This window comes from Oryctolagus cuniculus, chromosome 8 (genome assembly GCF_051225735.1).
Source record: "Oryctolagus cuniculus isolate XC-2025 breed Fujian yellow rabbit chromosome 8, ASM5122573v1, whole genome shotgun sequence".
NCBI classification, from domain to species: domain Eukaryota; kingdom Metazoa; phylum Chordata; class Mammalia; order Lagomorpha; family Leporidae; genus Oryctolagus; species Oryctolagus cuniculus.
In genome coordinates this window covers 126125586-126197674 of record NC_142874.1, presented here as the reverse complement: position 1 = coordinate 126197674, position 72089 = coordinate 126125586, and the positions used below count along the sequence as shown (strand labels likewise).

The 72089-nt window shown below is 40.3% G+C and overlaps 1 protein-coding gene across 1 annotated transcript; it reads right to left on the bottom strand.

Moving 5' to 3' along the window:
• Positions 1-35132: 35132 nt before the first annotated feature.
• LOC108178122 (UDP-glucuronosyltransferase 2B13) lies at positions 35133-51265 on the bottom strand. Its single transcript, XM_089301782.1, has 6 exons — positions 50549-51265; positions 49434-49959; positions 42543-42694; positions 40565-40652; positions 39464-39683; positions 35133-36325 (listed from the first exon to the last, which is right to left on the bottom strand). Exons 1-6 carry the CDS (start codon positions 51239-51241, stop codon positions 36046-36048), a joined length of 1959 nt encoding a protein of 652 aa, XP_089157908.1. The 5' UTR covers positions 51242-51265; the 3' UTR covers positions 35133-36045.
• Between the last annotated feature and the right edge of the window lie 20824 nt (positions 51266-72089).

The following is a 72089-nucleotide window of genomic DNA, read 5'->3' as shown; positions in this document are numbered from 1 at the left end:
ATCTCTGATAATACACATGCATCCATTTTGCTAAAGTAAAGTTTACAAATCAGTGTTTCATGGTATTCTCATATAAATGTGTAACCACAATCACTAATCAATTTTTGGGCTTTTCATAACTCCAAAAGAGAAACCCAATACCCTTTATCCTTTGTGCTTCCCCTTCCAATTTCTGATTCCTACAGTCATAGCAAGTACTCATCTACTTTCTGTTTCTAGAGATTTGCTGTTTCTGGAATTTCATGTTAGTGAAATACTACAGCATTTGAGGTGGAATCACTGACACATGATTCTGTGAATGATTTCCCTGCCTGATGAGTAAGTCTCAACCTCTTTTCTTTCTTTCTTTTTTTTAAAAAGATTTTTGTTTATTTATTTGAGAGCTAGAGTTACAGACAGTGAAAAGGAGAGACAGAGAGGTCTTCCTTCCATTGGTTCACTCTCCAAAGGACTGCAATGGCCAGAACTGAGCAGATCCAAAGCCAGGGGCCAAGTATTTCTCCCCAGTCTCCCATGAGGGTGCAGGGGCCCAAGCCCTTGGGCCATACTCTTCTACTGCTTTCCCAGATCACAGCACAGAGGTGGATTGCAGGAACTGCAGCTGGTACTAGAACCTGTGCCCATATAGGATGGTGGTGCTGCAGGTGGAAGATTAGCCTACTGTGCCACGACATGGGCCCCCTGAAACCTCTTTTCTTAGGTTGCTTCTCTTATCAGAGAAGCTCCAATGTTTGAGTGAGCTGTACAACGATTATTTGGGAGTTGGATTCTCAGAATGCAGTGCTTGAATAGAACATCTATGTTAACAGTACAACTCGTCAAAGTGATCAGTTTCAGTTCATAAATGATCATAATGATAGGATTAAGAGTCAAAGGGATCCCATAAACAAGAGTAGTGCCTGCTAATACTAACTGATAGAATTAAAAAGGAGAGAACAATACAACATGGGAAGCAGATACACAGCAGACTTATAGAATGGCAGATGTCGTAAAGAGCACTCTTACCTCAGAATCAGCCCTTAAGGCATTCGGATCTGGCTAAAAAGCCCATGAGAGTATTTCAGGCATGGAAAGCCAAGACACTGTGGCTAAATAATAAAAAAGGACCTAAATGAAATATCTCTGTGAGTGAGATCCCAGTGGAAAGAACAGGCCATCAAAGAAGGAGGTACCTTTCTCTGAAGGGAGGAGAGAACTTCCACTTTGACTACGACCTTGTCTAAATTAGATCCGAGTTGGCGAACTCAAGAGGCTCCCATAGCCTTGGGAACTCATGACAAGAGCCTAGGGTGATTACTGATGCCATAAACAAGAGTGTAAATTTGTTAAGTCAACAACAGGAGACACTGTGCAGTTACTCCCCATGCAGGATATCTGTCCTTAATGTGTTGCACAATGAGAATTAATGCTATCACTAGTACTCAAATAGTACTTTACACTTTGTTTTTCTGTGTGGGTGCAAACTTTTGAAATCTTTACTTAGTATATACTAAATTGATCTTCTGTATGTAAAGATAATTGAAAATGAAAAAAAAAAAAAAGGGATACAACATGAGACCCTTCTTAGTTACTGGAATTAACCTGACACATAGGAGACCTCTGTTTATAAGAAAGCCACAAGTACTGTTGTCCTTAATCTGGCTAATGGGAAGTACAACTTATGTCATAATTATAAACTGAAAGCTGTTGAGCAGAGGACACTGGTGATCTAGTCAGCATCTACCTGCAGTGAAATTACTGTACACTTGGCTGGAAAGTGGGGAGAAGGGACAGGTCAAGGATTAAAAGCCACAGGCTCTCACTGTTTTTACCAAGTCTTTGATTCTCTCTCTCTCTCTCTCTCTCTCTCTCTCTCTCTGTTTCTCTCTCTCAATGTTATATGCTCTATGTCCAAATTTGAGAGCTATTAGTTGATTGTGCTTTTAAATACTTTTCGCTTGGTACTCCTGCCTCCCCTGAAAGCTCATCTATGGAGATTTTCACACTGCTATATAAAATTTTTCTTTTTCTTCTTACTATTTGTTGAATTCTTTACAGTTAAGCTTTGATTATAAATATTAAAAGCATGTCGGGCTGGCTCTGTGGCGTAGTGAGTTAAGCTGCTGCCTGCATTGCTGGTACTCCAAATGGGTGCCAGTTAAATACCCGGCTGCTCCATTTCTGATCCAGCTCTGCTATGGCCTTGGAATTCTGTACAAGATGGCCCAAGTGTTTGGGCCCTGCACCGGTGTGGGAGACCAGGAAAAAGCTCCTGGCTCCTGGCTTCAGATCAGTGTAGCTCTGGTCATTACAGCCAACTGGCAAGTGAACCCTTGGATGGAAGACCTCCTCCCTCTCTCTCTGCATCTCATTTGCTCTCTGTGTAATTCTGACTTTCAAACAAAATAAATAATTTTTTTTGACAGGCAGAGTTAGATAGATAGATAGATGGGTAGAGAGACAGAGAGAAAGGTCTTCCTTCCATTGGTTCACTCCCAAAATGGCTGCTATGGCTGGAATGCTATGCAGATCTGATGCCAGGAACCAGGTGCTTCCTCCTGGTCTCCCCTGCATGTGCAGGGCCCAAGCACTTGGGCCATCCTCCACTGCCTTCCCGGGCCACAGCAGAGAGCTGGACTGGAAGAGGAGCAACTGGGACAGAATCCGGTGCCCCAACTGGGACTAGAACCCGGGGTGCTGGCACCGCAGGCGGAGGATTAGCCTAGTGAGCCATGGCACCGGCCAAAATGAATAAATTTTTTTAAAAAATAAAAAGCATGTCATTATAAAAATTAAAAGAAATAAAGGAAGAGGGAAGGTGGGAGCATGGATGGGAAGGAGGGTAAGGTGGAAAATATCACTATGCTTTTTAAATCTGTATAAATGAAATACATCAAATTTTTTCACTTATAGAAGTAAAAATTGTTTAAAACGTGGCTATTTCAAGGTTTTCTGGCCAACTTTTTGGGTTTATAAACTTTGCATGTATTTACATTTTACAAGTATTGGAATCTTTAATGTTTTTTGAAATAAGTTCATTCACATATATGTAAGAAATTATATAGATTGTTTAAAAATGGGTACCAAGTATATCTATGTTGGATTTCTGATCAGTTGAGGCATTCTGAAGGATATTCAATGATTAGGAGTAAAATATAGTATCCTAACCCTGCTCTGTTAGATTAGTATGGGTATTTTACTAATTGTTATTCTGAGTCACTAAATAGATTTTTAAATTATCCTCATTGATTAATTTTATACACTATAGGATACTGTTTTTACCAAGTGGCGAATAATATTCTCACTCTCTCTCTCTTTTATCTTTCTCAGCTATATGCAGAAAAATAAGAAAGATAAACATATTTTATCTATTTCTTTGAGTGGTATTGTTACAGAGACAGGCAGTGACAGAGAGAAAGGTCTTCCATCCAATGGTTCACTCCCCAGATGGCTGGCTGGAGCTGAGTTCATTAGAAGCCAGGAGCCTTGACCTTCTTCTGGGTCTCCCATGTGGGGGTAGGGGCCCAAGAAGTTGGATCACCCAATGCTGCTTTCACAGGCCATAGCAGAGAGTTGGATCAGAGGAGGAGCAGCTGGAGCCCATTTGGGATTCCGGTGTTCCAGGCAGAGTTTTAGCCCACTATGCTGCAGTGCCGGTCCTACCTTTTGATTCTTTTCTCCATGAAAATACTGCCATCAGTGAATCACTCAACATCTAGATTTTCCAGAGGTTCATCTTGTGGATCAGCCTTGCTAGAATAGACCTTCTATGTGGTCTCTGCATTAGAATGAGCTTTGTTTTCATTGCCTTCAGATAGCAGGGGAGCAACTGGATTGAGGACATGCTGTACTTTGAGAGTTAATCCAGATGATTTTTATTATGACATCCTCCTGGTGATCACTAATGTCATTCAGTCTTGAACTCCTTATAAGAGAACTCAAAAAATTTCTGGAAGTGAATGAAGGTGACAATAAAACATATCACAAATTGTGGGAGAGGGCAAAAGCAGTGTTAAGAGAGAAGTTTATGGCAATTAGTGCCTACATTAAATAATTGGAAAGGTACCAAATGGATTTGTCACCCATGCATCTTAAGGGTCTAGAAAAACAACAAACCCAAACCCAAAATAGTAGGAAAAAAGAAATAATTAAAATTAGGGAACAAATAAACAAAATTTAAACAAACAAAAAGCAATTTGAAAGACCAGTGGAATGAAGAGCTTTTTGTTTTTTTAAAAAAGGACAATTGATACACCATTGACCAAGGTAATCAAAGGAAAGAGGGAGAAGACTCAAATCAAGAAAATCAGAGTGAAAAAGGAAATGTAAGAACAGATACCACAAAAATAGAAAGAATTGTCAGAAAATACTACAACTACAAATAATTGTATGCCAACCAATTGGAAAATCAAGAAGGAATGAATAGATTCCTGCACACACACAAGCTACCAAATGGAGTAATGAAGACCTAGAACACCTAAACAAACCAATAATCAAGACAGAGATTGAATCAGCAATAAAGACTCCCTTAACAAATGAAAGCCCAGGACCGAATGGCTTCACTGCTGAATTCTGCCAGACTTTTAAAGAAGAGCAAATTCCAATTCTTCTCAAGCTGTTCAAAACAACTGAAAAGGAGAGAATCTTCCCAAACTCCATCTATGAAGCTGGCATCACCCTAATTCCTAATCCAGAAAAAGGTACAACAGAGAAAAAGAACTACAGACCAATACCTCTGATGAACACAGATGTAAAAATCCTCTACAAAATACAACTACACATTAAAAAGATCATTTACCTGGACCAAGTGGGATTTATCCCCGTTATGTAGGGATGGGTTAATATTCACAAATCAGTAAATTTGGTACATCATCTTAACAAACTAAGGAAAAAAAAACACAATCATTTCAATACATGCAGAGAATGTAATGATAAAATACAACATTTTTCATGATAAAACTGTTAAGCAAATTGGGTATAGAAGAAACACTAATGAAGGCAATCAAGGCAATTTATGATAAACTCAAAGCTAGCATCTTATTAATGGGGAAAAGTTGGAAGCATTCCCACTAATATGAGGAACCAAACAAGGATGACTGCTCTCAGTATATATTCAGCATAGTTCTGGAAGATTTAGCCAGAGCCAACTGGCAAGAAAAAATCAAAGGGATACAGATTGGAAAGAAGGAATGCAAACTATTCCAATTTGCAGAAAACATAATTCTATAAATAGAGAACCAAGAGAACACTAAGAGATTATTGGAACTCATAAAAGAGTTTGGTAGAGTGGCAAGGCATAAAATTAGCACCAAAAATCAATAAGCTTTATATACACCATGCTGTGTCTGAGAGAGAACTTTAAGATCAATCCCATTCACAACAGCTACAAAAAATTTAAATAGTTTGCAATCAATTTAACCAAAGCTGCCAAAGATCTCTATGATGAAGATTACAAAGCATTAAAGAATAATATAGAAGACATTGGAGCCAGTGCTGTGATGCAGCGAGTTAACACCCTGGCCTGAAGTGCTGGTGTCCCATATGGGCACTGGTTTGAGACCCAGCTGCTCCACTTCCAATCTAGCTAGCTGGTATGGCCTGGAAAAGCAGCAGAGGATGGCCTAAGTCCTTAGGCCCCTGCACCCGCGTGAGAGACCCAGGCGAAACTCCCGGCTCCTGGCTTCAGATCAGTGCATCTCCGGCTGTTGTGGCCCATTGGGAAGTGAACCATTGGATGAAAGATATCTCTCTCTCTCTCTCTCTCTCTCTCTCTGCCTCTCCTTTCTCTGTGTAACTCTGACTTTCAAATAAATTAATACATCTTTAACAAATAAAATAAAATAGAAGACACAAAATTTTAAAAATCTTCCAGTTTCACGTATTGGAAGCCAAAATTGACAAATGGGATTACATCAAATTGAGAAGCTTCTGCACTGTAAAAGAAACCAGCAGTAGGGCAGTTCCAAGATGATGGAGTACAGAGGGAGCTTACTGCTCCAGTACAGGAGAAGATAGTTTTTTAAAAAAAGGAGAGAGTGTGTTGTCATGGAAGAGTTAGAGAGAAAATGGCAGAGGAAATTCTACCAAAAATAGAGGGATACAGTGGATCCACATGGAGGGTGTGGGTGCCCATGGCTTGGGACTCCAGAAGCTGAGAGCCTACACACCAGCACTGGAAAGTGAGCTGAGACCAGACCACAGCAGCCCAAGCCACTAGCTGCAAAGCTGTAGGAAGAGCCTAGAAGAAACCCGGTTGGAGCTCCATGGGGGGAAAGTATACCAACCAAATAGAGGAGAAAAAAAAAAAAAAAAGGATGGGACAGACACATTTCTCTTTCCCTGATCACTTTACATTGGTTCCTGTAACAAGCTGATAGAGTGGGCACCCTTTCGGACATATGTTAACAGCTGAATCAGCTCATGTCTGTGCCTGCCTGGCAACCAGCTGGGTAGAGACTCCTGACTCTAGTGGAGAGATCTAACAAGGGACTAGGAGCCTGTGACTATGTGAAGCTTCTGTACTGGGACTGTGAAAAAACAGGGTGTATGTGAGAACTCTCAGTGTGGCTGGGACTTTCAGCAGTCTCAGTGGGAGACTCCACAAGCTCAGGGGTTCCTGGTTACCTGGTGAGAGACATTGCTGTGAATCTGAACTTACACTGAGGACTGCACAGATCCTTTGTGTGGTTCTTGGGACACAGTCATGAATATTACATCCACTGGGGCTAGCTCTCAGCCACTGGTCACCACTGAGGAGAGGAGCTCAGTTGAGCAGAATAAACCTCTCTTCTGATTAAAAAAAGAGAGAGAGCAAGAGAGAAGATATGGCATGCCAATCCTGGGTGTGTCACCTTAGGCATGCCTTTAACCCTGGAGAACTGCCAAGAAACTGGTCTCTGGAAACACCTACTACAAGCCTCTAGAGATTCACTGAAAGCAGACATTCTACTTATCTACAGAGACATGGTAAAATAATAAAAGCCACCACTGCAGAATAAAAAAGAATAATAAATATTTCCAGCAATGCTGAACAACAATAAATGCAGCAATCCAAGAAACAAGAATAAGGAAGACAACATACACCCCAAAAATAACATGACACTTTAATACTAGATTATAAGGACTATGAGACAGAAGAAATGCAAGAAATGGAACTCAAAAAATTGATGAGATTACATGGAAGTAATCAAACACAAGTGCATGAGCTACTGAAATCAATACAGGATATGAAAGAAAATTTCTTCCATGAAATTGAGATCATAAAGAGAAATCAAAATGAAATGAAGAATTCAACAGAACATGAAATTGAGATCTTAAGAGAAATCAAAATGAAATGTAGAATTCAATAGAACAAATAAAAATACAGTGGAGAGTCTTAAAAACATTATCAGTGAAGCAGAAGAAAGAATATTGGACTTAGAAGACAAAGTACAGGAAAGTAAACAGTCAAAGCAAGACAAGAATAGGAAATGAGAAAACTAAAAAACATTGTTGGGAATCTATAGCATACTATAAAAAAACAACATATGGGTCCTAAGTGTTCCTGAAGGCATGGAGAGAGACAGAAAGGATTAGAAGGCATTTTTCAGTGAAATAATAGCAGAAAACTTCCCAGGTTTGGAGAAAGAAAGGGACATCCAAGAATAGGAAGCACACAGAACTTTTAATAGACATGACCAGAAAAGATCCTCATCACAACACATTGTAATGAAACTCACCACAGTAAAATATAAGGAGAAGAGTCTAAAATGTGCAAGAGAGACACACCAGCTTATTTTCAGAGGATCTCCAATTAGACTCACAAAGGACTTCTCATCAGAAACCCTACAAGCTAGGAGATAGTGGTGAAATATAGTCCAAGTCATAAGAGAAAAAACAAAACTGTCTTCCCAGAATATTATACCCTGCAAAGCTCTCATTTTTGAATGAAGGTGAAATAAAGACCTTCCATATCAAACAGAAATTGAAAGAATTTGTCACTACTCATCCAGCCCTACAAAAGTTGCTTAAGTTTGTGTGGCACAGAGAAACAAAGAAACATGGCCATCACTACAAAAGAAAGTAAAGGAAGAAAATCTCTCAGAAAAAGATAAAAGAAAATTCAAAGCAAAAATTAGGAATATTATTGGAAAAATGGCAGGGTAAAGTCATTACTTCTCAATAATCACCTAGAATGTAAATAGCCTCAGCTCTCCAGTTAAAAGACACAAACTGGCTGAATGGATTAAAAAAGAAAACCAATCTATTTGCTGCCTACGAGAAACACATCTCATCAACAAAGAGCCTTGCAGACTGTAAGTGAAAGGATGGAAAAATATATTCCATGCCAACAGAAACCAAAAAAGAGCTAGTGTCGCTCCCCAATTCGCGGAGGAACGACACAGGACCCTGCGCTGTTCTTTTGTCTGCTCGGCCCTTCCCGGGTTTGCTGCTGGTTCTTCCCGGGTTGGCTGCCGACCCTTCCACCTCCGTGGAAGGGCGGTTCCCCCTGCCACTTTCCCCACTTCCGTGGGGGAATGGCACACCGCTGGCCGGCTCTCTCGGGGCTGCTCAGATGTTATCCGGATGTTCCCCTTAGATGTTCCTGGTGCATGCTGTCTCTCTCCTCCTTTATAGTCCTCTTCCACCAATCCCAACTCTGCTACCCACACGCCGAGTATGCTGCTCTCCTCCAATTAGGAGCAGGTCCTACAGTTTATTGGTTGAACTGGAGGCAGCTGTGTAGAAGCTGTTTTCTCCTCTCCCAGCACCATATTGTGGGAGAGCAGATGCATAGAATAAGTCTTAATTCGAGTAACTTAGTCTAGTCCGAGTTGCTCCCCACAAGCTAGTGTAGCCTTATTAAAGTCAGACAAAAGACTTTAACACAAAAACTGTTAAAAAAGAGAAAGAGCTGGTGCCGCAGCTCAATAGGCTAAACCTCCACCTGCAGCGCTGGCACACTGGGTTCTAGTCCTAGTCGGGGCACCAGATTCTGTCCCGGTTGCCCCTCTTCCAGTCCAGCTCTCTGCTGTGGCCAGGGAGTGCAGTGGAGGACGACCCAAGTCCTTGGGCCCTGCACCCTCATGGGAGACCAGGAAAAGCACCTGCTCCTGGCATCGGATCAGCGTGGACAAACCAACCAAATGGAAAATCAACAAGGAAACAGATTTGACACTATAGACCAAATGGACATAAATGATATCTACAGAACGTTTAATCCTACTGTTGCAGAATACACATTCTTCTCAGCAGTACATGGAATTTACTATAGGATTGACCACATACTAGGCCATAAAGCAAGTCTCAGCAAATTCAGAAAATATCCAAATAATCCTATGCATCATCTCAGACTACAATGCTGGAGCTGGAATCAGCAACTCAGGAATCTCTAGTGAATATGCAAACACATGGAGATTGAACAACATGCTCCTAAATGAACAGTGGGTCATAGAGGAAATCAAAAGTGAAATCAAAAACTTTCTGGAAATAAATGAAGCTATCAACACAACATATCAAAACTTATTAGATACAGCAAAAGCAGTGTTAAGAGGAAAGTTTATAGCAATAGGTGCCTACATCAAGAAATTGGAAAAGCACCAAATAATGAGCTATCAATGTATCTCAAGGATTCAGAAAAATAACAGCAAACCAAACCCAAAACTAGTAGGAGAAAAGAAATAACTAAAATTAGAGAATAAATCAACAAAATTGAATCCAAAAAACAATACAAAAGATTAGCAAAATGAAGAGATGGTTTTTTTGAAAAAATAAAAAAATTTGACACACCATTGGTCCACCTAAAAAAAAAAAGGAAAGAGAATAAAATTAGAGGTGAAAAGGAAATATAACAAAAGACACCACACCACAGAAATAAAAATAATCATCAGAAATTTCTACAAAGAGCTATTTGCCAAAAACTCGGAAACCTGGAATAAATGGATAGATTCCTGGACAGATACAACCTACCTAAATTGAAATTGAAAACCTAAACAGGCCCATAACCAAGACATAGATTGAATCAATAATAAAGGCCCTACTAACATAAAAGCCCAGATGGATTCACTGCTGAATTCTACAAGACATTTAAAAAAGAACTAACTCCAATTCTTCTCAAGTTATTCAAAACAATTGAAAGAGAGGGAATCCTCCCAAATTCTTTCTACAAAGCCAGCATCACTTTAATTCCTAAACCTGAAAAAGATGCAACAGAGAAGGAATTACAGACCAGTTTCCCTGAAGAACTTACATGCAAAAATCCTCAAGAAAATTCTAACCAATCATGTTTCCTCTGATCTGAGGTAACTAATAGAGTACCTAAAATGTAATGTATTGGAGAGAAATGGACATTTTGAGATTCTATGAATGTTTACAACCCTTGTCTTCTGTTGAGGAATGGGAATGGTTTTTTGTTGTTGTTGTTCATTCTATTGCTGAATTCTTTTACTTAGTCTAGGGTTAACTGTATGATCATTAAATAAACTGAAAGTAGATCTTAGTAAATATTAGGTGTTGGAATCAGAGAGTGAGGAGGAAGAAGGGTTGGAGCATGGGCTGAAGGAGTGTAGAGTGGGAAGTATCATGCTTTTCCTAAATCTGTATATATGGAATATATGAAACTTGTATAACAAATAAATTTTAAAAAAGAAAAAAGAAAAATGATACCTAAATTCATATGGAAATACAACAGACCTCAAATAGCTAAGCAAAATTTTTACAACAAAAACAAAGCCAGAGGCATCACACTATCAGGTTTCAAAATCTACTCCAGGGCAAGTATAATCAAACAGCCTCGTACTGGCAAAAAAACAGAATGTAGACCAACGGAACAGAATAGAAACTCCAGAAATCAGTCCATGCATCAACAATCAACTAATCTTTGCCAAGGGAGCTAAAATCAATCCCTGAGAAAGGACAGCCTCTTTAAGAAGTGGTTCTGGGAAAACTGGATCTCTGCATGTATAAGTATGAAACAAGAGCACTACCTTACACCTTATAGAAAAATCCACTCAAAGTGGATTGAGAACTAAAATCTATGGCCTGATACCATGAGATTACTACAGACATTGGGAAAAATCTGTAAGACACTGGCATAGGCTAAGACTTCTTGGAAAAGACACCAGAAGCACAGGCAATAAAAACCAAAACTGACAAATGGGATTACATTAAGCTGAGATGCTTCTGCACAAAACAAAGTGAAGAGGCAAGTCCTGACAGAATGGGAGAAAATATTTGCAAGTTGAAACTGAAAAGGATTAATATCCAGAATATAAAAAGAGGTCAAAAAACTCAGCAACAACAAAATAAACAAAGTAGTTAAGAAATGGGACAATGATTGAATGGGCATTTTTCAAAAGAGGAAATTCAAATGAGCAACAGACACATGAATACATGATCAGGATTACTAGCTATCAGAGAAATGCAAATAAAAGCCACAATAGGTTTCACCTCTTCCCAGTTAGAATGTCTTACATACAGAAATCAAGAAACAAGAAGGGCTGGCAAGGATGTGGGGAAAAACTACCCAGATCCACTGTTGGTGGAAAAGTAACCTGGTGCAGCTATTGTGGAAGACAGTATAGCGAAACATTAAAGATCTGAATATAAACCTAATATATGACCCAGCTACCCCACTCATGGGAATTTACCCAAATGAAATGGAATCAGCATATATTTAAAATAATTTTATTTATTTATTTGAGAGGTAAAGTTACAGACAGTGAGACGGAGAGACAGAGAGAAAAGTATTCCTTTTGTTGGTTCACTCCCCAGATGGCCACAACGGCTGGGGCTGTGCCGATCCGAAGCCAGGAGCCAGGAGCTTCTTCCCAGTCTCCCATGTGGGTGCAGGGGCCCAAGGACTTGGGCCATCTTCCACTGTATTCCCAGTCCACAGCAGAGAGCTGTATTGGAAGAGGAACAGCCGGGAGTAGAACCAGTGCCCCTATGGGATGCTGCTGCTGCATCAAGCGGAGGATTAACCTCCTGCACCACAGCTCTGGCCCCGAAATCTGCATATTAAAGAGTTATCTGTACACCCATGTTTAATGCAGTTGTCCATCAACTTCAGCAACCCAATTGTTCATCAACTGATGACTGGATAAAGAAATTATGATATATATATACACTGTAAAATACTACTCAGTGGTAAAAAAAAAAATGAAATTCTTTTTGCAACAAAATAAGTGCAACTGGAAACCATCTGGTTTCACTCAGGTGGATGAACAAGAATGAGTTTTTGACTGCTGCCTTCAGCCTGGCCCAGGCTATTGCAGGCATTATGGGAGTAACACAGTGAATGGAAGATTTCTCTCCTCTCCTCTCCCCTCTTTTTATTACTATCCTCTCCTCTCCTCTACTCCTCTCTCTTTTCTCTTCTCTTCTCTTTCTGTGTCCCTCTCCTTCCCCTCTCAATTTCTAATTCTTTTTGTTTGATTCACAAATAAGTAAACAATTAATTTTTAAAAGAATCATATTAAGTCAGTTTGGCTAGAGTCATCCCTAGTCCTTGTTCTTCCTTACACCTTAGCTGCATAACCACTTTTTTCCTTCTTGTGTTCAGATGTTAACCCCAACTCTTTCCTCTCCTACAAAGCCCAATTGCAGTGTCTCATTCACCAATTGAGAGAGTCCTCAATAAATTCTCTGATTATCTTTAACAAGGCTCATGAATATTCTTGTTTTTTTTTACTGTAGAGAGATATACTTAGAAAGTCTGTACCTAGAATCTTCATTTATTATGCTGTTAATTACTACTATAAATCCTTGGTAGGAGGCATACCACAGCATATTGTGACACCTTTATTCATCTTTCTAGTTTTTCAAAATATTTTGTATTAATTCCAGGAAGTTTATCAAGAAAATTATTTAACTATTTGTTTGATAAGGAGTACTAAGAAAAAGATAAGTAACAATAAGGATGACTTTATAATTACTTTTCTCTCTAATATGCAGTCTGTATTTTTCCATAATTTCTAGAACTGTCTCCCTAAATAACTCTTTAGCGGCAGGATATTGAAAAATCACTAATATTCAGAGTCTTATTCTGGTTTAGAATTTCCATGAAATGACTTTGAGAGTACTATTCTACCTCTAGAAAATACATGTGTAGTTACATATGTGAGTGACCACCTTTCTCAGCTAGTTTATATATGATACCTCTTGCCATGAAATAATCTCATAAAACTGATATCCCAGTGGAATGATTTGTGTATAATTGGCTTTGTAGGCCCCGCCTATTCACCTCACTGTGTCTCACAGTGAGCACTTCAGTTTCAGCATTTTTCCTAAGAAGATCTGGACAACCTCTTGAGTATCTCAGAGTACAGAAAGCTCTTGGTGGAGATATGTTTACCTGCAATTGTTTAAGAATTTTTCAATGTGGTACTTGAACCTCGCCTTATATATTTAATGTAAGAAAAAGTCCGGAGGTAGTTGTTTTGCCTAGATATTAAAGCAGAAATTAAGATGTCCATACCCCATTTTATGTTCTTTTAAAATATTTATTTATGGGGCCAATGCTGTCGCGCAGTGGGTTAAAGCCCTGGCCTGAAGCGCCGGCATCCCTTATTGGTGCTGGTTCTAGTCCTGGCTGCTCCTCTTCCAATCCAGCTCTCTGTATGGCCTGGGATAGCAGTAGAAGATGGCCCGAGTCCTAGGGCCCTAGCACCCATGTAGGAGACCTAGTAGAAGCTTCTGGCTCCTGGCTTCGGATGGGCTCAGCTCCAGTCATTGTGGCCATCTGGGGAGTGAACCAGCGGATGGAGGACCCCTCTCTCTGTCTCTACCTCTCTCCATAATTCTGTCTTTCAAATAAATAAAATAAATCTTTAAAAAATATTTATTTATTTAGCCTATTTATTTATTTGCAAAGTGGAGTTAAGTAGAAAGAGACAGAGAGAGAAAGAGAGAGAAAGAGAGAGGAAGAGAGAAAGAGAGAGAGAGATATCTGTCTCCTAGTTCACTCCGCTAATGGCTGTGATGGTCAGCTGTGTGTGAGGCTGAAGCCAGGAGCCAGGAATTCCATCCACGTCTCACATGTGGGTGACAGGGGCCCAAACACCCGAGTCATCATCTACTGCTTTCCCAGGCACTGGAAACAGGATTGGAAGTAGAGCAGCCAAGACTTGAACCAGAGCTCCAGTATTGGATGCTGGCAATGCAGGAAGTGGCTTGATCCATTGCGCTATGGTACCAGCTACATCCCATGTTGGAAAGCTGACAATTAATGCCAAAATCTGATTCCTAATTCCAAGTTCCTTTCATTGCAGACATGGAAGTCTGCAAGCAGTGGGTATTTACTACCAATGTGAGAGATATGGATTGAGCTCCCAGCTACTGGCTTGCCCTGACCAAATCTCAACCATTGCAAATATTTTGTGAGTGAACCAGGGTATGGAAGCTCGCTTTCTCTCTCTCTCTCTCCCTCCCTCTGTTTCCCTAAGTCTATCCAATTTCCACTTTCTGAATAATTAAAAAGTTACATTTCTTTATTTATTCTTCTACTCAAAAATGAAATGGAGATACAAAAGTTTACTGGAGATATTGTGAAAACAACGTTTTCATTTATTCACCTTTTTCATTTCATTGTTTGCTTTTTTCTTTCTGTAGAATAATGAGAGAACCTTTCTAACCTAAGAAGTGTACTTTCTCTTTCTAATTATTGCCTAAATCATATTTGTAAAGTGTTTTATAGAAAAATACATTTCCTAATTCCACTATGAATACTATATTTTCTACAGCATTTTTTGAATGTATAATTTTACTTGATGACATCAGTTTCAATATGAACACAATATTTCCAGGACTTAGATGGTTTATATTCTGTAAGATATTCTATATCTATATGGTATTGTGTACCATATTCTATATGACTCAATTGATCAGTAGCAATATTTTAAGTGATAATTACTCAATATTTATCTTATTGACTCACTGCCCAAAGCCTCCTTTACCCATGCTGTGGAAAATACTTCCCTAAGTTATTAACTAATGCATGCTCTGTTAAAATATCACTCACTGAGGTGAATTGTTCATGCTTTCTGTAACAGCTTTATGAAAACAAAAACAAACATCAGTGTAAGAAAATTTGGATAAATGTATAGGAAGAAGTAAGTTTTATTCATACTTGTAAAGCAAGACACCTCTTTTAACATTTGTATGTGGGACAAGCGCTGTGGCCTAGAGGGTAAAGCCATTGCCTGCAGTGCCAACATCCTGTATGGGCCCTGGTTCAAGTCCCAGCTACTCCACTTCTGATCCAGCTTTCTGATATGGCCTGGGAAAGCAGTAGAAGATGGCCCAAGTCCATCTTCTGGGTGGAAGACCAGGTGGAAGACCTGAAATAAGCTTCTCTCTCCTGGCTTCCTATTGGCAAAGCTCTAGCCATTGCCGTCATCTGGGGAGTGATCCAGCAGATGGAAGAACTCTCTCTCTCTGCCTTTGCCTCTCTTTTAACATGACTTCCAAATAAATGAATCTTTTAAACAAATTTGTATGTGTTTTCTGGTTGTTATTCTATTAATGTAAATACATGCAAATATATATTTTAAAGATATTTATTTGAGTCAGAGTTACACAATGAGAGAAGGAGAGGCAGAGAGAAAGAGAGAGAGAGAGAGAGAGAGCGAGAGGCTTTCCATCCTCTGGTTCACTTCCCAATTGGTCACAATGGCCAGAGTTGTGCCAATCCGAAGTCAGGAGCCAGGAGTTTCTTCTGGGTCTCCCACATGAGTGCAGGGGCCTAAGGACCTGAGCCATCTTCTACTGCTTTCCTAGGCCACAGCAGAGAGCTGGATTGAAAGTAGAGCAACTTAGACACTAACCAAGGCCATATGGGATGCTGGCACTGCAGGTGGCAGCTTCACCTGCTACGCCAGCCACATCACCAGTCTCTACATGCATGTATATTTATAAAATCATGATATTATTGGATGTTATTTTATCTGATTAGAAATTGGTGCTTATTTGTTTATCATTTAGACCCTGAGTTTCTAATTTTGCAATGTAAAAGTGCACACAAAGATACAAAGTATGAGAGATCTAATGGCTGAATAGGGTGTATCAGCTGCTCTGGGATATGAAAAGAACAAAGGGAGGGCCACATTTTCAGGGATCTGAAAATTTTCAGCAAAGAATTTTAAAAAATAGCGAAGACTCTGTGGGACAGGAGGAGAGGGGTCAGGGCTACTGCTGCAGCCAGCCACGTGATGCAGCCCGCTGGCAGCTGATGTGCCACCATCATAGGATGACAAGTGGGAAGAACTTGCTGCGTGCTCCAATGCTCACATTGTTAGGGAAGAGGGGAGTCCAGAGTCACCCACTGACTGTTAGTTCAGCCTGGGGAGCTGACTGGAGTCTAAGCTAATGCCAGGCTAGGAACAGGGCAGCCGACTTTCTGCTTCCCCTCCCCCACACCCCATGGCGTGTCATTCCACTCCTACCAGTACCAGAATCCTCAGCAGAAGGAGATGGCATTTTCGTAAAGCGAAGTAAGAGACTGCAGCAGCCAGTGTTACTGATGATATTGCCTTAGGGAGAATTTGCCTCCCCCTAAGAAACACAAAACACTTCAATATTAGAATCTGAAGACAAAGAGATTGATGAGATGCTTGTAAAAGGATTCAAAAGAATGATCACAGAATACTGAAAAGCAATGAGAAGCAAATTAATGAGTTATTAATGAGTTAAAGAAATTCATACATCACATGGAGGAAAAATTTTCCATTGAAATTGAGATTTTTGAGCAACAATCAGCCAGAAACATTAGAAATAAGAATTCAATATGTCAAACAAAAAATACAGTAGAATGCCTTAACAACAGGCTTGGTGAGACCGAACAAAGAATGTCTGAGCTAGAAGACAAATCTTTGAAATATCCCAGTCAGACCCCCCCCCAACAAAAAAAAAAAAAAACAAGATAAAAAGAAATTAGAAAAATTAAATGCAGTGTTTGCAATTTATGGGGTACGATTAAATGACTCATCATACAGGTCTTAGGAGTTCCTAAAGGTGTTGAAAGAGAGAATGGATTAGAAGACATATTCAGTGAAATTGAGACAATTTGTCTTGCACAGTCCAGCCTTAGAAATGTTCTTTAAAGATGTACTGCACCGAGAAATACAGAAAGATAGTCATCATTATGGAAGAATGTGAAGGCAGAAAATCTCCCAGGAAAAGTACAAAGGAGGGGCCAGTGCTGTGGCGCAGCAGGTTACAGCCCTGGCCTGGAGTGCTGACCCCATATGGGCTCCAGTTCTAGTCCCAGCTGCTCCTCTTCTGATCCAGCTCCCTGCTATGGCCTGGTATAGCAGTGGATAGTCCCTGAGCCCCTGCACCCATGTGGGAGACCCAGAAGAATCTCGTAGCTCCTGGCTTCAGATCAGCACAGCTCTGGCAGTTGTGGTCATCTGGAGAGTGAACCAGCGGAGGGAAGACCTCTCTTTCTGTCTGTACCTCTTTCTGTAACTCTGTCTTTCAAATAAATAAAATAAATCTTTATAAAAAAAGTACAAAGGAAATCCAAAAGAGACAATAGGAATATTTATAGAAAAATTACAGAGCCAAGTAGCTATTTATCAATAATAATCTTGAATGTAAATGGCATAATTTCTCTGATTAAAAGATACACACTGGCTAAATGGATTAAAAAACTTGACCCATCTATTTGTTGTCTGCAAGAAACAACTCACCAACAAAGATACAGACAATGTGAAAATGATAGGAGGGAAAAAGTTATTCCATGCAAACAAAAAAAGAATTGAGAAGGTGTAGCCATTCTGATATCATACAAAATAGACTTTAAGACAAAAACTATTAAAACAGACAAAGAAAGGCATTATGCAATGATTAAGAGATCAATTCAATAGGAAGATGTGACTATAATAAATGTATGTGCACACAATACTAGGGCACTTGGATGCTTAAAAGCAACATTAAAGGGAGACACAGACTCCAACACAATAATGATAGGGGACTTCAACATCCCACTTTCATCAACAGACAGATCAACTAGCAAAAAAAATCAAGAAAGAAAGAGCAGAATTAATCTAAATTACAGATCAAATGGACCTCATGTATATTTACAGAACATTTCATCTCACAGCTGCAGAATACACATTCTTTTCATCAATGCGAGGAACTTTCCCTAAGATAGACTGTCTGCTCTGTCTTACAACAAATCTCAACAAATTCAAAACAATTGAAATTATTCCATGTACCTTTTCTAACCACAGTGGCATGAAGCTGGAAGTTAACAACTTATAAAATGCCAGAAAATATGCAAACACGTCGAGAATGAACAATATGCTCCTGAATGTACAGTGGTCATAGAAGAAATCAAAAGACAACCAAAAAATTCCTAGAAATGAATGATTATGACCACATCAAAACCTATGGGATACACAAAGCTGTTTATAGCAATCAGTCCCTTTATCAGCAAATTGGAGAGGCGTTAAATAAATGATTTAATAATGCATCTGAAGAACCTAGAAAAACAAGAACAAAAACCAACATTAATAAGAGGAAATAATGAATTAAATGTTGAATCTATTTAATATATAGAAATATAGAATATATTTAATATACCATTAAAATGAAAAATACAAAATATCAGTGAAATTAAGAACTGGTTTCCTGAAACCAAAATGAATAATATTGGTACATCATCGGGCCAACTAACCAAAAAAAGGAGAGAAGACTCAAATTAATAAAATAACAGATAAAAATGGAGATGTTAAAGTGGATATCACAGAAATATAAAGATTCATCACAAATTACCAATAACAGCTATTTGCCAACAATTTGGAAAACCAGAAAAAATGCATAGATTTCTGGAGACATACAGTGTACACAACAGTCATGAAAAATAGAAAACCAAATAGAACAATAACTAATATTAAGATTAAACCAGTAATCAGGACCCTCCCAGCAAAGAAAAGCCTAGGTAGGACCAGATGACTTTACTGCTGAATTCTAAAAAATCTTTTAATGAGGAAATAACTCCAGATCTTTTCAAGGTAGTCAAAATGTTTGACAGAGAGGGAATCTTCCCAAACTTTTTTTATGAATCCAGTATCACCAAATTCCCAAATAGGAAAAATGCAACAAATAAAAATAATTATAAACCAATGACCTTGATGAACATACACACAAAAATCCTCAACATTATCCTAGCTAAATCCCGTACCAAGGGGGATTTATGTCTGCTATGCAGGGATGATTCAACACACACCAACTAATAAATGGATACATCACATTAACAAACTGAAGAATTCAACTGTGTGATTAAATCAATAATTCAGAGAAAGCATCTGAAAAAATACAACATCTTTTCATGATAAAAGCCTTAAGCAAATTGTATATAGAAGGAACAATCCTTAACACAATCAAGGCAATACATGACAGACTCACAGCCAGCATCATATTGAATTATGAAAAGCTAGAAGCATTTCCATTAAGATCTAGAAATAGACAAAGATGCCAACTTTCGAATTGGAAAGAAGGAAGTCAAAATATCCCCATTTGCAGAGGACATGATCCTAAATATAGGGGATCTAAAGACTCTGCTACATCTGTTGGAACTCAAATGAGAATTTGGTAGAGTTGCAGGCAATAAAATCAACATACAAAACCAATAGCTTTTGTTTACATGGATAATGCCTTAGCTGAGAAGAACTTGTAAGATCAGTTCCATTCACAATAGTTATAAAAAACGTTTTAAACAATTTGGAATAAATTTGGCAAAGGAAATAAAAGATCTCTGCAGTGACAATTTCAAAGTATTAAAGAAAGAAATAAAAGGCACAAAAAATGGAAAAATCTTCTTGGTTCATGAATTGGAAGAATTAATATAATCAAAATGTCCATACTACTGAAAACAATTTACAAATTCAATGTGATCTAAAAGCGCTGCCATTCTTCTTAGATCCAGAAAAAAATGATGCTAAAATTAACATGGAAACAAAGGAGACCCTGAATTTCTAAAGCATTTTAAATAATGAAAACAAGGCCAAGTCAATCATAATACCAGTTTTAGACACACTACAAAATAATAAAATCTTGTCTTTTGCAACAAGATGGAAGCATTTGGAAACCACTACATGTAGTAAAATAAGGCAGTCCAAAAAATAGATATCTAATATTTTCCCTGATCTGAGTTAATTGATAAAGTAACTGAAATGTAATGTATTGGACTGAAATAGATATTTTCACATTCAATGATTTTTTATGACCCTTGTCTTTTACATTAAGGAAGGGTGGGTTTTTTTTCCCTCACTTCATACTACTTGTTGAACTATCTTACTTACGGTAGAGTTAACTAGATGATCATGAAGTATACTGAAAGTAGATCTTTATAAAAATTAAGAGTTGGAATGTGAGAGGGAGGGGAGGAAGGGTTGGAGAACTGGGAAGGGAAGGTGGGTGGGAAGTGCCAGTATGTTCCCAAATTTCATATATGAAATATATGAACTCATAAAATTAATTTTAATTTAATAAGCCAGTCCCAAAGGGACAAATACCATATGTTCTCCCTGATTGGTGACAACTGACTGAACGCCAAAAAGGAAACCTGTTGAAGTGAAAAATTAAATAAAATTTTTGCAAAAGACATACTATAGAGTAACTATAATGAAAACATCCCAGTAATGAAACAAAAATAGATATGTAGACCAATGGAACCAATAGAAACCCCAGATCAATCCATCTGTTTACAACCAAATAATCTCTGAAAAATCAGCCGAAATCTCCCTCGAGAAAGCATAGGCTCTTCCACATATGATGCTTGCAAAATTAGATCTTAGCATGCAGAAGTACGAAGCAAAACCCATATCTTATACCTTACACAAAAATCCACTCAAAAATGGATCAAAGACCTAAATCTATAACCCGATTCCATCTCTGTATTTCTAACACTGCCATTCAAAGAAATAAATCAATCTTTAACTATGATCCACCCAAAGCCAGCCCCAGAACCAGGGAGATCCCAGTGTACATCTCCTGCCCCTCCTGGAAATGCTGACTTCCAAGGGCTGTTGGATGAGGACCTGCTTCCCAGAGCCCCACTCACCTCACCATTTGCTCCTATTCTCTGGTGCTTCCGCCTGGTGGTTTCCATCTTTGCCTGGCTCTTGTGTCCATTTAAAGTTCTTGATGCTTGTTGGTGTAGTCAGCTTCAACACATGGAAGGAATAGGCTTTATTTAGTCTTTAGAACATGAACAGGCTATTCTGTTCTCTGAGCTTGTGTTTACTGCAGCTAGTTCAATGTGAGATGGTGCTGTAAATCCAGGTTGGCTTCCAGAGTGGGTGGATGTGCTCTCACTGTTCCACTGTAGAGGTCAAGTTTGGAACAAAGGAGGATGAATGGGAGGTTGGGATGAAGGTAGGGACGCTGCTTAAAGAAAGTAGTCCATCCCTGCTTGGTCTGAGCCAGGCAGTTCTGAATGCCCCACCCAATCATTGGCCTGCAGGCAGGAACCATGGGATACTCCTTGCACTAGGACTCACTGTGGAGGACTCAGCTCTTGGATCCTAAGCAGTGACTTGTACCCAACTTCCTTATTTTCCTCTAAGTTGACAGTGACTATTTCTTGTGCTGTCTGATGTTGAAGAAAGGATACAATGATTAATCTCATGATCACTGTGGTTGGCACAAAACGGAATCAGATCCAAACCCTACAGTGCCCAGAGACCAGGGCAGCACAGAGGTAAGACAATGAGTGGCCCATGTGATATAATCTCCCTGTTGCTTTAGTCTATCTACAGCTTAAGGCACCTGCAGCCAGCCACAGGTGATATGGCCATATCGGGAATATAAATCCATCCCACTAGGGGTCAGGGTTACTGCCAGTGCTAATTTGGGTCTAAAAGTTTCTTTTAGAGTCACTGAGCTGGAGACAATGGTTGCTCTTTTTTTTCTCAGTGTTTTATTTTACGCTGGCAGGGCTATACTAAGTTCCAGTACCAAGTCAAGTATTTACTTTCCTGTTCTACTCTCACTGCCACCTGAGTAGATGGGACTTTCCCTAGTTCCATGCTGCCCAAGGATTGGGGAGGGAAGGTAGAGTCAGACCCCTTGACCAATAGGACTGAAGCTAAACAGGACCACCACTGAAGCTAACAGGATCAAGCCCCAGTTAAATGACAAATGCTTTACCTGCTTCTTATATTTCTCCTAATAAATGCTACTCTATTTGCTGTGTGTTTATAGAACAATCATTATAGAATTTTAATGGTTGTCCTTAAAAACAGTTTTCTCTAGTTAATCCTTATTTTACTTTGGAGCTTTTTCATGGAATATTTCAGTTTTCATCGTGGAAGTGGCCAAGGTTTTCTTCTAAAATTCCTCTCTCTCTTCTGTATATATATTATAGAAAAGGGAAAATCTAAGGGTTAAACAACAGAATAGAATTCTGTTTACAACAGAATAGACATTCTCTAACCAAGATTGAGATACTTACTACTGACTCCAAAAGTGCATCATGTCATTATGCCAATTCTGGTTACATACGTAAACATCAGGGAAGTGACTAGCATTGTGACTTCACACTCAAAGAACTAATTCTATGTTCATGCTTTTCAGAACCTCTGTATGCTGTCCCTTTGAAGAATTTATTACCACGGGAAAACTATGTCTCTTACTCATATGTATCCCAGCACGATATAGTGCCCAAAGGTGTCTACCACATCTTAGCTGCTAGTAAATGAGAAATTTGAGATTTTGTTGTTTGCTGCACCAACTTTTTCACTTGTTTTGCCTTTGCCTCAAATACAACTTTGTGGTATTGAATCTAGACCCTGTAAATATTTTGTGTCTGTCAGCTGGATGAATATTGAACTTCATCAACCAAGAACCCTAGATTTTCACTAAAAGTGTGAGATGCAGGAAGACGCATCTCTTCCAAGACTCCACTGTTTAAATCTGTCATTATTGTTGGCTTCTAAGAACTTATGTTAAAGAATATACTCAATAATATTAAGTAAAATACTTAATAATATACAAAGAAGACTTCTAGTTAATGTACTTGTATTACATATACTTTAATAAGCATTGTATTCTATATGAAATTAAATGACAAGTCTCATAATTATACAATTATTCTCTGACAGAGATAGTCTAAGAACATATCATTTGCAAGATGAAGTTCATTATTTATTGAAATTCCTCCAGGTTCTGTGGAGTTTGCCTGTTCATACCTTTAAGTAGTGTATTTGATATAAGCAAGAAATACACAGATAGTAATAAAAATGAAGAATTTTGTACAAGTTCTGTTTTTCCGATTCTATCAATCTGACTTGACTATATTTAAAATGTTTGAATACTAAAACATTTGAATTTTATAGTAATCAATAAATATTGAAACAGGAAACACAGAAACCACTTTATGATTTTGAAGATTTAATGTTTAATTGGATTTTTATGATCCATTGCCAAGTGTATCATGTCTGCATATATCCTAATTATGTCTATGAAATTTGCTTCATGTGCTAAGATTTCTCAAAAAAAAAATAAAACAAATGACAAAACTGTTTGGATCTCCACTATATATTTATGTATATATTTGCAGGGTCTTAGTCCACCCGTACAAGGATGGACTGGGCCCGAGGAAAGGTAAGCAGACCGCTTGCCTGTATCCCAGAATCGCGATCCCGGAAACAGCAGATGCAGTGGGGCGTCAAGTCCAGCAGGAATTCGTTTATTGCACGCATAACAAAGCCTTTCAAAGCACAAAACTGCAGAGTCATTGGGGCTGGGCATAAAGACCAACCAATTACTTAAAAGATCATTTTACGGGGCGATTCTTATAGGACTAGCCATATGTCTATACACTCGTCATCAGTTGTCATCACTTCCTCTGATGCTGTGTGGCCAATTAGCTTTGGTGGTAAGCAACTTTGTGTTCTGCCCACCTTACTTCCTTTGGGCGCCATCTTTGAATTGCCTCGTGTGCCTAATTTCCCTGCATATATTCAAATATATTTTGTTTATCTGACTTGATTTTAAAACAAAGCTCGATTTTACAATATCATTATTGAATCTGTGTTGGTTACTTCATGAGTATATAGAAAGAGACTTGAATTTTGCTTTGGCAATGTATGTAGAACTTCATTATTCATAATAATGGACATGTATAAGTTTCCCTTCTTGTAACAATATATTAATAAAAAATTTAATAAAAGAAAGCACTTGTCCATTTATTATTCTGGACATAATTATCACAAGTAGTTACATTAACAATTATTGTTAAAAACTATTTTGTAGTGTAGAGAGTGCTTGCAAATCTTATGCAGGCTTCTGTTCCACATGAATGTTAAAAATATCTCTTGTCAGGCTAAAAAGTGTCATCCACTTGTTTTCTTTGTTCTCTCTGTTTACTTTGCCATCTGCTTTCTGTGTCCAAATGCTTTGGTTAACAATGTTTAAAGGCAAGACATGCAGATATTTTTACATTTAAAGAACTTTCTCCAAAATAGGTTTTAAAAATTGGTGTGCATGGACAGTGCTGCGGCTCACTAGGGTAATCCTCCGCCGGCAGTGCCGGCACACCAGGTTCTAGTCCTGGTGCGGGCGCCGTCTTCTGTCCTGGTCACTCCTCTTCCTGTCCAGTGCTCTGCTGAGGCCCGGGAGTGGAGGGGAGGATGGCCCAAGTCCTTGGGCCCTGCACCCGCATGGGAGACCAGGAGAAGCACCTGGCTCCTGGCTTCAGATCAGTGCGGTGCGCCACCTGCAGCAGCCATTGGAGGGTGAACCAACAGAAGAAGAAGACCTTTCTCTCTGTCTCTCTCTCTCTGTCCACTCGGCCTGTCAAAAAAAAAAAAAAATTGGTGTACATGATATTTAGCTTTTCATGCCATCCACAATGTTATCTTCTATGTATTGCAAGGGGAGACTACATTAAAAAAAAAAAAAAAAAAAAAACTTCTAGTTTCCATATCCTCAGTGTCCTGGTTATTAAATTAGTTGGATGTATCTGATTTGAAAAGGCAGGGCTAAATAATGGAAGATCTTCCTATAGGAGGAGGGAACTCTAGCATTGTATATATTGAATAAAGCAAACATTGTAACTCAAGCATTTTCAAGGCATAGGTTAGAAAATATATCTCACCTTTCTAACCAAATAATTTACAAGATTACACAGATTTAATTAGTAAGTGTTAGGACTCTCCAAGTCAAAAAGAATTTTTCTTGATGACATGTTTTGTATTTCATGAGAAATGTGGACTGTGAACCCCATGTAGTAAAAAGAGCATCCTAAGCACCGTGCTAAAAGACTTCAGCAAGGTTGCTCAGTCTTGCATTCTGCCCTGGGTCATGTGCTATATCCCTAAAGGCGAACCTGTCATCATGGCTTAGTTTTTGCTGAAGAAAACACAAGAGGCACCTAAGTGCACTGGGGAGGTAAAGGAAGGTCACGTGGAAGAGGTGGTGTGTGATGTGAGGCTTGTACTATATGCAAGATTGCCAAATGGGTATGAAAGAGTACATTCTGAAAAAAAGGAGCTGTATATGTGTCAAATTGAAAGGTCAAGTGCCTTAATATGTTATTCCTCTTAGTATTTTTGTTTGTTTGTTCTACTTAATACTTTTGGTTGAATACTGTAATCAATACACAATTCTTCTTAAGCGCTAAAACTTAACTGAAAAGTGATTGCTGTTAAATATAAGAGTGGGAATAAGAGAGGGAAGAGATGTGCAATTCGGGACATGCTCAAGCTGACTTACCTCAAACAGTAGAGTTAGAAAGATACCAGGGGATTACAATTCAATCCCATCGAGGTGGCATGTACCAATGCCATCTCACTAGTAACGGTGATCAATTTCTGTTCACAATTGATCATAATGATAGGACTAAGAACCAAAGGGATCACATAAACAAGACTAGTGTCTGCAAATACTAGCTGATAGAATAAAAAAGGGAGAGAATGATCCAACATGGGAAGTGAGATACACAGCAGACCCATAGAATGGCAGATGTCCTAAACAGCACTCTGGCCTCAGAATCAGCCCTTAAGGCATGCGGATCCGGCTGAAATGCCCGTGAGAGTATTTCAGGCATGGAAAGCCAAGACACTCTGGGGAAAAAAAAAAAAAAAAAACCTAAATGAAAGATCTCCGCGAGTGAGATCCCAGTGGAAAGAATGGGCCATCAAAGAAGGAGGTACCTTTCTCTGAAGGGAGGAGAGAACTTCCACTTTGACCATGGCCTTGTCTAAATATGATCAGAGTCGGTGAACTCAGGGGGCTTCCATAGCCTTGGCAGCTCATGACAAGAGCCTAGGGTGATTACTGATGCCATAAACAAGAGTGTCAATTTGTTAAGTCAACAACAGGAGTCACTGTGCACTTACTCCTCATGTAGGATCTTTGGCTTTAGTGTGCTGTACATTGAGATTTAATGCTATAACTAGTACTCAAACAATATTTTTCACTTTATGTTTCTGTGTGGGAGCAAACTGTTGAAATCTTTAGTTAATGTATGCTAAACTGATCTTTTGTATATAAAAAGAATCGAAAATGAATCTTGATGTGAATGGAACGGGATAGGGAGTGGGAAAGGGGAGGGTTGCGGGTGGGAGGAACCTTAATGGGGGGAGGGAAGCCATTGTAATCTATAAGCTGTACTTTGGAAATTTTTATTCATTAAATAAAAGTTAAAAAAAAAGGTCAAGTGCCTGTTAGAACATGCTCTCTCCAAGAAACCGTGCCATCACTAAATGTGATTTATAGGTTGTAGAAGGTTGCCCACACGCTATCTTGAAATTCCTTACTACTTTATTTTAAAGGTTGTTGATGTTTCCCACAGAAAACACAGAATTCTGCATAATAACAGAAGGGTATTATTTTTGGTGGTATTTGTAAATTTCTATATTAGGGGAAAAGGCAGATGACAAATGTAATGTTTGAATTAGGATTCAATCCCACAAGCCAAGAGATTATTATTATTTAATTAATATGTTTGTAAGAAACAGATCAAGCACTAGACACACACATACACACATACACTTACACACACAGTGCAAGGGAAGTCCTTAGAGCAACAAAGGGAGAAGGAGATCTTCTTACTATGGTTCATTCATCAAATGCACCAAACAGCTGGGAATGGGCCAGGCCGAAGCCAGGAGCTGGGACTCAATCCAGGACTCCTGTGTGGCTGCCAGTGACTCAAATATTTTAGCCATCAGCTGCTGCCTTCTTCATCTAGGGTGAGTCAGCAGGAAGTGGGCATCAGAATTGGAGTTGGAACTTGAATCCAGGAACTCCAGTATAGGAGGCATGTGTCCCAAAAGCATCTGAACCCTTCAGTGAAACGCCTTCCCCCCTGGAAATGACTGAGAAATTCTCTCTGAGATGTACATACACTGAAAATAAGGATACTTTGATTCTGGGCCTACAAATTTTGTAATCATAAAGTGCCAACTGTTATAATTCATTGCATTTACCCTAGGACTGGGCAAGGATTGCAAAGGCATGTGGTTGATTCTTTAGGTTTCCAATAATAAAGTTTTACTACTCTCATCTTGATCGACTGTTACTAGTGTTTTCAGTGTCTGTTCTCCAGAGTCTCGCCAAGAAGGTCATTCTGGGGGATCCACTTATAGAGCCGGGTGTTAGATCCTAACATGTCTGGTTTCTTGCCTTCAAATCGCCAAAGAACCTGTTTGGTAAAGTAATAGCAATTTCATGAATTGGATTTCTAATTATGGCATGTTAAAATTCTAAGGAGGTTGAGAGATCACTCTTAAATATCTTGGATTGGAATGACAAAGAAAAGAGGACAAGATAAATTAAATAATGATCATTAAAAGATGAAGCCTTCTTGTCTCCTGTACTCTTGCTGCATTCAATCAGGTTTGGAATGTATTCATGGTGTGTGACATATAGGATATAACCCAGGTAAGATGAAGTGTGATAAATTCAAGCATTTGAGAAATTATTAGGTGGTCTTAATTCAAATGAAAGAAGAGGAACTCATTACCAGTTTACTTGTGATCTACATTATCTATATGTCTGTAAGTCTATATAGATACAGAGATATATAGATATGTGTGTGTATGTTTGTTTGTACATGTGTTTGTGTTTACCATGTGAGATGCATCTTCCAAACCTATTAACATTTTTAAATTTAAAAAATGGAAACAAGGTTTTATTTGCATCTACTGTTCCATATTTTTTATGAGAATCTGTGATTTTTTTTAAGATTTATTCATGTATTTTTAAAGCAAAATTACAGAGTGGAAGAGGCAGAGAGAGAGAGAGAGAGAGAGAGAGAGGTCTTCAAGCCACTGGTACACTCCCCAGATAAATGCAATGGCCAGAGCTGAGTGGATCCTAAGCCAGGGGCCAGGAACCTCCTCCATGTCTCCCCAACGGGTGGAGGAGTCCAAGGATATGGGCCATCCTTCACCGCCCTCCCAGGCCACAGCAGAGAGCCAGAGCAGAAGTGGAGCAGCTGAGACCCAAAGCAAAGCCAACACGGGATGCTGGCACTGCAGGCGGTGACCCCATCAGCTGTGCAATAGTGCTGGCCCGGAGAATTTGTCATCGTTTTTTTCTATCTGCTGTAGCCACTGCTAGGGTCCAGTAGTGAGGGGCAGATTAATTTTTCTGTTTCTCTAAATCTACTTAGATGAGTACATAGCTGGGTTCATGTTTGGTGAGCTCTGGACTTCTGTTCTCCTAATAGGCTCCTCATTAGTATCTTAAATACCCCTACATACAAATTAGGGAAAGTAAGGGGGCATGGATTATATGAGAATCCCAAACTTTATAATGTACTTAAGATGTGTTTCAGTATTCCCTTATTGTTACTGAGGTAGTGCAGTCAGTAATGAAAACTCAGCTCTGTCTGAATACAGCTTTAGTGTACACAGTGGCCTCACAATCCCACAAGGCAAAGAAGCCAACAGCAGGGTAGAATTCAGTGATTTCTCTTTATCTGCCTGCTAAATGATTGAGTATTCCAAGGTTTCACAAGTCACCTGTTAGGTACATTTCTGATCAAAATGTCAATGTCAAAGTTATCTACAATGAAATATACTCTGTGCTATTTTTGCACGTGTCAGGAAGAGTTTAACTGATGTCTGAAGAAAATTAAAGATATCATAAGTATCTCCACTTCACATAGGAGTGTGTGTAATGAGACACTTTGCAGAGTTTAGCAGGCTCATTCAGCGGTTGCCTGCCCTTAGGGCACATTTCTGACCTTTTGTGGCAGCTGGGCAAGAGCTGATGCAATCACATTGGCCCTTTCTTCTGTCAGGTTACTGATCATGGACCCCAGGGAAAGCACCACCACTCCCTCTTCTCCAGAGCTCTGCACAAAGTCTTCCATCTCCTGTGAAGAGAAAATTGTCTGTCATAAAGAGCAGCATTGTTGGTTATCAGTGTCTTAATAGTTTTTATTTATTTATTCATTTTTTTGATGGGCAGAGTGGACAGTGAGAGAGAGAGAGACAGAGAGAAAGGTCTTCTTTGCCGTTGGTTTACCCTCCAATGGCCGCCGCAGCCAGCGTGCTGCGGCCGGCGCACCACGCTGATCTGATGGCAGGAGCCAGGTACTTATCCTGGTCTCCCATGGGGTGCAGGGCCCAAGCACCTGGGCCATCCTCCACTGCACTCCCTGGCCACAGCAGAGAGCTGGCCTGGAAGAGGGGCAACCAGGACAGAACCCGACGCCCCAGCTGGGACTAGAACCCGGTGTGCCGACGCCGCAAGCCGGAGGATTAGCCTAGTGAGCCGTGGCGCCAGCCGGTTATCAGTGTCTTAAAACACTATTCCTTCCAAAAGCAAAACTTTGTGCCCTATGGACATTATGTGATACATATTTAGAGCATTGAAATCCTAATTTATATTAATCTTGCATTTTACAGAAAATATGTGATTTTTTTATCTTCCTTGTTCTTCTGTTTGCAACTAAACCTTCTATTTTAGCTGATTTAGCCTTATTAAATGTTCTTTGGTAGAACAATATATAATGGTGTGATATGTATGTGTTTGCATATATTTGTATGTATATATAAATTTTAATCATTCCTTAATATTCAGTTTAGGTTACTAAAAATGTATTCTTATAAATAAATGCTACAGATACTGATTTGGCACTTACTAGTTCCTTTTCTGTGCACAATTTTATGTCTTATAAAACCAAAGAGTATATTTTTAAGTTACTGTATGTTATTTGTTAAATTTCTCTCTTCTGTCTTACAAAAGGACAGAGATTATCTGAGCTTACAATAATTAATAAAAAAGCAAGTTAATAGGGGAAACATGTTTTAACAGAATATGTAATTAAGTTCAATAATTCTGTACTTGGTTTCAAATATTGTTTACACAACTAAATCCATGAAGTCTGAGAATTTGAATTCTGCAAATATTTGAACAGAATTGACACTGGTGCATTAAAATGTTGTAAAGCATAATTGAGAGTATATCTTTTATTATTAAGAATAAAAATATAGATTGTGAAATACAATACAAGTTTTTCATATGTAAGCCACCTTATAAATAGGACATTGGACAAATATGAAACTTTTCATATATTACACAATAACAAATAAATGGCTTTCATTACCAGTACAATTATTTTCATGGTAAAGATGCAAAATACTTACAGAATGCATTCCATCACATTTATGGTGATATGTTTTTGGATTCATGTGACAACAGCTTGTTTAGACAGTGTCATCAGTCTTAACTAATTTTGAATAATGTGAGTTTTAATGTCAAATCATCTTAGATACTAATAGGTGTAAGCATTTTATGCTTTCTTCCTCCTGATAGGTCCTGATTTAAATAATTTTAGGTATGCCAAGTAGTTTTCTCTTTTGAAATCCAATACATTTAAGAAATCTTTCCTGTCTTGTCAGCCAATGACTGCTGATTTTCATCCACAGAAGACCCTGGAGTGACACTGCACGGTGATAGACAGGATGACACATATCTTCTAACTCTCTACTCTTCATTTGTTCATTATTGTTGGGTTTTAAGAATATAATTGTTAAAGAATATACTTAATAATATTAAAGAATATGCTTAAATTATACATGAAGACGTCTTATTAGCATATTTATATTATTTTTACTTTAATAAACATTGTAATTGGAAATTACTTGACAAATTAATTACTGGAAATTAATTGACAAATTCCTGGTCATGTAATTAGTCTCTGACAAAGATGGACTAAGTTTCATGTATCATTTTCAAAATAAAGTTCATGATTTCCAAGATGGCTGAATAGGAAAAACCCATACTGACTGTACCCACTGACTAGTAACAGAAGTACAAAGGAAGGACAATGTTCACAGTGTACTGATTTAGAGAGATTTTTAGTGGAGAATGGAAAGAAGAGAACAGTACTCTGTGGAGCCATGAGGAGAGAGGTCTGACATGCCCACCAGTCTCGTGCCACCAGGGACTTCTACATATACATGATCAGCCCCAGACTGGGAAGCATCATATTCCAAGGCAAGATAATTGGAGGCTGCCACAGCCTACACCACCAGAAGTTTTGATTGGGGAGAATTCCATCATCTTCATCAGCTTTATGTTTGACCTGGTGAACTGAGAGGGGGGCTGAGCAACTGCTTCACTCTGTGAAGGGAGATCATGTTGTTATACTCCTCTCTCCCCACCAAAGCACCAGTCTCAATCTGCTGAGGTAGAGGTAAAGTTGATCTCTGCTCTGATTCAGAGAATGGCAGAAAGCTCATTTAGGACATGGGGAAGCTCATAAGGCAGATGGCAAAAATTCTGCACATGGTGACTGTGAGAGTTCTGGGCATAGGCCATGGAGATAAGAGAGCCATAGTTTGTGGCTGTGTTCCTGTGCAATATCACAGTCTGATTCTGGAAACTCAGAGTTCCCTGTGCACTAGGGGCAGATCTCACAGTGTGCTGGGCAGACACACCATTGTGGTAGGTTAGTGTTCTGTATGGTGCATGTGCCTGGGTGGGTGGAGTGAGCAGCCATCATGAGATCTCTCTAGGTTGTAAATCAGAGAGTTCACCTTGGCACAAAGAAGGGATGAAATTGTGAACACACTAGTCACCTCCAAAATCCCCTCCCCCTACCAACAGTAGTCAGAGATGCTAGAGTATGCCCAATGTAGGTGCCACTTTGAATTCTTATAGCACCCATAGTTAGTAACCATAGCTCCATGGTCCATCCCATCACACAGCCATGAACACAAGTCTCAGGCTCTCTACTGGCCCAGAGAGGCACATTTTTAGAATAAAGCCTTCAAATACAAAACAAATCCACTAGAGGAGATAATAGCAAGTGACCTCCCAGATGCATAAAAACCAATGTAGAAACACAAGAAACATGAACAAGGAAGGTAATATGACTTCTCGAGAATATCAGAGTAATACATTAATTTTGTGCTATGAAGAAGGGGAAGTTGATAAAATGACTGAAAAGCAATTCACAGAATGATTGTAAGTTTACTCAAAAACAGAGAGAAACAGACACATGAAATAAGAAAATATGTACATAAGATAAAGAAGACATTTTATAAAGATATAGAGATATTGAAGAAAAAGGTAACAGAAATATTAGAAATAAAGTATTCCATATGTCAAATGAAAATAAAGTGGAAAATGTTAACAACAGACTTGGTGAGACAGAAGAAAGAATATGTGATCTAGAAAAAAATTTTGCACAGCAAAGGAAATGCTCAACAAAGCAAAGAGGCACCTGCTTTCCCAGGCACATTAGCAGAGAGCTAGACTGGTAGTAGAGCAACCAGGACTTGAACCAGTGCCCATTTGGGATTCTGACATTATAGACAGCAGCTTCACTCACTAAGTCTCTTTAATCAGCAATGAGTAGGTACAGATTTATGTATTTTAATATAAAGTTGAAAATATCATTTTGACAAAATCATCAATGAATTCACATAAGTTACTTCATTAAGAAAAATGTAAATATCCCCGATAACCTAAAGTATTAATGATTTTCTTAAAAAATGTGATGCTTAGAGAAAAACAGGGGAAGAAAACACATATAGATTTGAATTTGGCTTCAGTAGCCAATATAGAGCTTTCTTATTCAGAATAACGGATATGTAAATGTTTCTCTTTTTATTTTTTATTTATTTATTTTTGTTGCAAAATATCAGATTTTTTTTCATTTTCAATTATCTTTATATACAGAAGATCAATTTAGTACATATTAAGTAAAGATTTCATCAGTTTGCACCCACACAGAAACACAAAGTGTAAAATACTGTTTCAGTACTAGTTATAGCATTACTTCACATTGGACAACACATTAAGGACAGAGATCCTACATGAGGAGTAAGTGCACAGTGACTCCTGTTGTTGACTTAACAAATTGACACTCTTGTTTATGGAATCAGAAATCTCCCTAGGCTCCAGTGATGAGTTTCCAAGGCTACGGAAGCCTCTTGAGTTCACTGACTTCGATCTTATTTAGACAAGGCCATGGTCAAAGTGGAAGTTCTCTCCTCCCTTCAGAGAAAGGTACCTCCTTCTTTGATGGCCCATTCTTTCCATTGGGATCTCACTCACAGAGATATTTCATTTAGGTTTTTTTTTTTTTTTCATTGCCAGAGTGTCTTGGCTTTCCATGCCTGAAATACTCTCATGGGCTCTTCAGCCAGATCTGAATGCTTTAAGGGCTGATTCTGAGGCCAGAGTGCTGTTTAGGATAACTGCCATTCTATGAGTCTGCTGTGTATCCCGCTTCCCATGTTGGATCATTCTCTCCCTTTTTTTATTCTATCAGTTAGTATTAGCAGACACTAGTCTTGTTCGTGTGATCCCTTTGACTCTTAGACCTATCTGTGTGATCAATTGTGAACTGAAATTGATCACTTGGACTAGTGAGATGGCATTGGTACATGCCACCTTGATGGGATTGTATTGGAATCCCCTGGCACATTTTTAACTCTACCATTTGGGGCAAGTCCGATTGAGCATGTTCCAAATTGTACATCTCCTCCCTCTCTTATTCCCACTCTTATATATATATATATATATTTCTCTTTAAAAAAAAACATTAGTGAAATTAAAGACTGTTAATGCAACTCTGTTTTCCTCTTCTATACTTAACTGTTGTACACTTTGCTTTATACTGGCTAGATTATACATTCAATGTTTAGTGAAAGAAACATATTCATTATCTTTATTTTATTGGCGATATCATAATAAGCTTTGTTATCAATTATTACTGAAAATAATTTTGTAGCATTGAAGAATGCATAAAAATGCATTTCATGATTCAATAATCATTAATTATACTTATCTTCTATCTGATTATTTAAATATATCTTCTGTCAGACAAAAATGCTGTCCTTAACTCATGTTGTCTTTTCTCTGTTTACTTTGTAATCTTTGTGTTCTGAGTCCCAACTCTATGCATAAAAATATTTAAAGGCAAGATGTGAATTCATTTTGCCATTTAGCTGTTTTCTCTAGAACAGGCTTTAAAGGTCCCTGTGTATAATACTTGTCTCTTTATTCTTCTATTTCTGCTTCTGTGCATTGTGAAGAGAGAGTACACTAAAGAGTTAATATGAACTTCTGGTTTCCATGTTCTCAGTACCCAAGCCTTAAAGCAGTTGGAAGCACCTGACATGGCAATACAAGGCTAGCAAATGGAAGATGTTATTGTAGGAGGAGCAAAAGTTTGTAGCATTACAAGCCAGAGGCAGTGGACTAAACTTGTTGGGCCCAAGCTGTCAATCCCGACTAAAAGGAAATAGTATCTAAATTCATTTTGTGTGTTACTAACAACTTACTAGGATCACTTAATAGTATGGCAATTGTATCTTGAGCATTTTCAAGGCTCCTTGTAGAAAAGTATTTAATCTTTCAAACCAAATATTTTACTAGATTGTTCAATTTACATAGGAAGCAAGTTTGGGACATCTAAAAGTTTTAAACAAAATTTTAAAAATACCCATGATTGCATGGCTTGTACTTCATTAGAAATGTGAGCTGTACACTCCATGTGGTAGAAAAGACCTTCCCAAACACTGTGCTGAGAGATTTCACCAATATCACCTGTCTTCCACCTGCACTAAGCCGTGGGTTATGTTTATAAAGGTGAATCTGTTCTCCATGCTTATTTTTTGCTGACAAAAACATAATCCTGCCAAACTGAAAAATGGCCTTTGTCCCACCCACCTTGCCAAATCAATATTAGTAATTTTCTAACTCATTCTTCTGTAATTTTCCAATTACATGAATTTCTAAGCTCCCTTTTGGTCCACACATTTTCTACTGAATGCTCACATCATTTTTTTAAAAAGATTTACTTATTTATTTGAAAGACAGAGTTACACAGTGAGAGAAGGAGAGAGAGAAAGAGATGTCTTCCATCCTCTGGTTCACTCCCCAATTGGCCGCAATGGCTGGAGCTGTGCTGATCTGAATTCAGGAGCCAGAAGCTTCTTTCAGGTCTCCCACGAGGGTGCAGGGTCCCGAGGACCTTGGGCCATCTTCTACTGCTTTCCCAGGCCACATCAGAAAGCTGGATTGGAAATGGAGCAGCCGGGACTCGAACCGGCACTCACATGAGATGCTGGCCCAGGAGGTGGCTGCTTTACCTGCTATGCCACAGCACCAGCCCACTTATCTTTTTTTTTTTTTTTTTTTTTTTTAATCACAGTCACTTTGTTTTAGTTTAAGTTGAAGTCAGTTTATCTTGGAGGCTCTCTTCCATGCTACAGAGGTTTGGATAAAATTTCTCTTAGTACCTTTAAAAAAATCTGGTTCTGGCTTTCTTTGGAAAGGATAGAAATATTCGATTTGATTGCATTATGTTCAAGGACATGATATTTCTGAAAATGCACATGAAAACATCAGGACATCAATAGACTAATGCTCCAGTGAGTCTCATTTATTTTCAGTTACGATTAAAGTAGAATTATTTGAGGATTGATGTAACTCCAATTGTGTGTTTTTTTCATGCTTAATTAAGAATAAAGTATTTGGGTAAGCCAGGAAGCCACAGGTCTTATAAACTGTGGAGAACCATCTTGCCACACCATGATCCATAGTAGCTGATATAAAGAAATGGTCTCACTTGTCCTGGCTCCCGGCCTTAAATCTTGATGACCTCTAATCCCTCTTTTTCTTCTTCCCTGTCACAACAACATTTTGATAAACAAGAATACTACATTTCATGACAAGGTAAGTAGTGATTGTCACACAAGCCAGCAGGAACCCAATCACGTCCAGAGAGTGGTACTGGTACCAGGTGAGGTCGTGGGCTGCAACCCGGAGATGTTTGGCTCCTTTGTGGCGCATGACGTACTCGATCCAGAAGACTGCTCGATCCAGGGGCTTCATGGGCTGATCGTGGTGAATTCTTGATAACCTCATGGCATTCTCTTTATAGCTGAAGGAAAATCAGTAGACACCAGTTATAGAATGAAATAGGAAACATGGACATACATGTTTCATGCAGATGGGGAAGATGAGTGTCACAAAAGGTGAAAAAAGCAAATTATTTTCTTCAGTAATCATAATAGAGATCTTAGTTCATAGACTGGAATTTGTTGGATGTATTGAATACCAAGATTGAAGAGAGGAATTGGGAGAGAATAAGTACTTTTAATATCCAAATCCAGAAATTTAAATCAGTTAAATCCCAAAGACAAAAAAATGGAAACTAATAGAAACAAACAAAGAGTCTTCTGACACGTAGAGCTTGAATATTCTGTAAGCAATTGTGAATGGACCTGATCTACAAAGTTCAAAATAGTTCAAAATTTAGAGATGGGGCAAGTCCATGATAAGACTCAAGCACATATCTAACAAAGTTGACAAAGAGTTGGTATCATAAGGAGTGGGTATCAATGGAGAACTGGTATTGAGCTTCAACATTAATCATTACTTAATGTATTACTGATTGAAACCATGAAGGTATGGAAGTAAATTGCCTTTTTTGAATCCTGATGCTGATTGACACTTACTTGTTCCTTTTATAACATTGTTTAATGGAATGGGTTGCAACAGTTTCTTTATTATCTGATTATTGTGAGAAATTATTCATTTATCCTTAGAATTCCTTTAATATTCTCATTACATAGCAGAACGACAGTATTGTTGCTGTTTTCCTTGCTAAGATTACTATTTTAGAATGTGGAAATTGCTCAAGACATTTAAAATGCCTCTGTTTCTATTGATCAAAAAGTAATGAATAAGGCAAAGGGCACAGGTAGGGATGTGGCTACAAAGTCTACATTGAAAAGTGCTATAGCATGCACTGTAGCATTTGAGATGGAGGTAACTTCCATTCTTTTTATATAAAAGATATATTGGGAGGACTGTTTTTCAGAGGAGTACAGTAAATTTGATATGTTTTGCAAATAAAATGGAGAAAGGCTATAACAGAGAAGTCACACAATATATCCAAAAGCTAGTACCTTGTATGTTGTATCATGCACAATTTTTCAATTAAGAAACTAAATTCATAATTTCTAATTCATTTCATTATTCAGTATAACGTATTTATAGACAAGATGGTGGCAGGAGGACTACCTGGGTGCCATCTTGGCACTCTTGAGGAGAGATAGCAACATGAGGCCTGCATTCCTTGGAAGGCCAAGGGTGCTGGGAATAGTCCTCTCACGCCTTAGGTTTTGGGAAGGCTCTCCCCTAGAGGCCTTTGACATCTTGTTCCAGGAATGGTCAAGGGTCTGTTTATCACACAAGATGTTCCTCCTCCCCTTGTGAAATATCCCCTGAGACAAATGGGCAATGGTCTGTTTGTTTCACAAGATGCTCCTCTCCTCCTCGTGAGAAATAGCCTGATGCATATTGCCACATAGGTGAAATTGTGTTGATGTGAACAAATATACACTTGCTTATGCAGATAGGCTACTATCTGGAGAGGATAAAAGCTGCGAGAAGAGGCAAATAGATGTTCTTTCTCTGCTCATGGAGAGGCTCCCTCTGCCCCCCCGCCCCACTCCGCAATCTGCTCTTCACCCTGGAAAAATTGCTGAACAGGTCACAGCAGGTGGAAAGACATACTAGAGAGGGGAGTTTTTACATCAAATTAGCAAAAGAAAAATATACCCTGTGGGTGATCCCCTGAGGCTGCCTGCCCAGCCCATGCAGTTAGCCTGACTTCTGGCCGCCAGAGGGAGCTCCAGGCACATTTCCCCCACACCCGCCTTCTGCTGGTCAGGTAAACTGCTCCCAGGCGTGGCCCAGGCCCACCAGAAAAGCTATGTGACCTTCAAGCTGATTGGAGAGGCATATTGGCACCAGTGTCGGTTCTGTCCTATAGTTGGTGTTTGCCCTGAGTTAGTTAGGCCCCTTCTGCCCACCCTTTAAAAGTGTAAGTGGCTGTTAATAAAGACGGACATGTTCACCGCCTTCCCTGGTGCTTCTTGTGAGAAGAACACCATCGCCCCGCTCTCCCTGGCAGTATGGACTTGGCAGGATGAATCCATATTACCCCTTTTTTAAAGAAGAGGTTTGCTCCTCATGATGGGGCTCATTAGGAAGAACAACAGCTGTAATAATATTAGAGTCACATTACTTTCAAAACTGGTGTTCGTTGTACTATCATTCTTAGAAAATACGTTATTTTCACTTTGCCAATAAAAGATAAAAGTGGAAAAATATGTATCAAATATTATTGATTTCAAGAGCATATAGATAATAGTATAACCATAAGTGTGTTACACTTACATAATTTAAGAATAAAATACCTCTTGTTTCAAAAATTATTATTAAACAGAGATATTCTAGCTTATCTATTTCAGGTCAATTCCATTTTTATTTTGTAATTCTTCCAAGTAAGACAAAAACAACTACAACCATAAGCCCTAAGATTATTCTCATATGGAAAACATATATCTCCTTTTCCAATAAGTTGATTCAGTAAATTTGAAAGCTTACAATAAGAATCAAAATATTAGAATACAAAATTTGGGGAATCATTGAATGTAATAGAAAATAGAGATTGATAATTTCAGTATTGTTTACTGAAATCATATCATTTAAAGTTTTTTTAAAATACAAAAATATGATTAAATATGTAAGAAAATGGGTTGTTTACTGGTTTCACTATAGAACCTTTTTTTCTATCTATATGCATTCTAGTTGTCAGGCTTTATATCTGATATACAAAGAGTAAAATCTATTGAAAATAACATTTTATGAGTTCTTATGCTGAAACAAATTTATAATGGTGCATAAAGTCTGTTAGGACAGTTATAACATTTATGATTTCAAGTTTCTGCACTGTTCCTAATGTTTCCTTGTCCTGTTAACCTCCGTCATTAGTTTCAATGACTGGCTAATTCAAAATTTGAACCCTATTTTTAAACATTAAAAATCTTTTTATATATTCACCAAAAATGTTGTGACACTTACAATGAATTTTTGATAACTATCTTCTAACATGAAGCAAATCTGGACTCAACATGATGTTCATGCTCAGAATCAGTTGTGTCCCTTTGGCCTCAGCTGAAAACTTATCTGAAAATACAATTGTAGTTTTAAAGAGAATAATACTCACGAGGGGTCATTAATGACTGTCTTCAAGGCGTTGAGCAAATCTGCACTTGACATTGTTTTCCAGTCCAATTTAACAGCTGCTCCCTTGGTCTTCATGTAGACAATGTTATCAGGTTGATCTCCAAACAAAGGAAGGCCCACCATAGGGACTCCATGGTAGATCGCTTCAAAGACACCATTGGCTCCACCATGAGTTATAAAAGCTTTGGTTTTTGGATGACCTGGGATTGAGTGATGTGATTTTTGGTAAAATTATTAATTACAAATCTTGCTAATAAAATGAGAAATGTACAGTATGAGGCACTCAAGGAACAATGACCTCTGGAAACTTTATCAAAAGCCATGAAACTGTGTTTAAATTGTTATTATTTTTGGTAGCATTTGGAAATCCCTATATTAGGGAAAAAGGCAGATGACAAATGTAATGACTGATTTAAGAGTCAATAATACAAACTAAGGTATTATTATTGTTATTTAATTAATTTATTTGAAAGAAACAGAGAGCAAGAACTGAGAGAGAGAGACAGACAGACACACACACACACACACACACACACACACTGGATAGAGGAAGGAGTGAGGGAAACATAGAAAGCAAACTACTGATTTACTCTTGAAATGCATGCAACAGCTGGGGTTGGCACAAGCTGAAGCCAGAAGCTAGGAACTCAATCCACGTCTACCACATGGCTGACAATGATCCAGGGACTTTCATCAGCAGTTGCTGGCCCTGCTGATGTATGTTAGCAGGCAGCAGGAATCAAACATGGAGTTGAAACTTGAATCCAAGAAGCCGAGTATAGAATGTATGTGCCCCAAGCAATATCTTAATAATTTTGCCAAATGTCCTTCCCCAGGAAAATGTTGAGAAATTACCCCTGAGGCGTAAGTATACTTAAAATAAGGATACTGTGATTCTGGGCCTAAAAATTTTGTAATAAAAAATGCCAACTGTTATAATTCATTGATTGTTTCCTAGGCCTGGAAAAGGGATGTGAAGACATTTATTTTGACTTTTAAATGTTTCAATAATAAAGTCTTACTACTCTCATCTCGATTGGCTGTTACTCATGTTTTCAGTGTCTGTTCTCCAGAGTCTTACCTAGAAGGTCATTCTGAGGGATCCACTTATAGAGCCGAGTGTTGGATCCTAATGAGTCTGGTTTCTTGCCTTCAAATCGCCAAAGAACCTGTTAGGGAAAGAAATACCAATTCCATTAGTTGGATTTCAAATAATAAAATGTTCAAATTCTGTGGTGGTTGAGAGAGCACTCTTAAATACCTTGGAATGTGATGACAAATAAAAGTGGACAGGAGAGATTAAGTAATAACAAAAACTAAAACCTAAAGCCCTTACATTTCCTGTACTCTTGTTCCACTTAATCAGGTTTGTAATCCAACCATGGTATTTCACTTTTAGTACCTTAATCAGGTAAGAAGATAAGTGACAAATTCAACTATTTAAGAAATTTTCAGGTAGTCATAATTATAGTGCGAAAAAAGAACTCATTATCAGTATTCTATGTTATATATATTGTATATATATTTAACTTTATGTGTGCAATTGTGTCTAAAATGTGAGCCTTATTCTCCAAATTTACCATGAATATTTTATATTTAAACAATGGAAACAAGGGTTTACTTGTTCCACTGTTCTATAAACTGTTTATTAGAATTTGACATCTTTTAATATACAAAAAGGAAATCTGTGTAATCTGCTGAGTGAAACAATTCATTCTGCTTAGGAACTGTATTTAAATTGTTCCAGAAAAATTTTCAAGATGCATTTTTGAAATGAATCCATGGCTAGGGTTGAAAATTCTTTAAATGCAAGAAGTAAGAGACAGTTTTTAAATAATGTAGTGGTTTAAAAATCCATAACTATGAAAATGTTATATTTTTCAACTTTTCCAAGATGTATTAAAAGTATTGACAGCCAATATTGCTAATTACTGCCATATCCAGTTTCTTTGGCTGTGTAGCCACATTTTACAGTGTAAAAGGTCTGATTTTTAGCACAAGACTCATCTCCAAATTTTCCTTATATCTGTCTGCTTAACACACTGCTGGAGTCCAGTGCTGAAGGGCAGATTGATTTTTCTGTTTCCCCAAATTTGCTTAACTGAGGGCATACATTGACTCAAATTTGGTGAGCTCCTGCTTCTTCTGAGCAGTAGCTTTTTTCTGAACAGCACTTTGAATAGTCCTATCCCCAAATTAGGGTAAGTCAAGAGGCCCAGGATTACATGGGAAATTAAACTGCATGATACACTTAAGACTTTTTTCAATATTCCCTTAATGTTATTGTGCCAGTGCAATCAGAAAATTTAACACCTTTCTGATAACATCTTTAGTATATGCAGTGACCTCAAAAATCCTGCAAGGAAAGGAAGCAAACTATGGAGTAGAATTTAGTGATTTCTCTTTATCTGCCTGCAATATCATGATGACATCAAAGTTTCATGCATCTTGTTTAAATATACTTCTATCATAATTTAATGCCAGTTATTTACAATAAAAGCACCCTGTGAGCTATTTTTGCACCTGTCAAATAGGGTTTTATTTTAAACTGATATCTTAGGGGCAGACATAGGTTAAGTATCTGCCTGTGAGGTTGGCATCCTATCTGGGTACCAGTTTGAGACTTGGTTGTACCACTTCTGATCCAGCTCCCTGCTAATGTGCCTGGGAAAACAGAAGAAGATGGCCAAGTGCTCGGGCCTTTGCATCCACCTGGGAGACCTGGAAGAAGCTCCTTACTCCGGGCTTCGGCTTGGCCCAGTCCTGCCATTGTGGCCATTTGGGGGAGTGAACCAGTGAATGAAAGAGAAACCTCTCTCTCTCTCTCTAAATATACATGCATCTCTCTCTCTCTCTCTCTCTCTGATTTATCTCCTCTCTCTTTAACTCTGCCTTCCAAATAAATAAAAATTAAATTAAAAAATCCTGATATCTGAGGTAAATGAGAACTATCATAAATATTTATTTTTCACAAAGGAACATTCCATAATATGACACTTTGCAGAGTTTCACAGCCTCATTCAGTAGCTGGCTGCCATTAGGGCATGTTTATTTCTCACCTTTTGTGGCAGCTGGGCCAGGGCTGATGCGATCACATTGGTCCTTTCCTCTGTCATGTTAGTGATCATGGACCCCAGGGAAAACACCACCACTCCCTCTTCCCCAGAGCTCTGCACAAAGGCTTCCATCTCCTGTGAAGAAAAAACAGATTCTGTCACAAAACAGCAATAGCACAGAAAATAGTATTGAAAGGATTGGTGCAATCAACCAGGAAAGAAATTTAAGTATTATCATGAATCATTACTGTAGTACCTGTTGTAAAACATGGAACAAGAATCCATCCACCCATTTCCAGTTGCACAGGAGATAGTGTTAATAGTAGTCATATGGCTGTGGTGCCAGTGTCTCAAAAAACTTTTTCTTCCAAAACTAAAACTTCTGCCTTTGAACATTATATGTTACATATTTAGAGAATTGTAATCCTAATTACATTCCTTTTTAATTTTATGGAAAGATGTGATGTCATTTTAATAACCTTCTTTGTCCTTCTGTTTCCAACTTATTCTCCTATTTTAGCTGATTTAGTGTTATTAAAAGTTCTTTGGAAAAACAATTATAATGGTGTGATATATACATGTGTTTGTGCATACATAGGTATATATACAAATTATTTAATCATTCATTAACATTCAGATTACCTACAATAGATTTTTTGTAAATAATTTTGATAAATATTTATTTTGCATTTATTAATTACTTTTCCCTATATGGCTTTATATGAGTACCTAATACAAAGAGTATAAACATTTTCAAATCAACATAATCTGTCAAAATTGTCCTTTCTCTTTTACAAAATGACAGAATATCTGAGTTTATGATTATTAATGAAAAGAAAGTTACCAGTAGAAAGAAATATTTTTTAACAGAATATAAAATAAAATTTTACAATCCTTGACTTGGATACAAATCTTTTTGTGCAATCCATGAAGTCTCAAGTACTCTATTCTGTAGGTATTTCAGTAAAAACTGACAGAGGTGTATTAAAATAATAATTAAGACTTTATAAGCTTCATTATAATTAAGAATTAAAATATGTTTTTCAGTGGGACAATATAGTAGCTTTTACATATATAAGCTATCCTTTAAATATCCTTTAAATCTTTTCATAATTACACAATAACAAAGAAATTACTTTCACGACCTGCGCAATCTTAGTAATAGGTCTGAGGCTACTACACTTTCTTCATCTTGATATGTTCTAATTGGATGATTTCAGGTTTGCTAAGTAATTATCTGCTTTGAAAAATCAACAAATTTAAAAGATCTTTCTTGTCTCTAACAAATTTGTGAATAATCTATGAATTTACCAGACACATATCAATTAGTTGAGTGAACAAAGACCAATAGCATTTGTTTACTCTAATATTTAGTGCAAGAACTGCACAGGTAGAGTTGGAAAACATAACTACTTGTTAAAAATTATGACAAGTAGCAATATGTCAGAGTTTATCAGTCTGCAGTGCAGTACATTACACATTAGTATGTAGTGTATGTGTTTCAAATACAGGAGAGCTATTGTCCAATACTAATTTTTTAAAGATTTATTTATTTATTTGAAAGAGTTACACAGAGAGAGAAGGAGAGGCAGAGGCAGAGAGAGAGAGGTGTCTTCCATCCACTGGTTCACTCCCCAGTTGGCCGCAATGGCTGGAGCTGCGCCAGTCTGAAGCCCGGAGCCTGGAGCTTCTTTTGGGTCTAGCACACTGGAAAAGGGGCCCAAGGACTTGGGTCATCTTCTACTGCTTTTCCAGGCCATAGCAGAGAGCTGGATGGGAAGTGGAGCAGCCGGAACTAGAACCAGTGCCCATATGCAATGCTGGCACTACAGGCGGTGGCTTTACCCATTATATCACAGCACCAGCCCCATAATATTGATATTTTGAACTATAGCGCACTGCTTAAAATATAATGACATCCTAGTGTTAGAAAACCCATCTATGAATACATTTGTAATATTACATATCAATAATTTATGTGATATTTAGTTCAGTTGAACATTTAGTAAAAACATGCAATAAAGTGTATGACATTTTTCTAATAACTTTAACATATTTTCAGATACTCTAATTACTCATATATTTTTATTTCAAAAGAATGGAACCTAAAGGCATTTATTTCTAAATTACCATGAGTGGTATATTTATTGTTCAATTTACATTTTTATAGGTTTCCTATGTATAGGATAATGGGACATAATGGTTAATAATAGCAGGTATTTTTACTAATTATCACATTCAAGTGCTGTCATCTTCCAGTTTTCCTTGTACTCTCCTTTTTCTCCCTTAGTAACACTGTCACTTCTCCTTTATAAAATTGTAGAAATATTAAATACACAGATATGTTGTATATAACTTTCACTAATATTGCCTTAGACTTTGGACCTGTGAAAATTACCATACAGAACCAAAGCTACTACTTAATACATTTTAGGTAACTGTAATAAGAAGTTAGATAAAAATGGCCTCTTAGGAGATCAAATTATATAGAATATATATATATATATATGTATATATGCAGAGCACTTTGAACATATCTTAAAAGTGTGATATGAATTTAAGATATATTAAATGTTTGTTTTCTTTTATAAAAAGTGCCATCTGTTGACAGGATTTTGTTCTAATTATAATCTAAGGGCCATTTTTAGGAATGAGTGGCAGGAGTTGCTATGTATACTTTTCCCCTGCGCTCATCTGCTTAGGCAGCTAACATGCTGAGATGCATGGTCCCCAGAGGAGCATCACTGAGTTGTCCCATCAACTTGAAAAAAGGCAGAAAACAATGACAAGGTGCCATGTCACTTATTTTGCTATAAACCTCTGGAATCTAGATGAGAAATTATATCAGCACTGGGGAAAGCAGGTACACATTGGATCTGGCTGTAAATGTTTTGAGGGCCACACATTTATGTTGTTGAGAAATGATTTTCCTGTTAGTGTGGACTATTCGTAAAGAGCCTCAATGCTTGCAATATAATGTTAGTCCTCATCTTGTACAACTTTTTGCCCAAATTTATGTATTTGCTTTTCTAAAAAATTAAAAGTGTGTTTATTTAAGGAGTACAGTCTTCATGCATTTCATAAGTGCAACTTTAGTATTATAATGCTTCTTCCCACCATAACTGCTCTCACATCCACTTTCCCATCCCTCCTCCTCCTCCACCCTCTCCCGTTCCCAGTCCTGTTCTTCAGTAAGATCCATTTTTGCTTAACTTTATACACAGAAGACCAACTGTATACTAAGTAAAGAGTTCAAAAATTTGCATAGGAAAAAACAAAACAAAACAAAATAAAACCTGTTCCTCAACAGTTGAGACAAGGGCTGCTCAAAGTCATTACATCTTGATGTTAATTTCACTTCTTCTTTTTTTTAGAAATGGTTAACTTTAAAGAAGCACCCAAGATGCATCTTTTGAGAGCACTTAGAGAGGCCAGAAGGCCGGCGCCGTGGCGCAGCAGGTTAAAGCCCTGGCTTGAAGTGCCAGCATCCCATATGGGTGCCGGTTCTAGTCCTGGCTGCTCTTCTTCCAATCCAGCTCTCTGCTGTGGCCTGGGGAAAGCAGTAGAAGATGGCCCAAGTCCTTGGGCCCCTGCACCCATGTGGAAGACCCGGAAAAAGCTCCTGGCTTCTGGCTTTGGATAGGCATAGTTTTGGCTGTTGTGGCCATCTGGGAAGTGAACCACCAGATGTAAGACCTCTCTCTCTGTCTCTATCTCTTTCTGTAACTCTGTCTCTCAAATAAATAAAATAAATATTTTAAAAAACAGCACTTAGACATAATTATAATGCAACCCTTTGAGGAAAGAGGTCCTGCATGGGGCATTTAGTGCACAGTGACTCTTATTGTTAACTTAACAATTAATATTCTTATGTATGACATCAGTGATCACCAGAGGCCCTTGACATGAGCTATCTAGACTATGGAAGCCTTTTGAATCCACAAAGTCCATCAGTGTTTAGACAAGGCCATAAGCAAAGTGGAAGTTCTCTCTTCCCTTCAGAAAAAAGTACCTCCTTCTTTGATGACCACTGGGGTCTCACCCATTGAGGTACTTCATGTAGGACATTTTTTGCCACAGCATCTTGGCTTTCCATGCCTAAAATGTTCTCATGGATTTTCCAGCCAGACCAGCATGCCTTAAGGGGCTGATTCTGAAGTAAGAATACTATTTAAAGTGATTATCATTCATTGAGTCTGCTATTTGGACAGTTTCCCATGTTGGAGAATTCACTCCTTTTTAACTCTGTTGTTATTACCAGACCCTTAATCCTATCCATGTGATCACTTTAACACTTAAGATAGTATTTTTACCACGTAGCTTAAGGAGATTTGGGGTCCCTTGGCAAGTTCTTAAACTATACCCTTAAGGGCTGGTGCTGTGGTACAGTGGGTTAACACCCTGGTCTGAAGCGCTGGCATCCCATATGGGCACTGGTTTGAGACCTGGTTGATCCATTTCCAATCCTGCTTTCTGCTATGGCCCGGGAATGCAGTAGAAGATGGCCCAAGTACTTGGGCCCCTGCACCCACATGGGAGACCTGGAAGAAGCTCCTGACTCCTGGCTTCAGATTGGCACAGCTCCGGCTGTTGTGGCCAATTGGGGAGTAAACTAGTGTATGGAAGACAGCTCTCTCTCTCTCTCTCTCTCTCTCTCTCTCTCTCTTTGCCTCTCTTTCTCTCTCTGTGTCACTCTGACTTTCAGATAAATAAATACATCTTGTAAAAAAAACCTGTACCCTTAGAAGTAAGTCCATAGAAATGTATGTAGAGCTATGCAGCTTTACAGTTACAAACTTCATACACTTCATAATTACAACTTTAGGAACATGGTGATTTTTCCCAGTGTGCCCACCCTCCCACCTATATTCCCAACACCTCTTCCTCCTCCCTCTCTTATTCTCAGTCTTATTTTTTTTACTGAGATCTTTTTTTTTTTTTGAATTGTATTTATTTATTTGAAAGACAGAGTTACAGAGAGAGGTAGAGCCAGAGAGAGAGAGGTCTTCCATTCTGCGGATTCACTCCCCAAATGACCACAACAACCAGAGCTGAGCTGATCTTAAGCCAGGGCCAAGAGCCTCCTCTGGGTCTCCCATGCAGGTGCAGGGTCCCAAGGACCTGGGCCATCTTGTAGCGCTTTCCCAGGCCATAGCAGAGAGCTGGTTTGGAAGAGGAGCAGCTGGAACTCAAACTGGCACCCATATGGGATGCCAGCATCGCAGGCTGGAGCTTTAACCCGCTGTGCCTCAGCACCAGCCCCTGAGATTTATTTTTCAGTTGACTTTATACACGTTTAACTCTATGCTAAGTAAAGAGTTCAACAAATAGTATTTAAAATAAAAACCATTCCTCAACAAGGACTATTCAAGACATTGCTTCTCAAAGTGTCAATTACACTTCTACAGATTGCCTTTTAGGTACTTTAATACATTTGGTTTTAAATGAGTCAACACTATTTTTCTTCTCTGTGCTTGAGAATAAAATCTCCATCTGTTGGAAGCCAGGTCCTATTGAGCGAGGTATATCTAAAGTATCTGGCACACTTTAGGTAATTAATTGTGCCAGCAACAACAAGAAGAGCAATAGTATCAATGGTCAACATTGTATCTGGATTACTAAATGTCAGAGCCATTTTATACTGTTATGTATTTTTATATTTTAACTGACAGATAAAAATTATGTATTTATAAGGTGCCATGTAAAGTTTCAATACATATGAACATTATGCAATTTTCAAATCATGATAAAATATTTATATTTTCAAACACATTTCTTTACAGTAAAATATTGCAAATCTATATGCATTATCATTAATCTATCTGCACAATAGAACATCAGATCTTATCATCTGTTACTATAACTATGCATACCTATTTGTCAATATTTTCTTATTCCTCCAATTCCATCCTTTCCCTGGCTTCCGGTAACTGCCATTTTACTTCCAACTACTATGAGATCAGGTTGGCTAGACTTCTCATGTGAAGCAAATCAGACACTAATTGCTTTTCTGTGACAGGATTATTTCACTTTATGTAGTAACTAGAAGTTCTCCCCTTGTCGTTGCAAATGACATGACTTCATCCTATTTCTTGAATGGACATTTAAGTTGCTCCCATTTCTTGGAATGTACACTGAATGCAGATGTCTCTTTGACAGACAGGTTTCATTTTATTTTGATGCTAGAGGCATTTTCAATGTTTTATCTATATTAACTATTTTTCTTTTCTTTTCTTTTCTTTTCTTTTTTTTTTTTTTTTTTTGCACTTACTCCCCATGTGGGATCTCTGCCCTTAATGTGTTGTCCAATGTGAAGTAATGCTATAACTAGTACTGACACAGGATTTTACACTTTGTGTTTCTGCGTGGGTGCAAACTGATGAACTCTTTACTTAATATATACTAAACCGATCTTCTGTATATAAAGAGAACGTTCAACAACTGTTTACTGAAAGCAAATGCATTTAACTAGGTGGGCTAGCCTTGGGAAGATAGGCTGTGATTCACGATGTTTCCATGAGTGATTATACACCATACATTTCAAAAAAAAAAAATTTGGAGGCTGTTTTAATTTGATGTGTCTAATTGTGAAAAGCCAAAAAGATAATTATCCTTTTAGATACTTTTAAAGAAGGATACACTAATTTGCAAGGGGCACGGGTTCTTCCTAGATCTGTTCCTCCACCGCGATAAAATATGAGTTAGAATTCACAACTTAGAAAAGTGTGACATGAATAGACCTCAGCTAATTTCAGTGCAGCAATGATTGCTGTTTTTGAGACGACATGAAAAAAAATTTTTAAATGTGGTTCCTACAGCAGTCAATTGGTATCCAAGAAATTCTTTCATTGTCAAAAAAAAAAAAAAATCCACAAAATTCTATAATAGAGCCACCCAACGATAAGGAGCATAATCCAAAATGAAACCGGACCAGGTCGATGACCCGCTCCCGAGGTGCAGCGCTGACGGGTTCGTCATTGATCATGACAATTTGATCCCCTGGGATCAGCTTGCCTTCCGAAGGGCCACCTGGAGTGACCCACCGCAGGACCGCCGGCTTCTCACTTCCTGCCACGAAGCCGAGTCCCAGGACGGGGTCCCTCCGCATCTCCACCTTGCAAGGAGCCGGAGGGAGGATTTGGCAGCTCTCCAACCGCGGGTCGTCAAACGGGACCGCCTGTGTCACGTGACTCTTGGCGATCCTCACGAAGCTGAACACGTCCATGCGGGCGGCCGCTCCCCCCCCCCGCCCAGTCCCCCACGGGTCCCCCCCAGGTCCGCTCCTCACGCCCGCGCCATGGCCGGGACCTCTGCGAGCCCGGGAGCGGCTGCACCTGTGCCGGCGCCCGCGCGCACAGAGAGACACAGGGGCGGGGGTGGGGTGGGGGGAGAGAGACCCGGGCGCCCCTCCCCCCGGGCACTGTGCCCCCACCGAGAGCAAAAAAAAAAAAAGAGGCCCGCCCTGGGGGGGCGGGGGCGGGGGCGCTGCTGCCCCCCAGCCCTGGGCCCCCTGCGCGCACGCACGGAGCAGCGCGTGCACACGGAGCAGGGCGGTCGGGCACGGGCGCACGCAACCCCTCCCTCCCAGCACTGCCTATATTAACTATTTTTCTTACAGTATACACGATAGAGTTGGTGTAGTGATATGAGATTAGGTTTAGTCATGTCTATGACTATTGAAATCTATTTCGTCATTATCTGTTGTATGAACTCTTAAAAGCATCTTAATTCTCACCTTTTCCGTAACTGTACCTCTAGAAAATATAATTTAATTACTGCATCTTCAAGACTGTTTTCTTTTAGAAGAAAATCCAGGGCTGGTGCTGTGGTGTAGCCCATAGTGCCGGTATCCCATTTGGGCACTGGTTCAAGTCCCAGCTGCTCCACTTCCAATCCTGCTCTCTGCTATGGCTTGAGAAAGCAGTAGAAGGTGACCCAAGTCCTTGAGTCCCTGTACCTGCATGGGAAGACCTGGAGGAAGCTTCTGGCTCCTGGCTTCAGATCGGCACAGCTCTGGCAGTTGTGGCTAACTGGGGAGTGAGCCAGCAGATGGAAGACCTTTCTCTCATTTGGCTGCTTAAACCAGACAGAATAATAGGTACATAGGAAGGAGGAAATAGAAGTCCTCCACCATACTTCTCCAGTAAGTAGGCAGGAAAGCCACGAAGACTGTACACAAGGGGTATTTCCAGAAGCTCAGCCAGCAGCTCACCACAGGGAGCAAAGGCGTCTGCAAGAACAACATCAAACCTCGATTCTTGAAGCTTGGTCATGAGTTTCTTATTCAAAACTACTTCTTTGCAGAGACTTTCATAAACATCAGAATATGCTAAAATAAACTCTTGCATTGCTGGAAAGTGCTCCCAATATATATCAAATGACACATTATATATCAACTGATTGATCCAGTACATGAAAAAAGTTTCCACTTCATCTTTGGTGAAATTTGTAGGAAAAGTTTCAAATTGAATTCCAGATTTGCTGTTGGAACTAATGACAACAGAAGCTGAAGATCTCAGGACAGTGACTTCATGGCCTCGCTGGATAAGTTCATCCAAAATTGTCTTCAAATTCATCCAATGACTGAATTCCATAGGCCACACCAGCACCTTCCCACAACTCCCAGAATGGAAGTAACAACTCAGTGGTAGCAGCAGCAGCAGAACTGAAGTGTGTTTCACAGACATCCTGCTGAAATGCATTGCTTTCTTTCCAATTGCTGTCCCTTTCTGGAGCTCCTCGTGCTTATGTCTATGAAGAAATTTATCATGTAGTTAAAGTATAACTTGCATTGATCAAAGTGAATACATCGTATGAACAGTCAGACCTGTGGACTGGTGTGACAGGAGGATAAAGTCAAGTTAGAGGATCTCCCGTTCATACAGAATCTCTCTTTTAGAATGAGAGAGACAAGATACATCTTCCATCCTATAGTTTACTCCCCAAAAGACCACAATGTCCAGGGCCAGCCAAGCTGAAGCCAAGAGCCTGGAACTCCATTTGAGTTTACTGTGTGAGTGGCACAGCACCCAATTATTTGGGCCATCCTTCTCTGGCTTCCCAGGTGCATTAACAGGGAGCTGGACTAGAAATGAGGTAGCTGGGACTCTTACTGGTGTTCTGATCTGGAATACCAATGTTGCAGGCAACAGTTTAATTTGCTGTGTCCCAGTATTGGCTCACAGAGTCTCTTTTATGATTAAGTACTTTCATCTGGATCACAGTTGAATAAATGTATGTGTAAGGCAGCTCCATTATGTAACAGATTTTAGAATAGGGCCCATAACAGTGGCAAGTGAGAGGTGACTTGCGTCTACAGTCTCTGTGAGATAGAACAAAAGATAAAGTTATTAAACAACTGATCCACATTTCTTAGCATGATTCAAGGTATTTTTGGGTAGAAATTTTGGTAATTTACATATATCCATATCACCAATGCAGGAGGTATAATTCAATCTCTTTTTCTTATTTTTATTTATTTAAAAAGCACAGTTACACAGAGAGAGGGAGATAGATATAGAGATATATTTTCCAATCACTGAATCACTCCCCAAATGGCTGAAATGGCCCAGGCTAGGTCAGACCCCTGGGTTTCCCACATGGATGCAAGGGCCCAAGCACTTGCTCCTCTGCTGCTTTGACAGGCATGCTAAGAAGGAGCTGGATGGGAAGTGGAGCAGTTGTGACTTGAATTTGAGCCCATATGGATTGCCAGAGTTGCACTTGGCAGCTCCATCTGCCGTGCCACTATGCCAGCCCTAATTCAATGTTTTATCGTATACTCAAACAAGCATGTTTCTACAATCACTATCAATTTTTGAGTATTTCATCACTTCAAAAGAAGCCCTGTTCCCTTTATCCTTTGTGCCACCAATTCAGTTTCTGATTCTTAAAGACCTGGTCAAGTACTAATTTGCTTCCTGTTTCTATATATTTGCCTATTGTGCACATTTCATGATAATGGATTCATATAGTGTTTGGGGCAGAGACATTGACATGTCTCTGTGAGTGACATGGCTGCTTATGAAGTAAGTATATAACCAATTTTCTTAGGTTGCTTCGCCCATCATGGGACCCAATCTTTGAGTGGAGGTAGGATAGTAGAGTTCAGTGCCTGAATAGGACTTCTATACTAGGAATACAACTGGAGACCCTTCTTGACCACACTTGTCTGGAAGCTAGCATGACATATGGCAGACCTGTGTTTGTAAGACAGCAATGCTGTTACCCTCAATCTTTCTAACAGGTGGTACAACTGATATCACAACTTCAACTGTCGGCTGCAAGCAGGAGTTTGGTGTTATGATCTGCATCTACCTGCACTGAAATTGTTCTAACACTGTGCTAGGAAGGTGAGAGAGGAGCAGGCTGGGAATTAAATGCAACAGGCTCTCACTGCTTTTACCAAGTCATCGAATAATTCTCTCCCTCTCTCTCAAATTTTATATGCCTTTAGAAAGATTCCAAGATTTATTCATTGATCATGCTTTAAAATAATTTTTACTAGTTATTCCTATCTCAAAAATAGGAGCTGTTTTGGAAGCTGTTCCATGGTGAGTCTCATCTGGCACTGAGAAGTGGCCATTTAAGGTTTTTTTTGTCAACTTTCTTTCTGTGGTTTAAAAGTTGGGTGAATTCAGGTTTTTACTTGCATTAGAATCTTTAATGTTTTCTCAATAGATTCATTCATAAATACTTAAAATAGATACTTGAAATATAAAATAGTTGTCTTAAAAACAGTTTCCAAGTGAATCTATGCCAGATTCCTGAAACTGATCAAGGATATAATATGCTATCTTAAAACTGCTCTCTTATTCAGTATGTCTATTTAACCAATTAATTGTTATTTTGAGTCACTAAACATAGTTTTAAATTTTCCTTATCTATTAATTTTATACATTATAGGGTACTGATGGGTTATTAATACAATATATGCATTTGCTTTGGACAATGTCACTGTACATGTCTGTTCCTCCTATCTCATAATTTTGAAAGGATAGCAAACAAATGGAGAGGAATAGCTAGAGATTTCTAGTTTCTGTTTCTTGCTTTTAACTTATACTTGGTTATGCAGGCTAAACCTGTAGTTTATATAAGTAGTTATATAAACTACAATGCTACAGAAAAATATAAATATGCATATATACAAAGATTGAATACTTTCTTTTCATGAATAAAGAGAATTGCTACCAATTCAAATTCAAAATGAGATACATATTCTTTTGTTCAATATTATCTTGGTAATTATCTTTAAAACCTGATGTAAAAATCTTTAAATTTATCATTGAACATATTTGTTATGTTTTTATGAATAAATATGTACATATAGCTATATTGAGATTAATAAAAATGATGATTAAATAGCAATGGGAACACTAATACTTAGAAAAGATGGTTAAGTATATATGTACTTTTGCCTTTGTCATGTGTTTTAAAATTTTTCTTGCATTTAATTTGAAAAACTCTATTTTTCAAAATGTATGGTTTACAATATGAGGTTCTGATACACTTCTACAAGGTAGAAAGGTGAAATCCAGTTTATTAAACTAACATACTTACAACTTCCATACTTTTATTTTTGTAGTGAGAACATTTGAGATTTACTGAAAAATTAAGTTTAAAATTACAGCCCTAAACTTTTTTTCTTCCAAAGCTGAAATTAGGTGCTCCAGGTGCAGCTGTAAAGATGAGACCGAAACTATGTGGCCTTTGCCTCACCTGCCCGACTGTGCAGAGCCCCTCCCTACCCCTTTCCTGTATCTTGTCTCACCCGACCAGTTCCCTGTCCCTGAGTTCCTAGATAAGCCACAAACCTTCCCGTGATCTTGTGTGACCTTGTGTGAGACCCTGCAGTTTGGCACGTACACCCCAACGGCCCGGACCCTATGCTTCAGCCAATCAATTCAAAGGGCATCAACCCTGAAGTAGCACCTTGACAGTGGGGACTCCATTTTGGAGCACTTGAGACTGCATTCTGGGAAAGTAACCCCCACACCGTGAGACTCTGGTCTGAAACTATGATCTCAAATAGTCGGACAATAGCAGTGCACTACATCACCTTTGGCAGAGCACAAAACCCCTAGCATGATTGCTCAAGCTTGAAAGTAGAAAGGTTACACCTGGGTTAATGATAAAGCTGTGATTTGTCTATGTCTTACATATAATTTGAATTAATGTCAAGATCATAAATGATAATTGTATGATTGTAACTGGTATTGTCAAGATTATGATGGATATTAATTTCACCTAGGTCTTAGTTTATGTTGACCCCAGTAACTATGTACTCTCTTTTTGATCTTAGCAACCGTGTATAGAAACCGTGCATTCCCCCCCTCCAGATTTTGCAGTTTTTGCCTTTATAAACCCTATGCTGTAGTTCCTCGGGGCTGCTCTGTTCTGGTTTGATCAGAGAGCCCCAGCATGCTGGGAAAATAAAATAAAAAAACCCTTTGCAATTTGCATGAGAGAGGTCTTTTGGAGTCATCCCTCGGGCGGTGGGCATTCTCGACCTTAACAACCCCGAGAGCCATCCAACCACCTTAGTGGGTCTGTTCCCGCCACTGGATGTGCCAATCAAATCTAGGAGATGTCCTTTGAATTTCCCACCAAATGAGATGATTTGCTGTGATGTAAAATGTCTCTAAAAACCCTGTAAAACCCTGGCCCTTGACTTCTCAGGGCTTCTCTGTTCTTGCGTGTTCAGGGAGCCCCAGCATGCTGGTTCAATAAACCCCCTGCTGTTTGCATGAGAGTGTCTCTTGGAGTCGTTCCTCGGGTGGTAGACGCATTTCGACCCAAACATTTGGAGGTCCCACCGAGATTACGGTCTGCTGCCTGTGAACACCTCCAATGGATATCTCTCGGGGTAAGTAAAGGTGCCTACTCTGGTATTGTGTGTATTTTGGTGTTTTGTGTATTCTGGTATTCTGTGAACGGGCCTGTTCTGGTTGCTGCAGCATTTGGTTCTGGGACTGGCTCCTGTCAGGTAGGATCAGACCAGGGATGACGTGGAATCTGTCCTGAGACTGGCTTCCGTCGGGTAGATTCAGAGTCAGTAGACTCTCTGAGTTGTTGGTTTTGGTGCTGTTAGTCTGTCTGTTCAGGTTCTCAGGTTTCTGGCTGGCTAGGTGGCTGTTGGGAAGAGGCCAGAGGCCACAGCCCTGGGGGACGCCCCGGGGTGGAAAAGGAAGACTGGGGACGCCCAGCATTGGAAAGGTGTGTGAGCCTTTCCCAACTGGCTTCCGTTGGGTAGATTCTAGGTCTGCATCATTATTGTCAGGGCGCTTGCAGCTCCGTGGGGACGCCTGCAGCTCCCATCTGGTAGATTTGGAATCTGCATCTGTATTGCCAGCAGTCGCGCGACCGGTGGATTCTTTTAAGGTTTTTAAGGACACTCGTTGTGGTTGTTGTGTGTTGGTCTCTTTTGTTGTCTCTCTGTTCCTGTATATTGTGTTGTCTGATTTGTCTACTAACATGGGTCAGACTGTGTCTACGCCTCTGAAGCTCACTTTGGGTCATTGGTCTGAAGTGGGCAACCGAGCTCATAATCTCCCTTTATTAATTAAGAAAACCAAGTGGCAGTCTCTTTGTGCCTCTGAATGGCCAGCCCTTGGGGTAGACTGGACCCTTGAGGGCTCATTCCATTTACCACTCATTCGTAGAGTGAAAGAGGCCGTTCTCCAGCCTGGCCATCATGGCCACCCAGACCAACAACCCTGGTAACCACAAAGGGATTTTGAGAAGACATTGGAGGTCAGTATTCCTTCCCTCAAGCAGTACCGGATCTGTGGAAGTGACCGTTGAGTGTCCGGCACCCCACAGCTCTCTGAGAACATGGAGTCCCCCTGGCCACAGCTTAGCTACAGCCGAAACTCCAGAGGGATTGTAAGGAACGGGAGGGAAATTAGGAAGGGCAGTTGGCTGAGAGCCTGGAGACTCCCTGAGCTCGCTTTGGCTTCCCGGTGGCCAGACTGTGACCCGAGGACCAGGTCTCTCTCTTGGAGGGATGCCTGGTCACACTGCCTACTGCTACGCAAGCAGGGCTTAGCTTCGGTCGAGGCTAATATTGGCCCTCCAGGTAAACTCGGACAACTAGGTAGTGGGCAATCCTGAGCGATAGGAGATTTCAAACCCCACTCAGCCCCCAGATATCAGGGCCTTTCCCTATGCTCCCCTCCAGCTGAGATTCGTAGGGGAAGGTGAGGCAGTCGCTCACATCTTGTCCTCTGTGGCTTTCTGCCTTCCTCCTCCTCCTCAGGGGGCTCCCTCCCTGACTTTTTTGCTCTCCTCATCTCCATTCCTATACAGCTGGCCTGGAGAAAGGAAAAAGCTGTTACCTGTTAACCCTTTCCAACCTGGTAGAAGGTTTTCCCTCTTTGCAACTTATGGTAGCTCTGGTGGGTCTTGAAGTTTTCGTGCACTGTTACTATTGCTAAGCTTCGATTGTCTGAGGATTGAATCTGGAAAGGAGCTAAAAGTTAACCATCTGTTTTAATTAACTGAGTGATTGCAGTAGTCCTGATTGATCTGGTTTTAGTTGAAGCATTCGAGCAGTGTGGATTAAGACCTCACCTTGATAGCTGTTTTGATTATCTAGATAGTTTGAACTTCTTTGTTGCATTATAAAGGTTTTGCTAGCTTATATTGTGTGTACCAAGGGTCTGGTTCCTTATGTGCTGTTTAAGAGACGCAGCTTCAGAGTTGACCTCATTCCCCCATGGGTTTTGTGTCAGGTCTGGCTTGCTCTGCATGTTGAATTGTGCAACAGCAAGTGCAGTGGGAAACGTGTGCCCTCCCTCCTTCTGGTGTCTGACCAGGGCCCGGTTGGCACCAGGACAGGGAACTGGTTACCTCTCCCCGCTGCACTTCTGCCTTTACTCGTGGCCCTCCCCTGCTCCCCCTAGGCATAGGTCTGGACAGGGAGCCATCTGATAGACTGCTATCGTGCCGCACCCTTCCAAGTGAAAAGAGCGCTCTAGTATTGTCCAAGCAGTTTTGCAGGCCTGGATTCTGTTGATTCAGAAGGGCTGACTGGCTTAGCCAAATTAACATTAAAATAGCCAGAGGCCATCAGGCCAAGTCTGACTAAAGGACAGCACTGAGAACTTTAGATTCTAGTATGGACAGAAATCTCTTATGTGCAGGTCTTTATGGCACTCAGGAAAGATCATGAGCTCTGTCAAAGTTGCAGACTGGACTCAGTAATGCTAACTTCATTTGAGTTATTATCAGGAGTCCACTGTAAAGCTAAGCCAAAGGAGCCCCCACCTAGTGCTCCCCTAGATGCCCCGGAGCCACCATGCCCTCAGCCTCCTGTGGAGCCAACCGCCCCACCCTCCCCAGAGGTTTGGTGGAGCCCAAATGGGAGCCCCAGCCCGAGGTGGAGCCCAAGGCCAAACGGGAGCCCCCGCCCAAACCCAAACCCAAGCTGGAGCCGGAGCCCCAGCCGGAGGCCTAGCACAGGTGTGAGCTTGGGCGCCAGGGTGGAGGGTTCAGGAATGTTTCCCTTACAGGAAGTGATAGGACCCAATGGCCCCACCAAAATACGGGTCCCCTTTAAAATGCAGGATTTAAATAAAATGAAAGCAGAAATGGGAAGCTTCACTGAGGATCCCGACAGGTGGCTAGAGGGATGGTATAAGATTACCGGCATGTCTGAGCTTACTTGGAAAGACGTAGTATTCTTTCTAAACACTACCCTAACTCATGGGGAAAAGCAAATGGTGTCGCAGCATGCCAATTATTATGCAAACGCCTTGCATAGGCAGGATGAGGGACACCCAATCGCAGAGGCAGCAATCCCAATTAAGGAACCTTCATGGAACTGTAATACCCCTGAGGGAAGAAAAAGTAGGGACCACATGCTGGCTTGCCTTTTAGCAGGTCTAAGGGCAGCCAGTAAGGCAAGACCAAAGAACTTTAATAAGCTATTAATGATAGAACAGGGGCCACAGGAAAATCCAGCTGCCTTTCTAGAAAGGCTCAAAGAGGGTCTTGATAAGTATATGGATTTAGATCCTGACTCTGCTGTAGGAAATGCCATATTAGGGGATAGGCTCCTAACTCAAGCCACCCCTGATATTAGAAGAAAGCTTCAGAAATCAGGGTTGGGGTTGAGCACGCCCTTTACTGACATCATAGAGGCTGCCTCCATAGTCCACTTTATTAAAGACCAGGAGAACGAGGAGTAAGCTAGCAGCAGGAGCGATGTAAGGATAGGCAACAGGCCAATCAATGACTGTTCTGCACGATGATACGCTGTCAAGGAGACCCAGCAAGGCCAGTGCACCCCAAAATGGCACCTGTTTCCCATATAAGGAATCAGGGCATTGGGCAAGCAGCTGTCATAACAGAAACCATCTTCTGTCAGCTCTGCCAAGAGCAAGGCCACTGGACACGGAGCTGCCCTGGGTGTCAAAGGACTCCTGGTTCAGAACTGCAGACCCTGTGGCTCTGAGCTAAAAAGCCTTTGGCTCTGCCCAGCCTCTGCCCAGCTTCCAGCTCCAGCCACTGCTATTGAGGGGATGGTCTAGGGTCAGTGCAACGCAAGTCGCCTATTTCTATCAGCCTCCTATTCAGCTCTCCTCCTAGTCAAGCCATGTAATGCAAGTCAACAGGGTGCTTCCCATAAAGAAGATTTGCATCTCTTGCAATTCTCTTCCAGCACCCCATGGATAGGTCTGGGCCTCACACACCCAGCCAGGCCTTAAAAGTCTATCCAATAGTGTTAAGCTTAGAAAACCCTCCCTGCCAGATCCTAAAAACAGGGCTTTTAGTAACAGCTAACTCAGATAGTCCTGCACCTATTTGGACAAGTCCTCACTGAAGACTTAAAGGGCCTATCTCTCGAGGGGGGTGCACAATAATCCATAATGTAAATGGTTAAATGTAAATAATTTGTTGGTTTGTCTCTTTTCCCAGCCTGAGACTCTAGTCTTGTACATTGGCTTAACTTTCTAGTAAAACTAGCTACTAGGTATCCAGAGGAAAACAAAGCATAGTCCATTAGAGTGTTAATTATTTAACCCTTGTCCTCACCCCTGGGGAGAGAAAACCTGCCCCAGAGAGGATTTGGGCCATTCAGCAAATTCCTACCTCTGCAAACTTCAGACAGTCCCAGTTTTCTCTATCAGGGAAACAACACAGTTTCTAAACCAGACTCTTGACAGGCAGCCAAAGCAGAGCACCCTCCTTTGGGGGAAAGAGCAAACCACAGTCTTTGCTCAGCTAAAGGATGCTATGACTAAAGCTCCTGTCCTAGGTCTGCCAAACCCAGAGAGACCCTCACAGCTGTACTTCACTGGAAGGCAGGGAGTCCCCTTAGGAGGGTTAACTCAGGATCTGGGAAAAATAAGGCATTAAACCCAGCTACTTTAATGCCAGTTCCAGGGGAAAGTGGTCCCCTCCACTCCTGTGCTGAGACTATAGACTTGATCTATGCCAGCAGAAGAGACCTAAAAGACAGCCCCCTGACTAACGCAGATGAAGTTTGGTTCATAGATGGAAGCAGCTTTGTCAGACGGGAGCTGCTTCTCAGGGTATGCAACAGTTACAGCATGGCACGTTATTGAAGCGTGCTCTGCCTTCAGGAACTTTTGCTCAGTTAGCAGAACTGACTGCCTTAATCAGAGCTCTAAATCACACAAGGGATTTGTAAGGCATCTTCACTCTGCATGGAGACCTCAGTCTTCCAGTAAGGTAGAAAGAGCCAACCAGGCTCTATGGAAAACATCACAAGGATAGAAATGTGTGCTTGGTAAGAAAGGTTAAGAAGGAAAGAATGTTCTTGGTAAGAAAGGTTAAGAAGGAAAGAGTTTTCTTTTTAATAAGGAAAGGACATGGTTTGTAAGAATGACTTTATACTGATGGCTAGATTACTCTAGACTGGAATGGAAATGATGGAATGTTTCAAGTAAGTTGAAGAAGGTGTGCGGAAGTCACAAAAGGTTATAAAAATATATATATTGGATGTGCTAACTGCTGCTCCAGGAGGATCTGTGCCATGTTCCAGGAAGAATGTTGTCTCTGGGTCAATCAGACTAGACAGGTACAAATCCAAATTAGTACTTTCCTGGACAAAGCCAAGCACCTCCAGGAACAGGCCAAGCAGGGCTGGAATTTCTGGCCTAACATCTGGTCATGGAAATCTCAGCTATTTCCTCTCCTTGGCCCAATAACTTCTGTAATCTTGCTGCTTCTCTTTGGACCGTGTGTTCTTAATGCCCTTGTTCGTTTTGTCTCTAACAGACTAAAAGCTGTCGAACTCCAAATGGTCGTCAGACAAGGCTTCCAGCCTATTCCACTGGATGACCTGAGCAGCCCTCTGGACCGAGCAGCACAGTCTTTCCAAGGCCACTGTCACACACCATAAGACAGATAGCAAGAGGAAATACCCAATCCCCCTCGACGCCCACATGCCAGCTTCGAAGAAGTTACAGAAAATAGAACTCCATCCATAATCCCAAGAGAATTTTGGGTATTACCTCTTGAGGGGAATGTTAGGCAGGAAGTTAGATATGAGTTTATGTGTGTGTGTGTGACAAAGGCCTCTGGAGAAGACTTCTGCATCCAGCATGTGCATCTGCATCTTGGAGTTATCCTGATAGTGCTTCAGGGGCAGCCCAGCGTTCGCATCCTTCCCTGCCCCCTTCTGCCTGACAGGTCTTCCACGATCTCCCAGATGCAGCCCAGTGTCTGCATTTCAAACACCCGGCTCCAGGTCTGGAATGGCAGCTGGAGAGGACCGAGAACCCTCTTAAAATTCGTGTCTGCCGTATGGATGGTAGGACTGTGGACTCTTCCCCCGACCCTCGGAAATCCCCATGCCCCCCAGTTGCTAACCTGGGAAGTCATCAACCCTATGGGACAGGTGGTCTGGTCTCCTAGTGGGAACTATACACCAGGAACATGGTGGCCCTCCCTTCACCCAGATGTGTGCCAGCTGGCTGCAGGGGTGGATACCTGGGACCTGCCTGACTTGGATGTAGGGAACCCAATCCCCATGGCTTACTACGCTGCTGTTGGCCTTAGCTGGGCCCTTAGTTGTTCTGCTCTTAATCATCACTGTCGGGCCTTATATACTAAACAGACTTGTTACTTTTGTGTGAGAACAGATTGGAAATGTTAAACTCATGATCCTCCGACAGGAGTATACAACTCTCAAGGAGGCAGAAACGATGATCTCTAAGATTAGAGATCCACACAAAAAGAAGTGGGGAATGAACAATTAAGTTTAAAATTACAGCCCTAAACTTTTTTCCCCCAAAGCTGAAATTAGGTGCTCCAGGTGCAGCTGTAAAGATGAGACCGAAACTATGTGGCCTTTGCCTCACCCGCCCGACTGTGCAGAGCCCCTCCCTACCCCTTTCCTGTATCTTGTCTCACCCGACCAGTTCCCTGTTCCCGAGTTGCTAGATAAGCCACAAACCTTCCCGTGATCTTGTGTGACCTTGTGTGAGACCCTGCAGTTTGGCACGTACACCCCAACGGCCCGGACCCTATGCTTCAGCCAATCAATTCAAAGGGCATCAACCCCAAGAGCCATCCAACCACCTTAGTGGGTCTGTTCCCGCCACTGGATGTGCCAATCAAATCTAGGAGATGTCCTTTGAATTTCCCACCAAATGAGATGATTTGCTGTGATGTAAAATGTCTCTAAAAACCCTGTAAAACCCTGGCCCTTGACTTCTCAGGGCTTCTCTGTTCTTGCGTGTTCAGGGAGCCCCAGCATGCTGATTCAATAAACCCCCTGCTGTTTGCATGAGAGTGTCTCTTGGAGTCGTTCCTCAGGCGGCGGAAGTGTTTCGGCCCTAACATTACAAGTTTGAAACATGCATATTAACCGTAGCCACTGTGGTGTTCAATAGATCTCTAAAACTTTTTCCCTCTGTCTAGCTGAAACTTTGTACCATCTGGCCTTCAAGTCCCTGTTCTACTCTTTGCTTCTACTTGTTTGGCTGTTTTAGTTGACATACCTTGGTGAGATCATGTGGTGTTTGCCTTTCTGCTCCTGGGCTGTTTTATTGGGTTTTCCTGAAGCTTTGTCCATGATGTCAAAAACAGCAGCTTTCATTCTGTTTTAAAGGCTGAAGAGTATTCTATTATGTATTTCATTCTATCTTGACTGTTGGAACCTCTGTGTCCTCTTTATAACTGATTAACCCAGTTCTAATGTTCACCTCCTCTGACTTAGAATTTTAGATTAATTTTAACAGATTTATCTGAACTTCATTGATCTCACTTTTTTTTGCCAGTCATTCTGAGTCTCATTTACCATGACTTGATATTCTAGATGTTTTATAATTAACAAATTTACCCTTCAGAACTTCTCCAAACCAAAGAAGAGTCAGTAGAAAAGACAGATCCCAGGTAGCATTCCTCTTTGGAAAGCAGAGCGTTTTCTGTTTTTTTCTCAATAAGTGGGAGCTGATAGAACAAGGACCTAAGCCTCAGCCATTCTCCCTCATTGTCCCAAAGTGATAAACATTGGAATGTATTCCTTGCCCTTGAATCTCAGTTGGGTCTCATACCCTATTGTCTATCCCCCATCCGCCACAGCCACCTGAAAGACCAGTTGCTCAGAGCACTTGAAAGACCAGTTCCAAGGATTCCCCTCTGCCTGCTGCCCCCTACCCCATCCACATCCCCAGCCATCGCAAAATATAAAAAGGCCAGGTCCCTGGGGGTAGGGGCCTTCTGCCACCTGTTCCATCAATGTGCACGTGGGCAGTTGGTCACTCACCTCCACGGATTTATTTTCTCTGAATAAATTCAGTCTGGCTATAAATTTGTACACTGCCTCCTCTCTATTCTGTTCCTCTTTTCCTAACATTTTGGTGCCCCTTGTGAGGAGGCACCAATCTGCAACTTTTTTCCTAACAGGAACTGATAGACTTTTCTAAATAATCGATCATTTAAAAATTATGTAAATTCTTGCAATATCTCTTTATGTGAAAATATTGTTGTTAAGGAAATATAGCTTGCTCCATAATTTAATGCTCATATTCCACCTTGTTCCACCAGTAGATTGGTAGCTTTGGGATCTGCAAGGAGAGAAGGACCACACTTCCGGAAATGAAGTCCCTACCCACACTTCTGGGAATGAAAAGTCCTTGTCAAGGCCCCCACAGGTGTCTAAAGGTCAACCAGTGAGAATCAGACCCACCTCAACCTTTAACCCCCATACCCTGTATCTATAAAAAGAGTCCTCCCAACTTTTGACGCGTGACTTCCCTGGCCCAGCTTTGTTGGGACCAGTGAACCTCGCCTGGGAGCGGAATCCCAATAAAAGCTTGTGAATTAATTGATTAATCTGGCTGGGAAGATCTTCTTAAACAGGTAGGACTAATCTTCTGCCTAGCAGCGCCGGCACACCGGGTTCTAGTTCCGGTCAGGGCGCCGGATTCTGTCCCGGTTGCCCCCCTTCCAGGCCAGCTCTCTGGTGTGGCCCGGGAGTGCAGTGGAGGATGGCCCAAGTGCTTGGGTCCTGCACCCCATGGGAGACCAGGAGAAGCACCTGGCTCCTGCCTTCGGATCAGCGCGGTGCACCGGCCCCAGTGCGTTGGCCACGGCGGCCATTGGAGGGTGAACCAACGGCAAAGGAAGACCTTTCTCTCTGTCTCTCTCTCTGTCCACTCTGCCTGTCAAAAAAAATAAATAAATAAATAAAAAGATTTGTTACACGCCAGACACCTTGCATAGATATTCTAGTGCTAATTGAGTGTCCATGAGTTCTTCAGCTAGGGAATTCATGGACATGAATATTTGTTGTAAAGTCTGACCTGGAATCTGAACTAAACTACCAAAGTCAATAGACTGATTTTTGAAAATGACTTAATGAAACAGAGCAGGATTTTTTCCTATTACTATGGACTAACTCAACAGAATTTTCTTCCCAATAGCATTTCCTTGAAAAAATCAGGGGGAAAGGTAGGGAAAACATGTCTACTACAAACCTGGAATAGGCTTGATATGACAAAAACAATTTGACTTATCTTTTTTTGCCTGTTGAGAGGTATTTCAGATCTTCAGTTTACTCAGAAGAGCAGGCAGATTTATCTTCTTTGTGCATCTGTAAGGACTCAAGAAAAATGTTGATAGACAGACATACCTCAGCAGAAATTCCTTGTAATTTAGCTGCAGTAGGTAGGGATGTTAAGTAGCACTTCATTAGGCCCCTTCCATTCTGTTTCTCTGTTAGAATGGGAGTGAGATTTGCATAAACTCCTGCCCTGGTCATGGTCCAGCCTTGGCAGGCAGGTCCAAGGGGTCCCAAAGGAGGGGAGTTAGCGAAGAAGGGAGACAAGGTTTAGGTAGCAATGGAAGGCATCACTCTGCTGGTCCTTCTGATAGCTTTATTTTATACTCTTTTTACACATATTTTTCATTAAGCCTTCTTCCTCCTATGCCTCTATTCTTTCTGAGAAAGAGCACATCACAAATGATCATTTATGTGTAACCTTTCTCTATTAATCTTGTTTTGGTTCACTTTCTTTTCATGGCCTCATTGTAACCTCCCCATTAATCTTTTCTCCATTTATAGTGGGCTGTGTCAGCTATATGAAACATGCTTAACTTATCTAAAGGAACTAGACAAAAAGTCTAAAAAGCTAATAGATTTATTTTAAAAGGTTAAAACTGTACAGAGAAAGTTCTAATGATTATATCCTATTTTTCTAAAGATAAGTCACTCCCCTAACAGCTGTGTTTTTAATAAAACCTATTCCAATGCCTAATGTAAGAGTTCCTTGTTCCTTTGTTCTACATTTCCAAGAAGGGGCAAAACGTCCTAACCTTTGTAAAACTCCTAGTGCTTGTTCATCAATCCACTTGCTGTAATATTAACTACACGCCTACTATTCTCATACACTCCTGTGTAAGGCAAGGGGAGGGGGGTCTGTGGGAACAAGCACCTGCATGTTCTTTCTGTTCTATTTTCTCATAAAACTCCTCATTACTCATGTTCCTAATAATATTTTGCTCTAGACAAATTTTGGGAGATTCCCCTCTTATTTCTGCAGTCACCTCCTGTAACTCATTTTTTTACAAGAAACAACAATTTTGCTTACATTGATATCCACGATTCCCCCACCGAAACCCAATGATTACAATTATTAAACCTAATAAAAACAACAGAGAAAATGGCTTCAGTTCAGTCAGGGGCTTCCTGCTTTGCAGAGTTCCCCTTCCTCGAGCTGTGACTTTGTCATACAGTATGGATGACATCGCTTCCACCAAACTCCCATAATTTTAATCCTCTTTGAAGATGGGAGTCACGTGGAGGAATTCATTATATAGCACGTGGGGTCTGTATCAATTAGAAAACCAATGCTTTTACCTGTCATATCTGTAATCATCTGGGGATTGTCAAGTGGAATGCTTATTGGTTTATTAAAGCTTCCTGAGCCCTCAGTCCACATCAGCCTCCAGACAAACAATGAGGCAATCAGGAATCCTTTCCACCCTTTGGAGCCAAGGAGAGATCCTCTTCCAATGACTGTCTCTCTTATATTTGAGGCACAGAGCAGTTGTGTTCCTCAGGTAGGGACATTCTTGCCACCAGTGTCCTACCTTCCCACACTTGAAACATTCTCCCTTGGGCTATTAGCCATACAGAAATGCCCTTGGGCTGACACTGAGATCACCAGATGCTGGTAACAATGCAGCCATCCTGTGAGCCTGCTGTCTGGATGTTTCCCACATTGAAGTATATTTTCCTCAGCCCAAAGCTGTTCCTGAGATCACCACTGAGGAGACAGAGGCTGCAAAGCTGAACTCAACCAAGACTGGAAGAAAGGCTGCTCGGCTCTTTGGGTAGAGGGGTTTGTAGAAAAATTCTGAACAATCATACAACCTTAAGTGGGGGAGAGGCCCATCTATACACATGGGTAGGGAGCAGAGCCATTGATGTAAGAGTAGAGGCTTTGATTACAAGGAATGGGGTCCTAAGTGGTCTGGACAGGGTATAGAACAAAGGACAGAGTCATTACTGGAGGACCTAAGAGACATGTTGTCTAAACTTCGAATAAGTTTTCTGATTGAGAGGCAAATAGAAACTAACAGAACGGCCCTGATAATAATTAGGTGGGCTTTAAGACCTTGAGAGTTATGAAACTCAGACCTGTCTCTCTTCACATGGGATAAATCCTAAGGGAGGTGTGAACTTCCTAGGAAGACACCCTGTTGACTTCCATTACCTAGCTGGCCTGGGAGGAGAGGTGGCCAGGTAAATGCAGGTGACATCTCAAACAGGAAATTTACAGTTCTGCTTGTAATGTTGCTGAACCTACTTGGCCATCCTCTCAGCAATGGTGGTTACTTTGAAAGCTGGGCTAAGTGAAGGGCTTTTCAGCTTAAAGCAAACCTGATCTGTGGCTCAACTCTTAGTTGGGCATTGCCAGGGCTCTTCATAAGCTGACTTCCGCTGAAGCACTGGCTTTCCACTTTGAAAACCACTGCAGTGGACTGCTCTGTTGGGTCTCCTTGATGACAGCTCACTGGGCAAAGCAGGCATTAATTGGTCTGCAACCTATCTTTACATCGCTTCTGATGCCTGGCTTTCTTTTCCTCCTGGTTTTTGTTAAAATAGACCGGAGGGAACCTCTAAGAGGATGCAAGTCAAAGGAGTGCTCAAGTGCCATCTCTAATCTTTGGTGGCCTAAACTAGAAGTCTATATTTGTAGGCATATTCTGATAGTAGTTTTTCTGTGACAGGAGCCCATGAGGACAACTATGTCCTCATTAACATCAAATATGATGACTATCTTATATATAAAAGTTGAAGTCATTAGTAAAACTTTCCCTACCTTCCTTTGGTCTAAAATGGAGGATTTGCCTGTTTTCTATGCCCATGAAGAAGTAAATCTAGCCATGAAATCATAATTTAAACTCATTTTGGCTATGCTATTATTACAGAAAATATTAGCCAATCCTTTTATAAGATCTAAAGATCAAATTGTACATCCTGGAGAATCCTTCAGAATAGAATTAGTTTCCCCTCTTGAAGAGAATAGAGCTCTCTTGTGGGTTTGGGTTACATGGCATTGACTGCAGCAAAGTGAGCACCTCAGAGATGCCACTGCTGCCAGCACAGTGGGAGACCTGAGCCGACAGTGGGGATTGTCTGTGAGCCCCGAACCCCCTCGATGAGTCAGAGAAGTCCCATTGTATCAGAGTGAGATGGACAGTAGCTTTGATTGTGATTGTGGTGAGCTGGAGCCATCTGATCACTAACAAAAGACATTTTCTGTTAACCAATAGCTGCCAGGGCTTCCTGTTGAAATATACAGTAACAAAGGAAGAAAAGAAGCAAAACAAAAGTAGTGCTTGCCAGCACCTTAGAGTGATGCTGCTCAGGACCAGTCCAATGCTGAATGCATCTGTACTGTGAGGACAATGTTCATAGAAGCCTGTTGTGTGCATATTTATTCATTTTTAAAAATAGTAAATCTTTTAGCACAGTAAATCTGAGAACCTAGTATGTCATTTCATTCCGTTTGAGTTTCTTGAGTGTTTTATTTAGGTGTCTGCAGAGTTGCTGCCCATTTCTTGAACTATGAGTACTGCTATCTTTTTAATTCTCAATATAAGTAGAGCTTTGTGCTAATATAGATAGGGTTAAAGAGGAAAGAATGCTCCAACATGGGAAGTAGTCCATACAGCAGAATTATACAATGACAATCACTGTAAGTAACATGCAGTGACCTCAGAATCAGCCTTTAAGGCATTCTGGTCTGGCTGAAAAGAGCATTTCAGGTGTGCAAAGCCAGAACACTGATGTGAAGAGTGTCCCTCCATGAAGAACTCTTGTGGTTCAGGCCACAGTGGAAAGCAGTCATGAAAGTGGAATGTCCTCCTCTCTGAAGAGAGGGGAGAACTTCCATTTTGCTCATGGCCTTGTCTAAAGACTAATGGGGATTGTGGATTCAAGATCCTTCCATAGCATAGGCGTCTCATGTCAAGAGCTTCAGGTGATCACTGACCTCAACATAAGAGTGTTAATTGTTAAATTGACAACAGGAGTTACTGTGTACAAACTTCCCATGCAGCTCCACTGTCATCAAATAGTTGTGTTATTAGAGTTAATGGTAAAAATTGCTCTAAAAGATTTACTTTTAGCCTGTTAAATAGCATATATTCTTATCTTACTAATTTTTAGTTATGTCTTAATGTCCAACTCCATTGCATGGAACTTACTTGTTATCATCCTTAGGTGCTTTCTTAAAGTTGATTAAGTTTCTTAAACATGGACTTCTGGCTCTTTGTAAGTCTCCCTATAATACTTCTATCTTGCCTGTTTTACTCAAATGGAGAGTAAAAATGGTTCAAGATCTCAGGTCTGTTAATGAAGCCGTTGTTTCAATGCACCCTATTGTATTAAACACTCTCCTAAAGGAAGCTTGCTTTCTTTCTTTCTTTCTTTCTTTCTTTCTTTCTTTTTTGTTAGATTTATTTATTTATTTGAAAGTCAGAGTTACAGAGAGAGGATAAGCAGAGAGAGAAGGAGAGAGAATCTTCCATCCGATGATTCACTCCCCAGTTGGCTGCAACAGCCGGAGCTGCACTGATCCGAAGCCAGGAGCTTCTTCTGGGTCTTCCACATGGGTTCAGGGGCCCCAAGGACTTGGTCCATCTTGTGCTGTTTTTCCCAGGCCATAGCAGAGAGCTTGATGGGAAGTGGAGCAGCTGGGACATGAACCGGTGCACATATCAGATGCCGGTGCTCATGCCAAGGGGTTAACCTGCTGCGACACAGCACCGGCCCCCTAAAGGATGTTTTCTTCTACCTCCTATTAAACTTAGAACCTAGCAAAACAAGGATACAGATTTTTCCCAACAAAAGCTCAGGTTTCTAAACAAGAGATAATTACCCAGGATATATTCTGACCCCAGGAAAGTTTATTCTTTCAGTGAAGAGAAAGAACGCTGTTTTATGTGTAGGGCAATATAGATGAAAAAAAAAAAAAAAACAGAACATTTCTGGGAATGGCAGGAGTTTGTAAAATATGGATTCCAGGGTTTGTGTTAATAGTCAAACCTTTGTATGAAGCTTTAAAAGGTTCTGACACAGACCCACTTTGCTGGACAGGGGAGCTAAAAAAAGACATTCCAAAGAATTAAAAAGCTATTAACAGAAGCTCCAACATTAGGAATCCCTAATCTGAGTAAGCCATCCACATTGTTTATAGCAGAGAACCAGGGGGTTGTTCTGGGAATATTAATTCAAAACTTAGGTCCACTTCCATGACAAGTGACCTATTTTTCTAAACAGCTAGCTTCAGTGGCTGTAGGGTGGCCTGCATGCCTAAGGGCTTTTGCTGCTACAACACTTTTGGTGGAGGAAGCCATCAAGCGTTCTGCTAGCTATTTAAAGTTCAAACACCACCTCAGGTGCCAGGGATACTGGAAATTAAAGGACATCAATGGCTGACAGGAGGACATCTCACAAAATATCAGGCCCTATTTTTAGACTCACCTGAGATAACCTTTAAAGTGTGCCAAGCCCTCAACCCAGCAACTCTGTTGCCACCTGAAGGTACTAAAGAGTTAATTCACTCTGGTGTAGAAGCTATAGAACAAGTGAATTCTATAGACCTGACCTCTCTAGAGAATCCAGCTGTTGAGTGGTTTACTAAAAACAGTAGTTATATGAAGGAAGAAGTTAGAAAGGCAGGTTTTACCATAGTGGATCATATCAAAGTAAAATCATATCAAGGTAAATAATATTTCAGCTCAAAAGGCTGAACTTATTGATTACATTAATTAGAGCCCTGCAATTAGAAAAAGGCCAGTGAGTTAATGTATATATAGATTCTAAATATGCTTTCATTATGTTACATGCACATGCAGCAGAAATTTGGAGAGAAAGAGGCTTATTGGTTGCAAATAATTCCCCCATTAAGTATGGGAAGGAGCTATTAGCTCTACTTCAGGCAGTACTGGAACCTTCAGGAGTGGCTGTCATCTTCTGTAAGGGACATGAGAAGGAAGACAGCCATGTTAGCAAGGGAAATGCACTAGCAGATAAGGTAGCAAAAGGAGCTGCTGCACAGGAAGCTCTAGAAATGGATCTAATAAATACCTCAGCCTGTAACAATGACTGAAGCACCTCACTATGCTGAGTCTGAGATCGAATGGGCCCAACAACAAGGTCTACTAAAGATACTAATGGGTGGTGGAGTTCAGATGATAAAGTTATCTGCCCAATGGCCTCTCAATGGATAATTATTAAGGAAATACATGATGCTATCCATTTGGGAAGAGGAACTTTAACGCAAATGTTCTCTTAAGTGTTTGGAGGGAAAAGACAACATGGTGTCATAAGGGAAGTAATTTGTTCCTGTCCCATTTGCTTACAAAATAATCCTGGTGGCCATGTGAGACTTCTTCCTTTGTTGACTACAGGCAAAGTAGAGATTGTCAGACAGACTTTCTAGCATGCCCCCAGAAAATAATCACAAACATCTTCTAGTTTTATTGATACTTTCACAGAATGGATAAAACCTTTTCCAACTTGTACAAAAAACAGGCACCAGAAGTGTGGGGAGCAACTGGGAGCAACTCGGACTAGACTAAGTTACTGGAATTAAGACTTATTCTATGCATCTGCTCTCCCACAATATGGCGCTGGGAGAGGAGGAAAACAGCTTCTACACAGCTGCCTCCAGTTCAACCAATAAACAGCAGGACCTGCTCCTGATTGCAGGAGAGCAGCATACTCGGCGTGTGGGTAGCAGAGTTGGGATTGGTGGAAGAGGACTATAAAGGAGGAGAGAGACAACATGCACCAGGAACATCTAAGGGGAACATCTATCTGAAGGAACACCTGTGCAGCCCCCGAGAGAGCCGGCCAGCGGTGTGCCGCTCCCCCGTGGAAGTGGGGAAAGTGGCAGGGGGAACCGCCCTTCCACGGAGGTGGAAGGGTTGGTAGCCAACCCGGGAAGAACCAGCAGCAAACCCGGGGAGGGCCGAGCAGACGAAAGAACAGCGCAGGGTCCTGTGTCGTTCCTCCGCGAAGAGGGGGAGAGACATAATGGTGCTGTGACTCAGATAGGAAGCCTAGGAGACATAATGGTGCCGTGACTCGGATAAGAAACCTAGGCAGGGTTTAGTGTCGTTCCTCCACAAAGACGGGGAGCGACATAATGGTGCTGTGACTCGGATATGAAGCCTAGGCAGGGTTTAGTGTCGTTCCTCCACGAAGAGGGGGAGCGACATAATGGTGCCGTGACTCGGATATGAAGCCTAGGCAGGGTTTAGTGTCGTTCCTCCACGAAGAGGGGGAGCGACACAGAAGTATCCAAAGCCTTGGTGAAGGACATAGTGCCATACTTTGGACTTCCAAGGTTACTCCAGAGTGACAATGGACCCTCATTTGTATCTAAAATAATGTAACAGGTAGCTGCTGCTCTAGGAGTTTCCTATCATTTCCATGCCTCTTGAAAACCTTAGTCATCAGGTAAAGTTGAAAAGGCTTTTCGTAGTTTTAAGAAAATTCTAGCTAAGCTTTGCAGAGAGACCTCAGCAATATAACTTAATCTATTGCCTATTTCC

What these genes read in the sequence shown, in the direction of transcription:
- LOC108178122 (XM_089301782.1), bottom strand. Translation starts at nt 51,241, where the DNA reads ATGCATTTCAGCAGGATGTCTGTGAAACACACTTCAGTTCTGCTGCTG. An exon ending in CCCTCAGAATGACCTTCTAG is followed by an intron (nt 39,684 to 40,564) that starts GTAAGACTCTGG and finishes ACTCAATCCCAG; the next exon opens with GTCATCCAAAAACCAAAGCT. An exon ending in ACAGTCATTAATGACCCCTC is followed by an intron (nt 36,326 to 39,463) that starts GTGAGTATTATT and finishes ATTTTCCTTCAG; the next exon opens with CTATAAAGAGAATGCCATGA.